General features: G+C 33.4%; 2 protein-coding genes across 5 annotated transcripts; one reads left to right on the plus strand and one right to left on the minus strand.

The window, feature by feature from the left end:
* Positions 1 to 22,224: 22,224 nt before the first annotated feature.
* LOC115722229 (helicase-like transcription factor CHR28) lies at positions 22,225 to 31,461 on the plus strand. Of its 4 annotated transcripts, none has more exons than XM_030651384.2 (13): positions 22,225 to 22,546; positions 23,496 to 23,584; positions 23,717 to 23,863; positions 23,955 to 24,194; positions 24,339 to 24,577; positions 25,730 to 25,801; positions 25,884 to 25,961; positions 26,062 to 26,950; positions 27,537 to 27,667; positions 28,536 to 28,754; positions 29,078 to 29,671; positions 30,287 to 30,496; positions 30,949 to 31,461. In XM_030651384.2, the coding sequence occupies exons 2-13, from the start codon at positions 23,524 to 23,526 to the stop codon at positions 31,051 to 31,053; spliced, it is 2,985 nt and encodes a 994-aa protein (XP_030507244.2). In that variant the 5' UTR covers positions 22,225 to 22,546; positions 23,496 to 23,523; the 3' UTR covers positions 31,054 to 31,461. The 4 variants fall into 4 exon arrangements, with proteins under 4 accessions (XP_030507244.2, XP_030507245.2, XP_030507242.2 ...); XM_030651385.2 differs by having other exon boundaries at positions 23,955 to 24,176; XM_030651382.2 differs by having other exon boundaries at positions 23,955 to 24,577.
* A 2,972-nt stretch (positions 31,462 to 34,433) lies between these two features.
* Positions 34,434 to 36,596, minus strand: LOC115723053 (protein ASPARTIC PROTEASE IN GUARD CELL 2). Its single transcript, XM_030652456.2, has one exon. The coding sequence runs from the start codon at positions 36,271 to 36,273 to the stop codon at positions 34,711 to 34,713; it is 1,563 nt and encodes a 520-aa protein (XP_030508316.1). The 5' UTR covers positions 36,274 to 36,596; the 3' UTR covers positions 34,434 to 34,710.
* Between the last annotated feature and the right edge of the window lie 35,493 nt (positions 36,597 to 72,089).

The raw sequence follows: 72,089 nt of genomic DNA on the forward strand, positions 1-72,089 counted from the left end.
TTCACTAAAACTCTTAAAGTTTATAAATGGAAATACCTTGTTTCTTTGCAAGAAGTTTAGGACACTGGGGTTTCCAATGACCTTTCTCATTGCAGTAGAAACACTTTCCTTTAAGTGTAGCATCACCAGAAGGAGCAGCCTTTTTCATGGCTTTTGTTCGCTTCTTGGTGTTCTTCCACTTCTTCTTCGATTTGGGCTTTGAAGCAGAGGCAACATTTGCTTCAGGTTTCATCGTCCCATTACCATTACCAGGATTATGAGGTTTACTCCCTTTCTTCTTGGGTCCTCCAATCAAATTTTCATAAGTTTGAAGGTCATTGACTAATTCATGAAAGTCAATTTCCTTCTTATTCATGACATAATTTGATGTATATGGTAGAAATGCTGGAGTCAGGCTATTCAAGATAAGACTAACTTGAGTAGCACTGTCCATTTCAGCACCATGATCCTGGGCTTCTTGGAAATAACTTGACATGAGGAGAACATGGTCACACACGTTTTGATGAGGTTCCATCCGTGCATTAATGTACTTCTTAGTCGCGTCAAAGCGTGACTGAAGTGATGCCTTACCGAATAGCTCATTTAACTTCGTCATAACTTCGGCCTTCTCAGTTTTAGAAAACCGAGTTTTGAGGGTGTCAACCATGCTAGAAAGCATAAAGTATAGAGCTTTGTCATTTGCTTTCTGCCAACGCTCATACTTTTCTTTCACAGCTTTGGATGCATTATCCCCAGGCACTTCAGGTGACGGCTCAGTTAAAACAAACAAGGCACTTTCTCCTATGAGAGCAATATTAATGTTTCATTCCACTTATTAAAGTTAGATCCATTCAGCTTATTTTCAGTCAACAGTGATAACATGGGATTCATTTTGACGAAACAGGATACTACAAAATAATAGAAAATCAACAAATAGAAATTAAATAATGGTTTTACACACAAAATCAATTCAGAAATTATTAGCACATAGCAAGTAGGAATGATATGAGAAAATACTTAAAAAAAAATTCAATCCTAAATAATTTCCAAGGTTTTCAACAAACTGATATCAGTGTCCCGTTTAGGCGAGAGTCAAAGCTACCATCCATTGAATAGAGTTGTCAGCTCATCTAAAATGTTAAACATTCCAGCAACTTTTTATTCGATCAAGATCAGAATCCAGCGTTGTCCCATTTAGGCGAGAGTCAAGGCTATTCTATCTCATGAGCTTCTACCATTGTTTCGCAATTTGCAAGTCAAATACGGTCGCCACCATTAGGGTGATCTCTACCATATAAAACACTTACAAACCACTTATCATGCGAGATTAAACAGTGCGAAATTGCTAATGAACGTTCCTCCATTAGGGAGGATTACTCACTAAAACAAACGCGGTGTAAAACCCACAATGGAGATCGAATATCTTAATAATAATAAAGCTCATTCTTTAAAATGTATTTTCTTTATTATTCTAATAAATAAATCTCATTAAATTCTAAATTAAGAATTAAAATTCAAAAATAAGAATTTAATTTAATATTTATAAAATTATACTTAGATGGTGATTGAAATAAAATTAATTATTTCCATCTTAGTAATAATTTTAAATATAAATATTAAGGAAATTAATTTAAGTTGAATAAAATTAAATAATTAGCAACTTAAAAATTTCCTTTGAGAATATATTTATTGAATTTCGAAAAATTAAGTATATATTAAAAATATACAATTTTCGAAAATAATAAAAAATAGAAAAGGAATACTTCAAGCAAAAATATCACCTATCTAGATTTTCTTTTGACTACTTAATTCAATTTCTAATAATATATATATATATTTTAAATTTATTTATTTTAAATTAATCAATTAAATGAAAAAAAAATCATTGATTGTAGTTGGTCCAAGAATTAATTAAAATAAATAATTAATTTACAACTCAATCTATTTTTCAAAAAAATTCGAAAATATTGCATAAATAAAATGCAAATTTCGAAATTGATTAATAAAATAAAGGAAAATATATATATATATATTGAAAATTATTTAAATTTAAGTTGAAAAATTAAATTTCAACCTAAAAATAATTTTCTATTTAATTAAGTGTCATGAAAAAACAATAAATATTTAAGTATAATGATGAAAATCAACTTAGATATTTAGATTCTTCAAGTTAATTAAATGTATTAAATTCAAGAAATAATAATTAAGTGTAGAGAATGCTTAATTATTAATTTCTATTTAATACTAGGAAAAATATACTTAATAAAATTGTACCAAAATTAATTATTTAAATAATTAATTTCACAAAGTATAATTTTCCTATTTAAATATTAGAAATAATAAGTAGTCTAGAAATTACTATCTAGAAAATATCTTATTTGACTAAGTATCTTTTCAAAAAAAAAATTTGAAAAATATCTAATTTAAGTTATATAGAAAAAATCTAAAACTTAAATAATTTCAAATTTAGATTTAATTAAATATCAAAAATTAAGTTGGAACCACTTAATTTGAAGATATCTTTTTAAAGTTAATATTTGAAAATATATTAACCAAAAAATATCTAAAATATTCCATTTTAAGTTAATATTTGAAAAGATATTAACTTAAAAAAAATATCTTAAGAATCTTTAATAACTAATGCCTAAGATTCCTCAACTTGATTTAAAATTTAAATCAAATATTCAAATTTAAGTTAGATAAGAAAAATCAGTTGATACAACTAACTTATAACTTAAATAGGAATATTTAATTAAATAAGCTCCAGAAAGAATCTTAGTTAGTTAAAATTCTATATTTAATTAAATACAAGAAAAATACAAATAGTTTGTCTAGAAATAATATCTAAACTAAAAGTGTTTTTCTTAAAATTAACTTTAAAATATTAAAATGAAAAATAAATTTTCATATATTTTAAAAGTTAATTATGTTGCTAATTCAATTTTATTAGGTCAAACTAATATAATTAACCTAGTACAGTTATTCAAATCAAGCAAATGGGCCTTCACAATTGGGGTAGTTCATGTGAGGGGGTGCTGGGTTCAGTATGTCGTACCCACTTCTATGGCTCCCAACTCTCACACAAGGCCCAAAAGAGAGGAATTTAACCTTAAAATAAATAACTGTTATTAATTGAATAGGTCCAATAACTAAATGGACCTAAATAAAATCTATCATGGTGTGACATTTTATTTAGCAACAACCTATATGTATCTATATTAAAACAAAATAAACATATAGGCTCACACAGACACACTTTGGATGGATCCTATCATGTTGCTAGGTCATACACAAATGAAAGAAGATTGTAAAATTTACCTGTTACAAATTATTAACTTGACCAAGGGAGCCATCAAATCATTAGATCTGGCAAAAAGTAACCATGGCTATTTGCAATCAAGTAATAATAGGTTTTTCAAAACTTACACACAAGTTAAAACCACATACTCTTACAACAAGGTTAGCTGGATAGTTGGAAGTAGGATTTATTTAATTTTAAATAAATATTTTGAAAAATAAATAATTAAAAAAATATTTAATTAATTTCGAAAATAAAATTTAAAAAAATATATAATTTCGAAAATAAAAAAAAATTAAATTTCGAAATTTAAAAAAAAATATTTAAAATTAAACCTACTTTTTGAAAAATTAGGTTTCAATCAACCTAAATATCATTTCAAAATTTGCTAACTACTTTTAAAAATTAAATGTTATTTTAAAAATAAAAATTAAATAAAAATTAGAAAAGATAAATGAAATATCTTTTCAGATTTTAAATTTAATTTAAATAAATAAAATAACAAAATTTAAAAGTTAGCAAAATATGTTATATCTATTTAAAATTACATGATTATAAATATCTTATTTTAAATTTAAATAAGGTCAAAATATCTAAAAAGATTTAATTTTTAAAAATATATATATATATATATAAAATCTGACCTTAAATTTAAAAATAAGATAAGATATAATCAAATTTAAAAATAAGATAGATTTTTAAGCAAGAAGATAGATACTAATTCTATTCAAATTCAAATTACACTAATATCTTGAATTAAATTTAAAAAATATTAAATTAATTCAAAATGATAATTAGAATTGAATTAGGAATAGTAATAGTATATATACAAAACTATACAAAAAATCGGAAGTTAATTCCATGAAAAAGCATGAAAAATCAAAGAAAAACGAAAAAATTGTGAACTGTACGGACAGATTTGCGATCGCAGGAAAATATCAGCACAGCCCCGATTTTTTCAAATCTTCAAAAATTCATAACTAATTCAAATAAAATCGAAATTGAGTTCTGTAAAAGGCTAACTTGCTTAATTTTTTCCATACTATCCAATAAAAACAATTCCAGAAACAAAATCGCAATTATTTTTCACGAAAATTTACAAACATCAATCAATCATCAAATAACACTCAATACAACATGATACCATCCAAAAACAAACAAACAATCGTTTTAAAGTCCGAATTTCATGTAAGTAAATCAATTACCATGGCTCTGAGGCCAGTTGTTGGAAATTATTTTACCAGGATCTTAGATCTACTCACAAGTATGTTGTTTAAACACCCTAAATATGAACTTTCTAAAACGATAAATTAAACACATATAAAGTTAAGAAAACCTTACATTGATGCAGCGGAATTAATGTCTCCTTCCACTCAGATCTCTAACCCTCGAATCCTTTCTGTAGCAGAGTATAATCAAGATCTGAGCCCGAATGTCCTTCTTCTTCAAGTTTGATCCTTCACAGTCTTCCAATCTATGATTGAGTTACTGCTTGCTGTGTGTGGGCACTTACTCTTTCACTAGGGTCACGAAAAAGATGAAGGGAAAAGAGAATGATGATTTCGGCCAGGTATAGAAAGTGGGGAAGGCTCAGTTTTTCTGAAGAGAGAAATTTCTGTCAGAAAAGGTTATTGAAAACTTGTCAAAGCATGTGTTGTGACTGAGCCATCACTTTCTATTTATAGGCAACTACTAGGTTTAGGTTAGGAATTATTTGGCATTAAAATAATGAAAATATTAATTTGAAAAACTCATCTAAGTGGCCGGCCATATGGTGTTTAATGGGCCTCACTTGATTTTGCAGTTTTATCAAATTTTATCTCTATTTTCTCAAAAACGCCAATTTTCTAATTCTAACCTTTTAAATGCCAAAACTAATTATTTAATAACTAAAATAGATTATTAAATAATATTGTCATTTAATTTAATTATTAATTAGACATATAAAGTCCATTAATAAATAAATAAACCTAGAAACTCTTTTCTTTACAATTTCACCCCTGCTTAGTGAAAATTCATAAAATTAGACATAGTCTAACTTTAGAATTATAATTGATCAATCACGAATCAATTAATGAGTCTTACAAGCAGAATGTTCTCAACTAGAATGGGGACCATGGATCTATATGCTGAGCTTCCAATAAGTGAACCAAATTTACCAAGTAAATTCCTACTTATTAATTCTTCGTTGAATCCACTCTTAGAACTTAGAATTGCACTCTCAAACTTATATAAAGCATATTGTATGTTCCACAATATCAATATACTATCTCATTTAACCATTGTTATAATCTTATTGTGATTTAAAGATCCTCTATATAGATGATCTACATCGAGATGGGATTTCTTTACCGTTCTCACCCCTCAATGTATTTTGCCCCTTAAAACACTTAGCTACCTGTAAATGGTGTTTAGTGATCTAATAATTATTCAGTTAAACAAGAGCTCATCCATTTACTTCTATTTGCTAAGCTCGAAGGGAATCATCACTTGACTTCTATACACCAGTAGAAGCTATAGATTCCATATTTATGTTCAGCACTCCCACTCAATCATACTATCATGTTTCCAAAATATACGTATCACCCTGACCCAAAAGTAGGCTTAACTAATAAATCAAAGAACATGAATAGCACTCCTGAGTTGAGCCTAAGCATATCAGGATTTAGATTCTTTTAATCTTAAGATCAACTACTGATATTGACTTGGAAAGATATGTATAACGGTAAGTTTGTAATATCTTAACTTAGTTGCAATATCGGTCCAGTCCAATGTATACTCCATACATTCGAAACTAGTATACTTTACTAATGTCCTGGAAAGAACATAATGTTGGGTTTTATGCCCTAAATAAAACTCATTTCATATAATCAGATTTACTTATTAATAAAGATCAGAAATAACATTTTATGTTGCATGGTTCACATGATTTATTTCATGATTATATGTATATAATGTATGAATTCTTTTTAAGTCCAGAACATATGAGTTGGTTAAAGATTATAGTGTTGTCAGCACAGTGGAATATAATCTTTATTATATGTTCAAAAGTTTATTCCCTGATTTGTCAGAACACTGGATTTAGACTGACATGGTATAATCAGCGATAGGTATTCTTACACCTTGGAAAAGTGTTATGTCCTTTCCAGGACATTGGCAAAGTTTACCAGTATCGGATGCATGGAGTATGCATTGGAATGGACCGATATTGAACTTTGAATTAGATTTTGAAACTTACCGTAAACATCTATTCAATTCAATATCATAAGTTGATCCTAGATCACATGATCGAAATCCTGATATGGTTAGGCTCAATTTCAAGAGTATTATTCGTGTTCTTTGATTTGTTAGTTAAGCCTAGTTTTGTATCAGGGTGATACGTACATTTTGGGAACACGGTAATACAATTGAGTGGGGGAGCGCTAACATAAATATGGAATCTATAGCTTCTATTTGGCAAATAGAAGTAAAGGATGATTTCCTTCGAGCTTAACCAAACGAAGATAAATGGTGGAGATCTCATTTCACTTAGGTGAAATATCATTTATACAGGGTTAAGTGTTTTAAGGATAAAATACATTGCAGGGTGTTACGGTAATTTAATCCATGTACAGTGTAAATCATCTATATAGAGGATCATTGATCACATTAGGGTTATAACAATGGATAACTAATGACGTGTCTATATCGTGGAACATATAGAGCGTTTCTATATGACTGAGAGTACAATTCCAAGTTCTAAGTGTGGATTCAATGAGGAATTAATAAGTTAGGGAATTTACTTGGTAAATTCGGTTCGACTTATTGGAAGCTCGGTTATATAGACCCATGGTCCCCATACTAGTTGAGGCCATACCGCTTGTAAGACTCGCTTAATTGATTTTAATTAATCAATTATAATTCTAAAAGTTAGACTATGTCTACTTTATGAATTCTCACAGTTTAAGGATGAAATCGTAAAGAAAAGGGTTTCTAGGTTTAATTATTAATTAAGAGACTTTGTATGTCTAATTAATAATTATTTTAAATGACAATATTATTTAATAATCTATTTTAGTTATTAAATAATTAGTTTTGGCATTTAAATGATTAGAATTGGAAAAATGGCATTTTTGGAGAAATTGAAATAAAATTGAGGAAACTGCAAAATCCAAGTGAGGCCCATATTCCCTCTATGGCCGAAGCACTCCCTTTGTGCTTCCCAATTATTATTTTATTTTTTAATTGTCATGTAATTGCTAATCAAAGCCTAGCTATAATAGGAAAGTGGTGGATCACACTAAATAAGGCAGTTAATCAATTACACAGTAAAAGAGGAAACTGTTTATTTGGAAAGTTGTGCTCTCCCTTTTCCCTATATAAAGCAACCTTGCTCTCTTCTCTTGTATGGATGAAAAGCCACGAAATTGAGAGAGAAAAATAGAGAGAAATTTCGAAATCCTTGTGAGATGAGTAGTGCCCACACACATCAAGTGGTATCTCAATCATAGTATGGAAGACTATGGAATTTCTGCATCAAAGAAGGAGAAAAGAAGATCCAGGTTCAGATCTTGGTGATGCTCTGCTACAGAAAGGAATCAAGGGCTAGAGATCTGAACGGAAGGAGTCATATTATTCCGCTGCACCCACTGTAAGGTTTTCTAACTTTATATGTGTTTATTTGCATTGTTTTAGAATTCATATTAGGTTGTTAATCCAACATACTTGTTAGTAAATCTAGATCCTAGTAAAATAATTTCCAAGAACTGGCACCAGAGCCATGGTAATGATTTACTTTCATGTAATATGAATTAAAACGATGATTGCATGTTTCTGTGTTGATTTGGATGGTTTCATGTTGGTTTATGTGCTTATGTGATGAATGTAAATGTTGTACGAAATTTTTCCATGAAATATATTTTTTCAATTTTTGAAAATATTTTATTTGGATTCCTTGTGAAAAATTAAGCAATTTTGTTTTTTACGGAACTCGATTCCAATAAAAATTGAGAAAGATATGAATTTTGGAAGTTTGGAAATCATGGCTGTACGCATGCAAAATTTATCCCGACAAACTCTCCCTACAAATTGCGAATTTTTGAGGTTTTTTCCCCAAAAATCCAATTTTTTTCATGGGATTGTTTCCCAAAATTCAATTTTCCTTTCTTAAATATTTCTAAATTGAAATGTTTCCAATTTTAAATATTTTCAATTTGGAATTTTTCCAATTTTAAATATTTCTATTTTGGATTGTTTCCAATTTTTAAATATTTCCTATTATGGCCAGATTTAAAAATTTGTTAAGTTCTTTAATATTTATTTATTATTTAATTATAAGATTAGATATTTTGATATTTAAGATATTTTAAATTAAAAGATAACTTTGTCTTTTTATTTAAAATATTATATTAAAATTATCTTTTATGGTAAATTAAATAATTAATAAATTTGAAATTAACATAGATATTTTTATAGATATACTTACCATAATGTTTTCAAATTCAAAAAATTTTTATTTTGTTAAATATTTAATTATTTATAAATTATAAGTTTAAAAATGATATTTTTTCTATATATATCATTTTTTCCTTATTAGAAATTTATAAATCATATCTTAAATATTTAAATAACATAGATATTTTTGTAGAGATTTGAATATTGCTTAATTTGAGATATTTTGACATATAATTATGGTAATTATTATTCATTTATTATTTTATTCCTAAAATAATAATTATCTAACCAAATCTATTTTAAAATTGGTTTATTTTATTAAATTATAAGATCTGAAAGTGATATTGAAGATTCTTTCCTTTTAAATCATTGATCTTATTAGATATTTAATTTGATTCAAATAAACCTAGATATTTTAAAATTATTTTCCTTTATTTGGTTAGTTTAAGAATAATAATTTAATTATATTAATATCTTGATTCACATCTGTTACATGGACAATGTTTGTTTATTCATATTGTTTATTCAAAACTTTTTTAACAAACCTATTATTTATCTCATCTAAATTGCTATGATTAACTTGTTGACAGATCATAATCCAATGATCTGATTTTAATCATAGTCCAATTGACGATAGATCTTATAAATAATTTGTAACAGGTAAATTTTTGTACTTCTTTCATCTGTGTAAACCTAGTAACATGATAGGGTCCATCCATATCATTTGACATGTGTGAGCCTATATGTTTGCTTTTGGGCTTAGATACATATAGGGAGCCCATTTAAGTTTTTACTAAGTAAATAGACTAGGTTGCTAAAATAAATTTTGACATAAGGAAATTTATTTAGGCCCAATTATATTTGGCTTATTCAATGAATAACAATTATTTATTTTAAGGTTAAATTCCTCTCTTTTGGGCCTTGTGTGAGAGTTGGGGGCCATAGAAGTGGGTACGACATACTGAACCCAGCTCCACCTCACATGAACTACCCCAATTGTGAAGGCCCATTTGCCTTATTTAAATAATTGTATTAGGTTAATTATATTAGTCTAACCTAATTAAAATTGAATTAGCAACATAATTAACTTTTAAAATATATGAAATTTATTTTTCATTGTAATATTTTAAAGTTAATTTTAGAAAAACACTTAGTCAATGATATATTCTAGATAGTTATTTCTAGTACTAGTTATTATTTCTAATATTAAATAGGAAAATATCATAGATTGTGAAATTAATTGTCTCATAATTAATTTTGGTACAATCTAAGTTTAGAATATTTTCCTAGTATTAAACTAGAATTAATAATTAAGTTTCTTCTTTACTTAATTATTTATTTCTTGAATTTAATACATTTAATTAAATTGAAAATTTCAATATCTAAGTTGATTTTCATCATGATACTTTAATATTGTTATTTTCATGTTATTTAATTAAAGTTGAAAATTATTTTAAGTTTGGAATCTTATTTCAGAATAACTTAAGTTTGAATAATTTTCACAATATATTTTATTTTATTTTATTAATCATTTCCCAAAATTTCGAAATTACATTTCTTTAATGTAGAAATTTCGAATTTTATTTGAAAAATAGATTAAAGTTGAAAATTATTTATTTAATTTTGCACCAACTTAAATCAGTGACCTTTTCATTTGATGGTTAATTAAAATAAATGAACTAAAATATATAATAATTAGAAATTGAATTAATTAGTCTATGAAAAGTCTAGATAGATATTATCTGTTTTGCTTGAAGTATTTTTCTAGTGATATTTAATTAAATAGAAAATTAATATTTAAGTTGATTTTTTAATCATGATACTTAAATATTTGAAATTTTTCTTAGATATTTAATTAAATGGGAAAATTATATTTTTTGTTGAAAATTAATTTTTATTAATTTTGGGCCAACATAAAATTAGAGTAATTTTCCAGGATTTATTTTATTTTATTTTAAAGCATTTTCGAAAATGCAATATATATTTATAGAAAATTAAATTTGAGTTGTAAATTAATTCAAATTAATTTTGAAACAACTTAAATTGAATAATTTTCTAAATATTTATGGAAATTATTACTAAGATGGAAATAATTCACGTTATTTATCCATCTAAGTATAATTTATAAATATTAAATTAAAATTTATATTTAGAATTTTTCATTCTAAATTGGAAATTTTAATTAAATAAATATATATTTAAAATAAATGGATTAAAATAAATATTAGAAGAAAATACAACCCTTCATTAAATAATGAGCTTTATTATTATAAGGATATTCGATCTCCATTGTTGGTTTTACATAGCTATTGTTTTAGTGAGTAATCCTCCCTAATGGAGGAACGTTCATTAGCAAGTTAGCACCGTTTAATCTCGAAAGATAAGTAATCTTGTAAGTTTTTTTATATAGTTTATGATCACCCTAATGGTGGCGACTATATAAGACTTGCAAGAATATGAAACAATGGTGGAAGCTTATAAGATAGAATAGCCTTGACTCTCGCCTAAACGGGACAACGCGGATTCACATCTTGATCGAATAAAAGGTTGCTAGAATGTTTGACATTTTAGATGAGCTGACAACTCTATTCAATGAATGATAGCTTTGACTCTCGCCTAAACGGGACACTGATATCAGTTTGTTGAAAACCTTGGAAATTATTTAGGATTGTATGTTTTAGTATTTTCACTTGTCATTCCTACTTGCTATGTGCTTCATAATTTCTGAATTGTGTATGAATTTGTATTGAACCATGTTATTTTCTGTTATTAAATTGTAGTTTAATTTCGAATCTTCATTGTTGGTCTAACTTGATTTGTTTTTCTAATGAGATAAATCCCTAATGGATTTTCACCATTAGACTAACATAGTAGTGTTAGATCTCGAAAGATAAATATTGTATATGCAACATCTAGCTGTTCATCAATTGATGACACCTCAGACTAGTGTTTTACAATATGAAACAAGAAGATTGTATAAATAAGATTACTTTGACTCTCGCTAATCGGAGCATTGTTGGATTTTTATTTAAAACGAAATTATCCTAATTCCTCTTAGCTTATTCATTTCGAATTAGCTTAATGACATATCATTGGATGAATGGTCTATAAATCATATAAAGTCTTATTTTCTCTTAAGAAATTAGATGACGCATATGATTATATTCCCGGAATTCTATCCCAAAATGATATAAATCCTCAATCTTAGATATCTCCTACTTGTATAGGCAAATCATAGAGTTAGATTAGTAGTGGTGGTCCAAGAAAGAATTACTAATTATACAGTTACACTTTCACAAGTGTTTAATAACCATTTTCTTTCAATGGATTCAAACTGTATGAGTTTAGTATTCTGTGACCAGAATCCACTTGCACTATTCTAAGAACTCTTTGATGTAAGTAACTTAAGTCATCAAAAGATACAACCACATATTTTATAAATCTATGGCATTTGTATCTTGTTCATAGTGGTTTTGACAAGATCATTCTCTGCAAAGAGTTAATATGCCTATATCCACTGAAAGTAAGTTCATTCGCAGATGGATGTACGTTCAGGGGTGGATATGAGTTTTCATTGTATTCTTAAAACGATCACTCTAGATTTTACCTTATGCAAAGGAAATTTGAAATGTTTGAAAAATTTCATGAATTTCTAGCAATGGTGAAGGTAAGTGGTTAAAGATCTTGCGAACTGATAGGGGTGGAGAAAAGTTAGTAGATATGCAGTTCAAAGATCATTAATTTGATTTTGAATTATATCCAAACTTACCTCCCTAGAAATTCGAGTTGCATATTGATGATTAGTTACTAGTCGTTGCCTAAATCCTTCTATGGAAATAAAATTTCAGAATGATGCAATGGTTGTATACTTTATGTAAATCATTACTAGATTCATGGATGACCTAATCGAAATCTTAAGAAAAGCTAGAACTGCTAACCTTGGTTTGCATGTTTGTTAGCTATTCTAAGTGATTCGGGGTGGAGCATCCCATAGTCATTAGATAAGAAAGTGTTTGTTTAAACAAATACTGATTTTCTAAGAAAATGACTAAGTCTGAAAATAAAGTAGCAAATAAAGGAGATATTATTTTTTCTTGATTCCAAAAGTGTTCTATCATCTTATTTTACAAGATGATCCCACTGCCTCTGTTGTCTTAATACAACTGAAGAGGTCTATACCATTTAGTTTTCTTTGACATAGTTCACAGTACCTTGTTGTAGTGGGAGAGTTTCTAGGAACTCACCTTCTTATGACTTGGAAGACACTAGTGATTAAAATCCATTGTGAGTTTAAACAAGTAATGGATTGTCAAGATAAGAAACTAAGAAGAAAGCCAAGAGAACTAAGGTTTGATCCATTCACATGGAGTAACCTAAAGTTTTCTATTACAAGGACATGATAGGAAATTTTCGTTCATAAGTCTATTCAATGGACTTAACAAAACTTCATGTTCCTAGTATAATAGGTTTGAGTTTATCTAAACCTATGGCTTGTGGTATACCTGGTAATTACTTACTCTAATGCAAGCAACTTACTTTAGTAAGATGCTGGAGCATTTTCTTTCAATGGAAATCTATAGAAGCTTCACAACTTCTTAGATATAGATTTTATTTATCTAAGGAAAAGTCTCAACTATTCCAGAGAAGATAAAGCCATGAAAGAATTTCTTAAATCAACAGTGAGAGGTCTTAGATATGCTTTTGTATGCCTTAGACCAGACACCTGCTGTTGAGTGGGAGTAATGAGTAAGTATCAGATTAATCCAGGAGAAGAACATTGGAAGACAATCAAGTAAATCTTAAGATTAAGAAGAGGAACTATATGTTAGTCAATAAGGGTGTTTGTTTAAAACTCTTAAACTACACCACATCAGATTTCAAGACTTGCCTTTGTGCTAGAAAGTCTGCTGATGAGATGGTGATTACTTTGGGGGTGGAGTAGTGATTTTGGAAAAGTGTAAAAACCTATCTGAAATCTCTTAGTCTACCAGAAAGAGACTGAATGTTAAAAGTTGCAGGAAAGATACTTTTTCAGTCTAAGGAAAGTTCTATACATTTGTGGCAGTGCTCCATCTTGCCTTAACTACTAGGGTTACTTCCTGTATAACAAAAGAGTAGTTGCCCAAAAGTATAGAATCCAGTATCCCAAATGAGTAGACATATAGAGAGGAATTTCACATTATCAAGGATTTTGTGATTAAGGAAGAGTAATGGTGGAGAAGAGGTTGTGTTTAATTCAACCTGTCAGATCCTATTACGAGGAGTTTACTACTATTACACTTGATTGGTATATCAAGGTGTTAATGATTATTTGAAATGCACTTTTTGTTTTATATTAGTGCAAGTGGGAGTTTGTTGGGTTTTATGCCCTAAATAAAACTCATTTCATATAATCAGATTTACTTATTAATAAAGATCAGAAATAACATTTTATGTTGCATGGTTCACATGATTTATTTCATGATTATATGTATATAATGTATGAATTCTTTTTAAGTCCAGAACATATGAGTTGGTTAAAGATTATAGTGTTGTCAGCACAGTGGAATATAATCTTTATTATATGTTCAAAAGTTTATTCCCTGATTTGTCAGAACACTGGATTTAGACTGACATGGTATAATCAGCGATAGGTATTCTTACACCTTGGAAAAGTGTTATGTCCTTTCCAGGACATTGGCAAAGTTTACCAGTATCGGATGCATGGAGTATGCATTGGAATGGACCGATATTGAACTTTGAATTAGATTTTGAAACTTACCGTAAACATCTATTCAATTCAATATCATAAGTTGATCCTAGATCACATGATCGAAATCCTGATATGGTTAGGCTCAATTTCAAGAGTATTATTCGTGTTCTTTGATTTGTTAGTTAAGCCTAGTTTTGTATCAGGGTGATACGTACATTTTGGGAACACGGTAATACAATTGAGTGGGGGAGCGCTAACATAAATATGGAATCTATAGCTTCTATTTGGCAAATAGAAGTAAAGGATGATTTCCTTCGAGCTTAACCAAACGAAGATAAATGGTGGAGATCTCATTTCACTTAGGTGAAATATCATTTATACAGGGTTAAGTGTTTTAAGGATAAAATACATTGCAGGGTGTTACGGTAATTTAATCCATGTACAGTGTAAATCATCTATATAGAGGATCATTGATCACATTAGGGTTATAACAATGGATAACTAATGACGTGTCTATATCGTGGAACATATAGAGCGTTTCTATATGACTGAGAGTACAATTCCAAGTTCTAAGTGTGGATTCAATGAGGAATTAATAAGTTAGGGAATTTACTTGGTAAATTCGGTTCGACTTATTGGAAGCTCGGTTATATAGACCCATGGTCCCCATACTAGTTGAGGCCATACTGCTTGTAAGACTCAGTTAATTGATTTTAATTAATCAATTATAATTCTAAAAGTTAGACTATGTCTACTTTATGAATTCTCACAGTTTAAGGATGAAATCGTAAAGAAAAGGGTTTCTAGGTTTAATTATTAATTAAGAGACTTTGTATGTCTAATTAATAATTATTTTAAATGACAATATTATTTAATAATCTATTTTAGTTATTAAATAATTAGTTTTGGCATTTAAATGATTATAATTGGAAAAATGGCATTTTTGGAGAAATTGAAATAAAATTGAGGAAACTGCAAAATCCAAGTGAGGCCCATATTCCCTCTATGGCCGAAGCACTCCCTTTGTGTTTCCCAATTATTATTTTATTTTTTAATTGTCATGTAATTGCTAATCAAAGCCTAGCTATAATAGGAAAGTGGTGGATCACACTAAATAAGGCAGTTAATCAATTACACAGTAAAAGAGGAAACTGTTTATTTGGAAAGTTGTGCTCTCCTTTTTCCCTATATAAAGCAACCTTGCTCTCTTCTCTTGTATGGATGAAAAGCCACGAAATTGAGAGAGAAAAATAGAGAGAAATTTCGAAATCCTTGTGAGATGAGTAGTGCCCACACACATCAAGTGGTATTTCAATCATAGTATGGAAGACTATGGAATTTCTGCATCAAAGAAGGAGAAAAGAAGATCCAGGTTCAGATCTTGGTGATGCTCTGCTACAGAAAGGAATCAAGGGCTAGAGATCTGAACGGAAGGAGTCATATTATTCCGCTGCACCCACTGTAAGGTTTTCTAACTTTATATGTGTTTATTTGCATTGTTTTAGAATTCATATTAGGTTGTTAATCCAAAATACTTGTTAGTAAATCTAGATCCTGGTAAAATAATTTCCAACACATAACACTTACTCCAAGTGTAAGTACACATCATCGCTGATTATCACATTAGTGTAAATCCAATAACACTGATGAAACAGGGACCAAAACTTTTGATTCATATGATCACAATCACATTCCACTGTGTTGACGATACTGTAATTGTGAATAAACATATGATGTGGATTTAACTGATTTTGTGTGTATGAATGTAATAAACATATTAAACCATTAGCATGTAAAATTCATGCAAACATCAATCACTTCAAATTTCTTATATTGATAACTAATCAGATTGTAAAGAGTTTTATTTAGGGCATAAAACCCAACATCCTTGTGGTTTTTTGAATGGAAAAATAATAACTTGAAGTATTAGTTGGGACTCTTAGTTTGTGTAGGTTTAATTTTAAGGTCATAGAACACAAAGAAAGTTGCTGCTGCTAAGGGGAACATTGTGCAAGAGATGTAAGAATTTTTGGAGTGAAATTCTTTGCTTTTAATTTGAAGTTTGTGTACATGACATAGGACTAGGATTTTTTAGGAGTTCAATGTTAGTACTAAATTTTGTTGGTTTATGCAAGGAAAAGAAGGGACTTTATGAGATTGTGGTTAGAGTAAACTGTGGAAGGAAAACAAATGTTGGATAAAAAACTAAAATGGTTTCAGTAGCGTCTTCTTTAAGTTAGATTGAGTAGACCTTAAAGAATTTTACAAGGCATCAAACTTATTTTGGATTATTTGTTGAGAATATTTAGATGAATTACAAGTGGTTTATTTGACCAAGGTTTTGATGTATTGATTCCAAAACAGATAGTTTTTCCATTGCTGCTATATTTAAGTTGCTATAGTGTTTGAATTTTAGTTTGATTATGGATGGATGCACGGTGTCTGTAGGTCAAGTAGGAAGCTACAGCGTGTTGGTATTATATTTATCCAGGATCTTAGATCTACTTACAAGTATGTTGATTTAACAACCTAATATTGAACTTCTAAAACGATGAACTAAACACATAAAAGTTAAGAATAACTTACAGTGATTGCAGCGAAATTAATGTCTCCTTCCACTCAGATCTCTAACCCTTGATTCCTGTCTGTAGCAGAGTATAATCAAGATCTGAGCCCGAAAGTTCTTCAGTTGGATGTGATCCTTCACAGTCTTCCAAACTATAATGAGGTACTGAATGATTTGTGTGGGCACTTCTCTCTCACTAGGAATTTCGAAATTTCTCTCTTATTTTCTCTCTTGATTTCGTGTGACACACAATGCAAAGCAAAGTTTTCTCATGCCCAAGAAGAGTAGAGATGGGGCGGCTATAAATAGGAAAAGGGAAGACCACAACTTTCCAAATAAACAGTTTCCTCTTTTACTGTGTAATTGAATAACTGCCTTATTTAGTGTGATTCACCACTTTCCTATTTAGGCTAGGCTTTGATTAGCAATTATATGGCAAATTAAATTGAAAATAATAATTGGGAAATATGCAATCATGTGGCCGGCCATGGTGTGTATGGGCCTCACATGGATTTTGCAGTTTCCTCAATTTTATTTCTATTTCTCCAAAAATACCATTTTTCCAATTCTAATCATTTAAATGCCAAAACTAATTATTTAATAACTAAAATAGATTATTAAATAATATTGCCATTTAAAATAATTATTAATTTAGACATGCAAAGTCTCATAATTAATAATTAAACCTAGAAACCCTTTTATTTACAATTTCATCCCTAAACTGTGAGAATTCACAAATTAGACATAGTCTAACTTTTAGAATTATAATTGATTAATCATAAATCAATTATAGAGTCTTACAAACAGTATAGTCTCAACTAGAATGGGGACCATGGATCTATATTCTGAGCTTCCAATAAGTTGAACCGATTTACCAAGTAAATCCCTAACTTATTAATTCCTCGTTGAATCCACTCTTAGAACTCGGAACTGCACTCTCAGACTTATATAGAGCATATCATATGTTTCACGATATCAATATGCTATCTCATTTAACCATTGTTATAATCTTAATGTGATTTAGAGATCCTCTATATAGATGATTTACATCGAGACGGGACCAATTTACCGTTTACACCCCTCAATGTATTTTGCCCATTTGAACACTTAGTTACCTGTAAATGATGTTTTAGTGATCTAATATATAGTCACTGAAACAAGAGCTCATCCATTTACTTCTATTTAACTAAGCTCAAAAGGAATCATCACTTTACTTCTATACACCAGTAGAAACTATAGATTTCCATATTTATGTTTAGCACTCACATTCAGTTATGCTATCATGTTCCCAAAATATATGTATTATCCTGACCCAAAGGTAGGCTTTAACTAATAAATCAAAGAACAAGAATAGCACTCCTGAGATTGAGCCTAAGTATATCAGGATTTAGATTCTCTTAATCTAAGATCAACTTCTGACATTGACTTGGAAAGATACAACGGTAAGTTTACAATATCTTTAACCAAGTTCAATATCGGTCCAGTCCAATGCATACTCCATGCATTCGAAACCAGTATACTTTGCCAATGTTCTGGAAAGAACATAACACTTACTCCAAGTGTAAGTATACTTCATCGCTGATTATCACATCAGTGTAAATCCAAAACACTGATGAACAGGGACCAAATCTTTTGAATCATATAATCACAATCACATTCCATTGTATTGACGATACTGTAATTGTGAATAACTATATGTTCTGGATTTAACTGATTTTGTGCATATATCAAGTATATGTATTAAACCATAAACATGCAACATACATGTAATCATACTTCACTTCTAAATTGATAACTAATCAGATTGTAATGAGTTTTATTTAGGGCATAAAACCCAACACAGTGAGCACCATGACAAAGAAAAAGTTCAGTCCTCCCAACATTGTTAAGTCAAACAGCGCTTTAACACTGGTAATCTCTCTCTCTCTCTCTCTCTCTCTCTCTCTCTCTAATCATAGATATGGAATCTATAGCTTCTATATGTATTTAGAAGTGAAACGATGATTTCCTTTGAGCTTGCTAAATAGAAATAAATGATAGAGCGCTCATTTTAGTGACTATATTAGTTCACTATAATATCATTTATAGGTGGCAAGTGTTTTAAGGATAAAATACATTGAAAGGGTGTAACGGTAATTTTATCCCTATGCAATGTAGATCATCTATAGAGGATCATTGATTATTGGGATTATAACAATAGATAATTAATAGCGTATCTATATCGTGGAACATATAAAGCGTTCTATATGACTGAGAGTGCAATTCCAAGTTCTATGCGTGGATGCAACAAGGAATTAATAAGACAATGAATTTACCTTGTAAGTTCTGGGTTTGCTTATTGGAAGCTCGGTTATATAGGCCCATGGTCCCCATACTAGTTGAGACCATACTGCTTGTAAGACTCAGTTAATTGATTTTAATTAATCAATTATAATTCTAAAATTAGACTATGTCTAGTTTATGAATTTTCACTAAGCAAGAGCAAAATTGTGAAGAAAAGAGATTCTAAGTTTTATTTATTAATTAAGAGACTTTATATGTCTAATTAATAAATATATTATATGATAATATTATCAATAATTAATTTTTAGTTATTAAATAATTAGAATTGGCATTTAAGTGGTTAAATTGAAAAATTGGCATTTTTGAGAAAATGGGATGGAAAAATGACAAAATGGCAAAATTGCAAAGTGGGGCCCATTATCCTATCATGGCCGGCCACTATGTGCATATTTTATCATTTATTTTTTCATTATTTTAATGCCAAATAATTCTAACCTAAACCTAGGTGGTTACCTATAAATAGATAGTGATTACTCACACTTAAAGATTGATGAAATTTCTTGTCTTCAGAAAATTGAGCCTCCTATCTATAGCCGAAACCACTTCTTCTTTTTTCTTCTTCATATTATTCAGCCTTGAGTGATAGAGTGAGTGCCCACACACATCAAGTGGTATCTCAATCATAGTGTGGAAGACTGTGAAGAATCCAATCAACAAGAAGGAGAATCGGGCTCAAGAAGGAGAGAAAGAGATCCAGGTTCAGATCTTGATAATGCTCTGCTACAGAAAGGAATCAAGGGCTAGAGATCTGAACAGAAGGAGTCATTATAATCCGCTGCACCCAATGTAAGGTTTCTTAAACTTTATATGTGTTTATTTCATTGTTTTAGAAATTCATATTAGGATGTTAATGAAACATACTTGTTAGTAAATCTAGATCCTGGTAAAATATTTCTAACACTAAGCACTCACACTTCAAAGACGAAGGGAGTTCGGGCTTGAAGGTGTTTCAGAAGTCAGATTCATAAAGTGCATTACAAAGAATTGCGGCAATAATTTAGAGGGAGTCTAAACTTGTATAAGTCAATTGTCTTTGTAATTGTTGATACTTTATTAATTGATTTCATTCTCTGGGTGTGGGCCCGTGGACTAGGAGTGTTCGGGAGAACATTGATACCACGTACAAATCTCTTGTGTCAAGTTATTTTATTTTCTGTAATTATTTTTATATTCTGTCTGTTCTATTTTGTCGATGCAAAACTGAGTTCTGCAGTAACAGAATTACATTCTGCTTCTGCAGACGTATACAATTTTATATTTTCATATATATATTATTGACATTTTCAAAAACTCGGTTTTTCAATGGTTCTCGAATAAATATAGTGTTGGATCCGTGGCTGCCGAATGAAGATTATTCAAGAGTAACTTCGAGTAATCCTGCTCTCATTAATCCAACTGTTGGTCAGGGGTGTTGCAACTCGAAATGGTGGAAGCTTTGGGTGTTAAGGAGGCACTGAGTTGGGTTAAACAGAAAAATTGGAGAAAGGTTATCATTGAAACTGATAGTCTTACTGTGGTGCAAGCGTTACGTAGCTCTATTCTTATGGTTTCATACTTTGGGAGTATTATTTATGATTGTAAGATGTTGTTAAATGACTTGCGAGAGGTTTATGTCAATTTTATTAGACGTTCTGCAAAAAGTGTTGCTCATTCCTTAGCTCGAGCATCCTATTTAGTTGCTGATCGTGTTATCAGGAGTAGTGATGTTACTCCAGATTTTAATCATATAATCACTATAGATTACAATTAATAAAGATGATGAATTTTTTTTTTTTTTTTAAAAAAACAAATATATGTTTTATTACTTAAATTAAAATTTCATTTATAAAAATGTTTTTTTTGAGATACCCTTTCTAAAAATATTAGTTATTGTATAAATTTACAAAAATTAGTGCAATTTGAACCGCTAATCAAATTGCATTGAGCAATTTAGCAAAAATACAAACTACAACCATATTGTAAGGGAAATTTGATATTATATGCTTAAAATTAATTTATCCACTAAAAATATGCTAGCATATTTTGCATCATACAAAATATACTCACACTATTTTTCTATCCAATTTTACCCTTAAACAAATAAAAATCAAACATCCATGTCTCTCTCTCTTTCTCCGACGTTAACCCCGACCTAGAACCCCTATCGTCGAACACACAGACCCAGAACTTCAGTCGTAAGGCCTCGCTGTCATCTTCTCTCACGGCCTCTCTCGTTTTCTGCATTTTTTTCTTCTGGTTTACCAGTTTTTTGCGATATTTTGCGATATTTAGCGATATTTAGCGATGTATTTGCAATGATAGAACAAATCTGAGGTCAGGGATGAAGTTTAGTGATGATTTGCGATATTTAGCGATATTTCGCGATGTTTAGCGATGATATTCGCGATGTGTTTCGCGATATAGTGAATTGGAGATATTTTTACGATTTTGCGATGTTTCGCGACATGTTCGCGACATCTAGCGATGTTTCGCGACATCGTCAAAAATCAGAAAAAGAAATGTAGAAAACAAGCGCTGTTGTGAATTAAAGACATTTAGAGATGTTTCATGATTTCGCGATGTTTCGCGACATTTAGCGATGTTTCGCGACATCGTCAAAAACCAGAAAAAAAAAATGCAGAAAACAAGCGAATGGGTTTCGCCGGAAGTGGTGCGGTGGTCGTGGGTTGTCGGGTGCTTCTCGTGGATGGTCCGGTGGGGTTTTGTTGGGAATGGGTTTGGAGAGTTAGAGAAAGAGAGAGAAAAACGAGAGAGTTAGAGGGAGAGTGGGGTTTGAAATGAGGAGGGTATTGTTGGGATTAAAGATGTTTGGAGGGTATTATTTTTACATTTTTTTAAGAAGCATATAAAAATAATTTATGCTTTTTTTAAGTATATAATATCAAATTTCCCTATTGTAATGTGTTTCAAACTATAATTTTATGAACACACTTAGATTGGAATTCGAAACAAGTGGGGATCTAAATTTGTAACCTATTGGGGTTTTATTATATCTGCGAAAACCAAACCAAAAGTAAATATATATTATATAACCGCTCATTCCCACCGTACACATTTTGATTTTGATTTTGATTTTGATTTTGAGTTTTGTGTTTAATAATGTTTTCCTTGCTCTAAACGCTACCGTTGCTTTTCCCCCCCCTCTCTCTCTGTCTCTCTCTCACTTCTTAGTTTTGGTTCACTGTAAACCCTACCCCACAGTGTTCACAACTGCAACCCCGATCGATTGTTTCAGGTTAGGGTTCCAACACTCTCTTATGCATTATCGATTTTGTTTTATTATTTTTTATTTTGGTGTTCATGTGTGAGAATTTGATGTTATTCGTAGTCGACCAAAAATGGCTGTTTTTTTTTTTGCTGCCGTTGCATGCTTAATTGATTGGGTTTCTGGGTTTGTTTTACTTTTTCTGCTATTGCTATAGATTTTGTGTTGACTTTTTGAATGGGTTGCATTGCTCTTCGCGATTTTTCGGTCAGTGTTGTTTATGTGTTTGATCACGACTCGGTTTACCTTACATGAAAATTTCAAATAGGGCATCTTGGTAACGATGATTGCTTTGAGGACTCTTCAGAATTTCGGTCTGGTTTTTGAATTTTATGGTTTTGGGTGTTGAAGGTTGGTTCTTTTTTCCTCCAGGGGAATGAGGGTTATAAAATTCACTATGTAACTTTTTTTTTTTTTCTAATGTACCTTATTTTTGCTATAATTTTACTTAATCTTTGAATGGCTTTGATCGTGTATGTCGAGTTTTCTTTTTTCTCTCTTCCTGTTAGTATTGACTCAATTAAAATATTACGGACTTAAATTACTCATCACTTCATATTTTAGCTCCTCCATTGATAGACCTACTTCAATCTGTTTGTTTTGTTTACGATGATAAGTTCATTTGTTGGAATGCCAACTGAACGTGAAACTTGATTGATAGGTCTGTTACAAATGCCCTTGCGAGTTTCATTGTGAACGGCTTAATAAAAAAAAGTAAATAAATAAAAGATGGGGCAGGTTTGTGATTTTGAAGGGTGTTGTAAATCCCTGCTGAGATTGACACATTCCGGGTCTCCCAATTTTTCGGCATTTTGATTTCATCCAATATTTGCTTTCACATTGCGCTGTGCCTAGGAAGAGAGATTGTCTCCCTTTTTTAGTTGTATAATTTTATCCTGAATTCTGGTCTTCCTTGCAGAATTCATGTGTTCCACAAAACTAGGGATATGTATTTACAGCTTATTGCTGAAACATTGCTAAAAGCTAGTGAATGCTATCAGGCTGCTGGTGACTTGTTTTTAAATACATTGTTGCTTGCTGTTTTTGCTGTTTTTCTTGTTGCTATTATAAGTCGAATGCAAATCACTTTAGGTTTGTAACCTTTATAGTATTGTACATATATATTTTAATTGGTTGAAGGTTGGGAAAATCGACTTGCAATGACGGATATTGTGGACATAAGTTCATCTGATAGTGATGTAGAAATAGATGATAGTAGAGGTACTTCCGCTGTGAGACGTCTTCCTAATTCGCTATCAGCACCAGGCAGAAACTCAAATTTTAGAGGTCAGATTGATTATCGATTCTACAGGATTTGGCTATTTAAGGTTTAAATTTTCACCTGTTAATTACAAAGCAATTTTTTTTATACTTGCAGGTCTTGTTGGGCAGTCTAGAAATGTTGCTTCTCCTAAGTATGGGGCATCTTCTTCTAATGGGAGCTCACACAGTGTTAATGGCCATACCCGGGTGCAGCAGCAGATTCATCCTCATTTCAGTGATGATGCAGGTCCCTCAAATCAATTCATTGGACGACCACATGATTCGAAGTTTCATATTGATGTTAATTCTTATCAGCAGCGTCCGGCCAATACTCCACGTAAGGCTAATTTTTCTGGTAATGCCCATGAGAATAGCTCTTCCCAACAGGCTTTAAAGAGGATACTTCCATCTTCTCTTCTGTCTTCTACTATAAGTACTGAGTCAAATAGAAGCAGCAATCAGATTCGAGATACTTATGCAAGTTCTCGCTATTCAACAGGGCCAAGTTCAACCATAAGCAAGGGCCACATGAGAGATCACTCCAGCATGGGCAACGATAATGATGTTTTCATGCATGAAAACAATGGGGGTAGGACTCTGCCTTCTTCTATGATGCATTTAAAGTCCACTGCTCCTACACAGTTTGCCACTTCAAGTGAGTCCGTTTACCGGTCCATGACTGGGGAAGAAAGGGTTGCTGAAAGTGATGAGAGGCTGATATATCAAGCTGCATTGGAGGTATTCATTACCTATTTTAACATTGCAGTTGTACACAGGTTTTAGAGCCATAAAAATTCCATAGTACATATGTCTCGGGATAAAGATGTACATAATGGTGCAAGTTTGTATCATGATGGTTTTTCAATTTGGTGATGCTAACTTTAGGAGTGTATCAACCACTAATGTGCCATAACCCTATTGGTGGTTGCAGAAGCAATAAACTTCTATGCTAGTATTACCCTTTTTCGTTTATGCTAGTATTACTTTGGGGTTTTACAATTGCAACATGTTCGATTATGTGTCTTATCATCATTTTATTTGTTTTATGTGTTGCATTGATTTATTTTTTCATAGCAGCCGAGAGTAGAGAAGATCACATGCAAAATTAAGAAAGACAAGAATTGTAGGTTGAAGTAGGGTATGAAAAGGAAATTAATTTAGTACCAGTTTTTTATTTTTTATTTTTTTAAAAAAATGTTAAGCCTTATTTGCTTGGGGAATATAGTTGGTTTTAATTTAGAAAGGCAGTAAGGGTCATTAGCTGTACTTTGGCCGATCTAGTTGAAGTAGGGTATGAAAAGGAAATTAATGTAGTACCAGTTTTTTTTTTTTTGAAAAAAAAATTGTTAAGCCTTATTTGCTTGGGGGATATAGTTGGTTTTAATTTAGAAAGGCAGTAAGGGTCATTACCTGTCCTTTGGCTGATCTAGTTGGAGTATGTCTTTTTCTTTTTTCTCCTTTTTATGATAATGTGCATGGTGTAGCTCGTTTATGGGAAGTAGTTGTAAGATTCTCAGCATAACTTTAGGTTTCTACCTCTAAGGAGTATTTTACTTCTCTTAGATTGGGTCTCACCTCTGTAGTAAAGTTCTTGCCTTTGTATTGGGCTTCCAAACATTTGGTTTATTGTTGGAAAGATGTATTGTATTGATTCTCTATAATCTATGTGCTTTTGTTTTCTTCTAAATCTACGTTTTCTTTTCCTTTGCATTTCCCTGTCCTTCTTAATTTGTTATTCACTAACAAATTTTATATTGGAAAAAAGGTTTGTTATTGGGGATACAGTACTTCCTGTTCTTTGTGCTGCTGTAGCAGAGTAGTATTGTTCTTACCAATTTCATTTTCGGGTTTCTACTCATTTTTAGTGCTAAAAATGCCTGGTTTCTGCAGGATCTCAACCAACCAAAAGTGGAAGCTAATTTACCTGAAGGTCTTTTGTCAGTATCTCTTCTTAGACATCAGGTATATTAAGTCAGTTGCTATTTTTATATTCTATTGTTTTTATGAATTACATGGTCTTGATCTTGTATTTTTAACTCAACAGAAAATTGCATTGGCATGGATGCTTCAGAAGGAAACTAGAAGTCTACATTGTCTGGGTGGAATTTTAGCTGATGATCAGGTTACTTGCTTGGAGTCTAGTTGACCCTTCTCTTACATGTAGCTTAGTGCTTGGCTTGTCTTATATTAGCTTACTTAGACTCGTGTTGCATATCTTTCAGGGACTTGGCAAGACTATATCAATGATTGCTCTCATACAGATGCAAAGGTTCTTGCAGAAAAAATCCAAATCAGAGGAGTCATGCAGTCAAAAAACTGTAGCTTTGGACATTGATGATGATGATGATGGTAAGGTTGGCCCAGAGGAAGTCAAGAAAACTGAACAATCAGATGATGTTAAGTTAGCTCCAGAAGTTAGTACCTCTTCAAGGGTTTTCAATAAGCGGAGGCCAGATGCTGGTACATTGGTTGTGTGTCCAGCTAGTGTTCTTCGACAGTGGGCCAGGGAGCTTGAGGAGAAGGTTGCAAGTGAAGCGGTGTTAAATGTCCTAGTCTATCATGGAGGTAACAGGACAAAGGATCCTGTTTGCTTGGCCAGCTATGATGTGGTTGTCACAACATATGCCATTGTAACTAATGAAGTCCCAAAACAACCTCTGGTTGATGAGGATGATGATGAAAAAAATGGATTATCTTCCGAGTTTTCCACAAATAAGAGGAAGAAGAAGACTTCAAATGTTGGCAAGAAGGGTAGGAAAGGTAGAAAAGGAATTGATAGCTCTACTGTTGATTATGATTGTGGTCCCCTTGCAAGAGTTGGTTGGCTGAGGGTGATATTGGATGAAGCTCAGACAATCAAGAATCACAGGACTCAAGTGGCTAGAGCTTGCTGCAGTCTTCGAGCTAAAAGAAGGTGGTGCTTATCTGGTACACCAATACAAAATACAATTGATGATTTGTATAGCTACTTCAGGTTTCTAAGATATGACCCCTATGCGATGTATAAATCATTTTGCAACACAATAAAGGTTCCAATATCTAGAAATGCAGTTCAAGGATACAAGAAGCTACAAGCAGTTCTAAGAGCTATAATGTTACGTCGAACAAAAGGTGAATATGTCCTCTCTCTCTCTTTCTTTCTAACATAACACTTCTTTGATCTATGCTGAAATTCAGAGTCTACATGGTGTGTTTTAAACACTTTTTCTTTTGTGGACCTACTTGTTTATACCCATTTATTATTCATGTTTCATGTGTGTTCTCTCCATGTTATTGCAAAACATGCAGCGACTTTTTATGAAAACCTTGGGAGCTGGTTCCTATATAGATATCTTTGATTTTAGTATAATAGCTAGTAATTGCCTTATGCGTGATTTGGGATCAACCTTCTGCGATCTCCAATCTGCAATTCATTTCCTAAGTTCATAAAAGTGTGTGGTCAAAATTAATTCACTTCTCTCTACTTTCATTGAGTACTTGTAGTTTGTTCATAAGAGTGTTGCATGAAATTAGTCCTGCCCTGCCATCTAACAGTTAGTGTCATTATTAGAAAATCACAATAAACACTCAAAATAACACAGCCTACAAACTTCATAATATACGGGCTTATATACTGGAACCCTATATTCTGGAGGCTAACTTGATTATGTGTTATTTATGCCCTTTTGTGCTAATCATCTTCTACTACTGTCTCTAGGAACATGTATCGATGGGGAGCCCATAATCAACTTACCACCAAAGAATGTTTGCTTGTCTAAGGTGGACTTCTCATCAGAGGAGCGGGCTTTTTATACTCAACTAGAAGCTGATTCACGTTCACAATTTAAGGTCTATGTATTTAATTTATTGTTTCTTCTTGAGAAATTGAAAATGCTTACTTTTAGGTACACAGTAAAAGTCACTGGCTGTAGGTACACAGTAAAAGTCACTAGCTGTAAGTACTTCTAATATGTTTGGCACATAAATTAGTTACAACTCTATTTTATTATACACTACGGTGTATAATGCTGTTACAGGAGACCTGCCACAAATTTTCAGAAAATTTGAAATAATTTAGGATGGCGAAATCGGGATTCAAAAAGCTTGTTGCATGCTTGCTTGTTTCAATATTTATATTTTTGTGCAGGAGACTATTTGAATTCTTATTTCGGCCTCCTAAATTGCCAAGAAGTTTTGGAAAATTTGTAATAAATCTCCGAAAACTACATGATAAACTATTATAGTTTCAACTTATTCATGTACTGAAAATACTGAAAGTACCCAAAGTGGTACTTGTATATAAATATAGCATTACTACACATACTTATTCATGTACTAAAAATACTAAAAGTACTTAAAAGTGGTACATATATATTATATATAAATATAGCATTACTACACTTTTGGCGTTGCATTGGAATTCTTAGTTTATGCTGAGGCTACTCATATTTTATGCCTGTGAATAGAAAAGCAATTCTAATTTCAGAATATTCAACATAGAAGTTATGACTGTAGTAACTAAAGCACGATAGTATTGCATAACATACATGTATAGTGGTTGATAAAATGTGCAAAATTAATAATATCAACTGAATTAAGAGCACAGTGGAGTTATATTCTGTCTGCTCTCATGATCATGAATCTTAGTGGTTGCTCATCTGAAATTTTGTGCGGATGAAATTCATATGCGCTGATATTATCATTTCATGCATGGCAGGCATATGCTGCTGCTGGCACAGTGAATCAGAATTATGCAAATATTCTTTTGATGCTTTTGCGTCTCCGGCAGGCTTGTGATCACCCGATTCTTGTTAAGGAATATAATTCTGATTGCGTTGGAAAAGATTCTGTAGATATGGCTAGAAGACTCCCCAGAGATTTGCTTATCAATCTATTGAATCTCTTAGAATCTTTGGCTCTCTGTAGTAAGTGTGATGTGAGTTTTCAAGAGCATATCACTCTCTGTTTAACTATTATTTATTTATTTTTAAGAAACAACTTTTATTGCAATAAAAAATGATAAGAGTACAACAAATCAGGCTAAAGAAAAAAAGTATCTACAACCAAAAAGAAAGGCAAATAAACTGAAGGATTTAGGAAGAAAAGAAAAGGATTAATGGCCACTTCTATTTTTTTTCCTTTTTTGATTAGAGTGACTCCTGTATGGACCTTTTGTTGTTAGGCTGGTTTTTTTTTTTCCTGTTGCCATCGCTGGCTTATCTGATTACTTAATATTTTGGTACTTAATGCTATTGACAGGATACACCTGAAAACCCTGTTGTTACTATGTGTGGCCATGTTTTCTGCTATCAGTGTATATCAGAGTATCTGACCGGGGATGACAATACATGTCCTGCTACTGAGTGCAAAGAACAAGTTGGCTCTGATGTCGTTTTTTCCAAGGCTACTCTGCGAAGTTGCATCTCTGATGATCTTGATGGTAGTCCTGTGAATTATTCATTTGTTGATAAAACAGTAGTCATGCAGAGTGACTACAATTCATCTAAAATCAAAGCTGTGATTGAAATTTTGCAATCACATTCAAAGCCAAACAACTTGGATGGAGAACCATGTGGCTCTGTCTCTGTTGGGTGCAATGGAAGCTCTTCTTTAGCTAATGAATTTGCAAATAGTAGCCATTCACATGTTGATGTGTTAAAGCATACAACAACATATTCGAACAAGCCAATTGAAGGACCCATTAAAACAATTATTTTTTCCCAGTGGACTAGCATGCTGGACTTAGTTGAGGACTCACTAAAACAAGCTCGTATACGATACAGAAGGCTTGATGGGACAATGAGTCTAGTCTCAAGAGACAAGGGTGTCAAAGATTTTAATTCAAATCCAGAGGTTTGATCTCTACCAAGATATTCTTTAAGTATCCCTATTTGCTTGCTTATTTGCTATACATGTTTTGCCACCCTGTTGAATATTCTTTCTTGTACTTGTTGATATGGGCTCTACTAAAATTTTATATATTACTCATAACATTATTTGTTTAAATACAAGTTACTTCTGTTTCACTCAGCTGGGGGAATCTTTACATGGTTTCTTGAGCTTGCTAGTTGACAACATTGTGCAAAAATAACTTTTTTATTAACTTACTCTAATCTTCTAAGAGCATCTCCAACCATGCTAGCTATTTACTGTCCTTTGTCTAAATTGCTAACTGTATATCATATTTTCATCAACAATGTCAATCACTACCTAAATGTAGAGAGCAAAACAATTTGAGATAAAGGAGAGTAATTTTCTTTTGAAAAGAAAACCTATATTTATTACTTCTCCAATCATGTTTACTAAGTACTAGTGTAACTAAATTAAAGAAGACGCTTGGAGTAACTTCTTAGAAGTTGTTGTGTAAAATAATTTTTAGCTATTTTAGCTCAAATTTAGAATAATTTTGGAGAGCCCTATTGGAGATGCTCTTAATACTAAGATCATATTTGCTAAATTGTATTGCAGGTTACTGTTATGCTGATGTCACTGAAGGCAGGAAATCTTGGTCTAAATATGGTTGCTGCATGTCATGTTATCCTTTTGGATCTTTGGTGGAATCCCACTACAGAAGACCAAGCTGTTGATAGGGCACATAGAATTGGCCAGACTCGTCCTGTTACTGTAACGCGGCTCACTATAAAAAATACAGTGGAAGACAGGATATTAGCTCTGCAGGTACCAGTCATTGTTGTGCTTTTTTATTTTTTGCGGTAGATTTGTTATTGTTGGTAGTAGTAATGAGAAGTATATAGAACTAGTTTTATCATTGCATATACTTAGATTTTGTGCTAGTCAGCATATGTGCGGGAAATAGTGTTTTGGTAAGTTGTGTAAGGTGTTTGGTGGAGTGTCACAGAGGAGTGAGATGTTTATGTTTAAAACTGTGGTTGTACCTGTACCTAGTACAATATTCATAGCAGTACAAGCATTTCATTGCATAGATGCTTGCAAGTGGGTCTTATCAAGAAGTCTTAAATTCCACTTCCCTTCTATATCTTGTGATCCTGTGGTAAGGCCATGGCCGCACAAAAACTTGATATGAGAATGTTTTAGAGCAGTGAGGAAATGGAATGCACGTATATGAATTGTTCATATATATGCCAACTGATATTTTACTCTGTTTGCAGGAAGAAAAGAGAAAAATGGTTGCTTCTGCTTTTGGTGAAGATCACAGTGGAGGCTCTGGAGCTCGCTTGACTGTAGAAGATCTTAAATATCTATTTATGGTTTAAAATATTGTCTCTGGTGCCACCTATCGTTTTGGATATAGCCTTAGGTATTTATGGATGCTAATTTGCTTAGAAACCCACAACCCTCTTAGAGTCTAAATATGAATCTAGATCCTGGTAAGTGAACGAGACAAGAAATATTTATATATATTCATGGCGTCGTCGACGGTGCCTGATGGAACAGCTAGTCAAACAGGATGGATTGGTGGTGTAGGCACATGCAAATGGTATTTTGCATGAGTTATAGTTTTTGTTTTTTGAGGCCTATGAAGGCAATTTTTGTCCCCATCGAGTCCTGTTAGATAGCCAAGTCAAGCCAAGTGCACCTGTATATATTCAGATTAAGTGACTTTAAATTGTATACCAACCGTTCTTTTTATTTTCCAATGTTATTATTACCCTCTCTACAAATATCTTTGATTCCCATAATCTATTAGTGTCACTAGTTGGACAAAATGTTATGGACCATGTGTGGATTCCCAGGTTGCTTTGCCTTTTCTCAGCAGAGATACAGATATTAGTTGCTGGGACATATGATGAAATCAGAACTGGATTGGACTGGAGTGCCCGTGATTTTTATTGCATTATGAGTTCACATGAAAGTCGGTCACTTCTTTACAAAAAAGTGCAACTTTGCTTGCCACAGACCTGACTATTGTGGGTGATATGTCTTCTCAAATTAAGGTACCCACACGCTCGTCTCTTTTCTTATCAAATTATTTTTTTTGTGTAATTAGAAAGTGTAGTAGCCCACACTTCAGCAGTACACTAAAAAAAATAAATAAAAATTGTTAAGTTAATTTCCAGGTGTCCTGACCAGGCCGAACTTAGGTGTTGAGATTTAAAATTCGCATAAAAATAAATGAATAAAATTATATGTATTGAGCATCTGTTTCTAATTTCTATGGCCATTTGGTTTTGTCGGATACTGAGCGTGATAATCGGAAAAGTGGACCCTTGGTGGCTCGAATTGGAGCCTCATATTAGCCCACAATGGCAGATCTGTCAGCCTGAATGGTGGTTCTGCTGCTATCAGTGTTACAGGGCTGAACTTGTGTTTTCACGATTAAGATTTATTGGAGTTATATGGTCCAAAAATAATAGACTCGTCTCACTATTTTTAACTAAACATATATTTCAGTAATTAAAAAAAAATAGAAAAAAACATATATTTCATACGAGCTTGGTAAGTAAACCAAAGCACAAAATAAACCGGAGCTTGGGTATAAACTAAAGCACAAAATGAACCCCATTATAAATAAATAAATAGGGAATGTAATTTTTTTTTTTACACTGCAAGGGTGTTTTTTTTTTGGAAATATAGGAAGGGGATTTGAATTTAGGACTTATATGTTTATGACTATAGAATGTAATTTTGATAGTATACACCTATCTTTAACCTATTTTTGGTTGGTATGATGAATTGTTCGCAAATTAGAAAATGATCAATTATTATTATTATTATTATTTTTTTTGTTAAATATTATTATTATTATTATTTTATTTAATTATTTATTTCTTTTTCTTGTGAGACATAAACTTTGTCCGTTAGATTAAATGGTAGCCCATTTTCAACGTATTTGGTCTTGGGTATTCATACTGAACGAGAAAGATTGTAAAAGATATTTATAGCCCACTAGACTAAAATCAAAAGAAGAAAAAAAGGTAAAAAATGTTGACAATTCAACATTTGCATGGCAAGAAGGCCATCTCAGTTGTCCACTGTTATGATCTTGACTTGGTAAGATTTGCCCAAATTAATCATTTTATAATGTATTTTTCAGGTCGTTTTACTAGTTGTCTCCAAATATGATTTTGCTGCTGTGCATGAATGAAGGAAATTACATTATAACCTTTTTACAAGCTTGTTGATTTATATCTTTCCACCCCTTTTATCCCTGCTTTTGAATGTTCCTTTCCTATAAATGCTAATTGTGTTCATACTTAATAGTTTAAATGGTAAATTAATCTCTACCAATAAATGCATGATCGTTAAATTTTGTCAAAGTCAATCAAGGGGCATGGGGAAAAGAATAAAAAATATACTGTGAATGGGTTTTTGTTTGGAACCTAAACAAGCAGACAATTTTAATATTTAAAATGTTATAAGAATCCCTAAGCTAAAAAGGGTGGTGAGAATGGGCTAAGACAAATAAGGGACAATTTCGCCGTGCAATAATGAGTTGTCATCTACTTTGTGAAGTAAAATACCGTGAAATTATGACAAAGTATATAAAGTATATCCAAAATGATCTTAATTCTGAGCAAAGCTCATAGCAAACTACTTACCTTTTCCTTTTTTTTTGCTGGTGATTGATTCCCTATTCTCCTTTTGCCAATTTCGCAAGCAAAATTCTCACTTTTGTGGGCCAGAAAAAGTGCTAATGAAATTGAAACCCTTGAGACTAACTGTGACTTAACACAGCAGTAAACTAAGGGAAGAACTCAAAATAATAAAGAAAATTAAATAGTACTCTTTTATCAAATAATATACTATAATCTTTTCAAGAAAATGTTATTGTCAATCTCTAATTTCAACTTCTTTATCTGAAAATACATACCATAATATATTTTTTATAATATTTTTTAAAATGTTTTTTGTTATAGTTTTATGAAATAAAAGATGAATTTTTTTAAAAAATTCATAATAATTACAATATTTACATAGAGTTTTAATATTTTAATTTATGATGCCAATTTAAAAAAATTTAAACTCATTTTTAATGTAGTAAACTATTTGTAATCTTTTAAAAATTTACAAAAGATAATTAATTTTGTAAGTTTAAAAAACATCACCATGAAAAACAATTATACAAAATGGAAAAGGGAAGTAACCTGTAACCCTTCTAAATATCAAAATCTATCAAAAGAGGGAAAAACAAAAAGCAAAAACAGGCCTTTGTTAAAAGTCATTGCTTGAACGCACTCCAACTTAGGTCATGCCAAGCCAAGACCAAGACACCATTACTGATGGCTTCACATGTCTACAATGGTGGTGGCTCCCTTCTCTAATGATTCAAACCCCACAGTGGCCCCCTAGAGTAGATAAAGAGAGAGATATTCTCTTCCTTGTTGAGGATAAATATGAAGTAATAAAAAAAAGAGATTATTTTGTTTTTATTTAAATTTATTTCAAAAGAATAAAGAAGTTTATTGGGCAATGAACAAATGTGTATTGTCAGACAGAGTCATGGAAAATATTTCTACTTAGTGATAAAAGGGTTCTCTTGGATCCTCGTGTTACTGGAAAAAAAAGGTTGTTCTAAATACTTACTTTTATTATTATTATTATTTCTTCACCTTTTTTGTGATTCTTTTGACCGTTCTTAATTTTCTCAGGTAAGGTTTGACTCTTTTAAAATTTTACACGATGCCTCCTTCCCTTTGGTTAAGCTTTAAACTTTGCTTTATTTCCATCTCAAAGTCATGATATATCATAATAGTTACATAATATTTCTTTTACATTACTTTCTCATCAAGTGAAAAAGAACTACTTTAATCCATAATTACAATCAAGAGAGAACCCTTATTATATATTCAAGGAAATACACCTAAGAATATAGTAAACTAGCTAAAACAAAAAATAGTAATAATATATGAGGATTTAATTTAACTAAAACTAACAAAATTTATATATTTATAGTTATAGTTATACTTACTCTAACACACATTGGGACCAAATCCCACAAACCCATTAGCTCCATCGAAGGAAATTTGAATACCCTCTTGCTGAATATTCCCTATAATGGATAATTCAGCTGGTGTTGGAGCAAATGCGAAACAGAAAGTGCCCGAGTCATCGACCGGGATCAAAAAATTCCTAGCTGGCAAGGTCAAGATGGGCCCACTGGACAAGTAAAATGATATGGTGGGTACCCGAACCGAAACGAACCCATACAAGTCATAACACGTGTCAAATATCGATACCCCAGACGACCGTGGCAGGTTCCCGGTTTGTTGAATAAAAGCGTCGCGAAAAGCCTCGTAAGCCGCCGTGGGAAACCTTGTTACGGCGGTTCCGGTGTCCATCACAACCCCACCCGTACCCGTATCGGTCAACCTGAAAGTATCCTCCGAAATGGGAATTCGAACCCCTCCGACTCCAAGACCCACGAGTCCTATGTAGTAGAAGCTCGTGGCACGTGGGTTCCGAACCAAGGGGACCCATGATGCGCCCACGGGCAATGCTCCACGCCCGAACTCGAGTGACCCGGGTGAGTCGGTACCCCGACTCACCAAACAGTAACTAAATGCTCCGCCAGTCTGTCCGCCTAGCTGGCCCACAAACGACATGGACCCACCACCAATGCCCAAAAGACCAGCCGCCCCGACGAACATGCCCTGGTTCATATGCCCACACCCGATTGCCACGTTCTTGATCACGGCTCGACCCAAAGTGAGAGTCTCAATGGCCAGAGTACCTTTCGTGTAGGACCCATCACCGTATGAAACCTCGTACCGGCACCGACCCGCGTGGCAACCGGCGTTCTCTAGCCGATCGCACACGGCGGAGCTGCACGAGACGCCGGTGTAGGAAGCTGAGTAAGCCGGGTCGAATACTGGGTCGGTTTGGTGGTAACACTGGTTGCAAGGCTGGCATTGGACCCACACAATATCACTACCTGAGTCAATCACCACGTATTGACTCCTGGCCGGAGACCCAACTCCGATCCGAATGAAGTACTCTCCACTCCCTTGGTTCATGCCCGACACCACATCCGAACCAAAATCATCCACCTCGTATTTCGTGTCGGAACCTTTGGTGGTGGTAGTCGTATTGGTTAGTCGGCTGAGTAGGGTAGCTACTCTTTGAGCGTCTCTCTTCATACGTTGATGGAAAAGGTGGCTATGAGTACGATGACCGCTATTGTTAGTCCGATTGTAATGACGATCACTTTCAATTTCATTTTCATTTTCATAAGTGGAAGATGTTAACGACACGAGCTTATCTCTATGGATAAGCTTAAGCTTCCACTTTCCTCCGCCGGTTTCGGCATGAAGAGCTTCGTATTGGTACTCGGATACGTTACTTTCGGCGGCGGAAGGAGAAATGAGGTTATCAGAGCTTAGTTCGGAGAGTGTCTGTTTAACGTCTAGGTGTTGGAAATCGGGATGAGAGAAAGTGGCGGCGCAGGTGGTGGTAGAGTAGAGGACTAGAAATAGAGCTATTATTATTGGTGTTATGAAAGGAGGAGTTTGTAAGGTTAGTAACATTGTCACCATAATATTCGGGTTGGGTCTAGTTTGGTTTTTCTCTTTGGTATTTGAGGGTGAAGATATATGGGAGAGAGGTTTTTATGAGGGTTTGAGTTGAGGGGGTGGTCTAATGGGGGATTTATTTATGCGGCGTGGTTTTGGGATGGAAAAATAAAAATAAAAATAAAAATAAAAATGTAGAATAATAATTGAGAGAGAGAAAGTGTGATGAGAATGAGATCGATGGGGGTTCTGTTTGAGTTTTTGTTTTCTAGTTTTTGGATTGATTAAGAATTTTTGTGTTGTGTGTTGTGTGTTTCTGTTGGGATTGTGACTATCTTCTCTGCTTCCCTACATACGTAGATAAATATGTATATATACTAAATAAAATACATTTATAACATTTTCTCCTAGCTACTACTCTCTTTTTACTAAACTTGACTTATTATTTGATTCTACACTCGCAGAATACAATGTATGTATTTGTGCCTTCAGAGATACGAATAGGCTTCTACTCAGCAACAAAATAGATACGGTGGAATAGCCTATATAAAAACCATACATTTGTTCTTCTATTATAAATAATAAAAAAAAAGAACTACTTAACTAAAGCTTTTAGTAGGCTGATCCTCTTCCTCCTATCCTATTCATAAGTGCATTTAATATAGTTTATTATTATTATTATTGAAAATGTGGTAACATTGTTAATAATATAGTTAATTTGGTTTGCTTTAAGATGAGATTATTGTAAAATTGATCAGTAATGAAATCCATATGGCTTGTAAAACTTTATTCAATTCCTATTTGATTTGTGATCATAATGCCTGCCAACTTAATTAATTGTAACTTTCAAGTCTAGGAATCTATGGCCATAGCACTAGTGGGAAAAAAAAAAAGGAAAAGGAAAAGGGTTCGGAACACTAGTTGGTTTTTGGTTTCATAATATGGTGGCAATTTAGCAGGTGATGATCATGACTTTTTTTTTTTTTTTTTTTTTTTTTTTTTTTAAATGTGAGTTTTATTATATATTTTATTCTATTAATATGTCTTTACTTTCCTCACTTTCAATGTTTGGGATTTATTCATATCAAACTACATCATTATTATTATTAAAGTTAATTTCTTTTGATGGAATATAATTATTAAAGTTAATTAGTAGTACAATATATCTTATAGTATAAAAGGAACTCCGTTTGAATATAAAATATAGAACTCAAGTTAGAGCTCGGGACTATATTTTTATTGATAGCCACGTCTATATTTTTGAGAAATTATAATTCTTTTTACATTGTAGTTTCCAACAAAAACAAGGTTCGGTAGTCTTAAAATAATATTTATATATAAGATAAGATGTATGAATTATTTTTCTCATTGTCAATTAGTTTCGAAATAAAATCTCATAAACTTTACTATACAATCCTAAATTCTAATATAGTATTAGAGCCAAATAAAACTATCTAAGCCAAAAAGTATTGCCGTGAGCCAAGTACCGTCAGTCTAAAAAGACGAGTCAAACGAGATTTTAATTCAATGGTTAAATTTAAATTTCTATACTTAATTTAGCAACTTAATTAAAAAAAAAAATCTTTCTTTTACACTATATCAAAAATATTTAACTCAAACTTAACATCTTTTATATCTCTCAATCAACGTAACATTCTCAGCTCATATAATAAAAAAATAATAGTATTTTTTTTGTTCAATTAAACAACAATATTAAGTGTAGAAACTCAACTTTCATAATAATACTCATTCAAGAATATAGCAATTAAGAGTGTACATATATATATTTATAGTATTTTTGTTTACAATATCATTAATTATTTATGGTAAATACTATTTTAGACCCTATGTTTTGCAAAAATTACTGATTGGGTCTTCTATGTTGTTAATGTTGGGTTTTATGCCCTAAATAAAACTCATTTCAATATAATTAGATTTACTTATTAATATAGATCAGAAATAACATTTAATGTTGCATGGTTCACATGATTTATTTCATGATTATATGTACATAATGTATAAATTCATCTGAAACCCTTTTCACATACTTGATCATGTTTATTGTGCTGTTAACACATTGGAAAGTAAACATGACTATGTGAATAAATTTTCCTAGATTTATCAGACATAGGGTTTTACTGATATGATAATCTACAACAGAGTTTAGTTGCATTTGGAGAAGTGCTATGTTCTTTCCAGAGCATTGGTTAAAGTAAAGCTCAGGTTGGATGCATGGAGTATGCATCGGAAGGGACCGATATTGAACTTTGACTTAGATTTATTAAACTTACCGTAATATCTATTCAAGTCAATATCGCCTAGTTGATCCTAGATCAAATGTTCTTAATCCTGTTATGATTAGGCTCAATCTTGAAAGGCTATTCGTGTTCTTTGATTTGTTAGTTAAGCCTACTTTTATGTCAGGGTGATACGTACATTTTGGGAACACGGTAGTGCAATTGAGTGGGAGCGCTAGCATAAACATGGAATCTATAGCTTCTATCTGGTGAATAGTAAGCAAAGGATGATCTCCTTCGAGCTTGACCAAACGAACATAAATGGTGGAGTACTCATTTCACATAAGCTGAAATATCATTTACACGGGGTTAAGTGTTTTAAGGATTAAATACATTGTAGGGTGTAACGGTAATCTAATCCCTTTACAGTGTAGATCATTCATATAGAGGATCATTGATCAAATTAGGATTATAACAATGGATAACTAATGATGTGTCTATATGGTGGAACATATAGAGCATTCTATATAACTGAGAGTGCAATTCTTAGTTCTATGCGTGGATTCAACGAAGAATTAATAAGTTAGTGAATTTTAGTGATAAATTCTTGATCTACTATTGGAAGCTCGGTTATATAGACCCATGGTCCCCGCACTAGTTGAGATAATATTGCTTGTAAGACTCGTATAATTGGTTTTGATTAATCAATTATAATTCTCAAATTAGACTATGTCTATTTGTGAAATTTTCACTAAGGAAGGGCGAAATTGTAAAGAAAGAGTTTTAGGGGCATATTTGTTAATTATGATACTTTGTATGGTTCAATTAATAAATATGATAAATGAAAATATTACTTAATAATTATTTATAGTTATTAAATAGTTAGAATTGGCATTTAAATGGTTGAATTAGAAAATTGGCGTTTTTGAGAAAATCAGATGCAGAAAAGATAAAACTGCAAATCCAAGTAAGGCCCATTACTGTACATGGCCGGCCACTTGGTTTGAATTTTTAAACTGATATTTTCATTATTTTAATGCCAAATAATTCAAACCTAACCCTAGTGGAATGCTATAAATAGATAGTGAAGGCTTCAGGAAAATTACACTTAAATTTTCTATTTTTCCTTCAGAGAAAAACCTGAGCCTTCTCTCTCCCTATCTTTGGCCGAACCCACTCTCTCTCTCTTCCTCATTGAGATTTCAAAATACTTAGTGTATGAGTAGTGCCCACACACAGCAAGTGATACCTCAACCATAGTGAGGAAGATCGTGAAGAAAGACTTTCACCAAGAAGGAGTTTCAGCATCAAAGATTCAGAGAAAGAGATCCAGGTTCAGATATTGATAATGCTCTGCTACAGAAAGGAATCAAGGGCTAGATATCTGAACGGAAGGAGTCATATTATTCCGCTGCACCCAATGTAAGGTTTCCTAAACTTTATATGTGTTTATTTCATCGTTTTAGAAAGTTCATATTTAGGGTGTTAATAAACATACTTGTGAGTAGATCTAAGATCCTGGTAAAATAATTTCCAACAGTTAAATGATAAATTGGACGTTGTATTTTTCAAAATAGTACACTGAATTAATTTTTTGTCAAAATAAAACTTAATAATAAACTGATCTAGATGTGTTATTACAAATCTGGTTACGTTTTATGTATTTGTTTATGCTATGAATTGTCTTGAAGTTGATTATATTAAAATAATTGTCTAAAATTAAGCTCAGGGTCTTTTTTGTTTGAAGAAAGCAGAGAGTCCTATTTGTACCATTTTAAAAAATATAGGGTCTATTTTTTTATTTAACAAAACAGAGGGTCCAATCAGTAACTTTTACAAAAATGAAAGTCTAAATTGGTATTAACCCAATTGTTGACCGAGATTTTTGACAACTCCTTAATCAAATATTAAAAGAATTAGTTATAAGTAGATGAAGATATTTTTACGTGATCTTGGTGTTAATTAATCGTCCACGAGTCACTTTTATTAGAGGTCAAAATGTTCTATAGTTCAGAAAATATTCAGTTTACAGTATAAGGAGTTCACTATGTTTGTGAACCCAAAAATCCCCTTTACATTTACAGTCTTTGTATATTTATATGGGAGAATGAGATCAGTGGAGAAAGGGGGACCTTTGCTCCCTTACCTCTAGGTACTATCTAGTCTTTATAGTAGGAGTTTGGTGTGAGATAAGATTTATCTTGTATGCAGTTGATGTGACAATACAAGATTAGCCGCCACTTTATCTATATACGCAAATGGGGTGTCAGAATAATATGGCTCTCTAATGATAATTACCTTACATCGAACTAGTTGTCTATAGTGATCTAACTTGGAACTTGTGTTATTTGCATTATGGACTCCCAGATGGCATATGATTTGGGAGGCTACCACCTCTTGGAGGCCTATTTCATAGCACTTTGGATATTCTTATAAGTTTATTTGAGCCCATCCCAGACGCGTCTCTTGCTTTAGGAATTTGGTCAAAGAATTTACAAGATAATAATCAGTCTTCCCGTGTGCGGTTGGCCCTTTCTGTCACGTTGTGCCTTATTTACGTGGCCACGTATTTTGATATAAAAAAAAATATATACAACATTTACCTCCAAGTTTTGGCTCATAAATTTTGAGCTGGGATTTGCATTAATTCTCGACTCTTTAGTTTCCTCTCGGAGGGCTCGAGGTATGACGACGTGGGTAGGCGAGACACCCCCATTTGTACGAATAAGCCACGTGGTGTATAGCGAAAGGTTATTACATTAGCGTGTTTTTTGTTCCTCAATTTTAGCAATGCCAATTCTCTTCCTTGACATTAATTCCTAAGGAGGTCATAATTGCAGAATGTCAGTTAGATACTCGAGTACCGAAACGTCTCCTCATAATGTGCTTGTTTAAACTTCCTCCCAATTGTTGGATTGTGGTGTGCTTCTTGGAATTTTAAGGGGGGCATAAGATCATTAAATGAACAAGATCACGACCCTCAGCCTATAAATAGCCATTTTCTCCTCACTCTTCACACTTTTCCTTCTACTCCATTTTTTAAAGCTTTTGAACTGAAAGAATATCCGAGCAAACAAGATTTTCTCATACTCTTTCTCAGACGTTGCCAAGCCTCGTATTACCACCATTGCCTTTTGGTGCCACCGTCCCTAAATCAATCTCAAATTTATAAGTATTCACACTTCTGTATATTCTCTTTGATGTAATTTGATTATGTGTGCATTTTTCCTTTTGGGCGTTTAGTCCAGTGACCGCATTGAAGGCATGAAGGCCATTTTTCCTTTGATAATCGGGCCTTTGATCACATCTTTTGCTAGATGATTTTTTAAAAATGTGCAGTCCCCCTCTTTCTCCTCTCTCTCTCTTTCTCTCTCGTTTGTGTGTGAGTAGACCATTTAAGTGTTGGGCTTTGTGCCCTAAATAAAACTCTATTTTAATGTAATCTTTTTTAATCAATTATCAATAAAGAAACAGATTTAATTTCATTACTTGTTTAATGTGTTATTTGGTTCATGTGATCATTTATTTACTTATTTGATTATTAAATTCATCCAAATCCTTATCACACTGATATTCTTGTTTATTGTGTTGTCAATACAGTGGAAAGTAATCAAGATTGTGTGATTAAATGTATTCTTAGATTTATCAGTACACAGGGTTTAACTGATATGATAATCGACAACGTAGTTTACTTGCACCTTAGATAAGTGCTATGTCCTTTTCAGGACATCAGTTAAAGTACGCTTGGGTTGGATGTATGGAGTATGCATCGGAAGGGACCGATATTGAACTTGAATTAGATATGATAAATTTACCGTAATATCTATTCAATTCAATATCACCTAGTTGATCCTAGATTAAATGATTTTAATCCTGACATGGTTTGGTTCCATCTCAAGAGTGTTATTTGTGTTCTTTGATTTGTTAGTTAAGCCTACCTTTTGGTCTGAGTGATACGTACATTTTGGAAACATGATAGTACAATTGAGTGGGAGCGCTAATCATAAATATAGAATTTATAGCTTCTATCTGGACATAAAAGTGAAACGATGATGTAACGCCCTAATGCTAAGGCACATTACAGTGCCTTTTCAATTACAGTGCTATCTTTGCTAATCAAAGATTTTTCTCGAAAAACGTGTCAAATTAAAACTTTTATAATAAATATTAAACTTTATAATTTACAAAATTATTTACAAGTTCCGGGATCCCGTTTTCAAACTTTTAAACATAATATTCCAAAATACATGATATCCAGGTCGCACAGCGACTACAAAATATAGCCCTAGATGTCCCGAGATCGAACACTCCAGGTCGCGCTGCCTCGACATGTACAACTTCATCCCAGCTCAGGTTCACTCTGTTGGGTTTTGTGCCCTAAATAAAACCCATTTCAATATAATCAGATTTGGTTATTAATAAAGATCAGAAATAACATTTTATGTTGCATGGTTCACATGATTTATTTCATGATTATATATATAATGTATAAATTCTATTTAAGTCCAGAACATATGAATTTGTTAATGATTATAGTGTTGTCAGCACAGTGGAATATAATCTTAATTATATGTTCGAAAGTTTATTCCCTGATTTGTCAGAATACTAGATTTAGACTGGCATGGTATAATCAGCGATAGGTATTCTTACACATTGGATAAGTGTTATGTATTTTCCAGTGCATTGGCAAAGTTTACCAGTATCAGATGTATGGAGTATACATCGGAAGGGACCGATATTGAACTTTGATTAGATATATTAAAATTTACCGTAATGTCTATTCAATTCAATATCACCTGTTGATCCTAGATCAAATGATCTTAATCCTGATATGGTTAGGTTCGATCTCAAGAGTATTATACATGTTCTTTGATTTGTTAGTTAAGCCTACTTTTGGGTCAGGGTGATACGTACATTTTGGGAACATGATAGTATAATTGAGTGGGAGCGCTAACATAAATCTGGAGTCTATAATTTCTAAAGGAATTTAGAAGTGAAACGATGATATCCTTCGAGCTTGGCTAAATAGAGATAAATGGTGGAGATCTCATTTCACTTCGCTGAAATATCATTTATACGGAGCTAAGTGTTTTAAGGATAAAATACATTGAAGGTGTAACGGTAATTTAGTTCCTATTCAATGTAGATCATCTATTAGAGGGTCATTGATCAAATTAGGATTATAACAATGGATAATTAATAGCGTATCTATATCGTGGAACATATAGAGCGTTCTATATGACTGAGAGTGCAATTCCAAGTTCTAAGTGTGGATTCAATAAGGAATTAATAAGTTAGGGAATTTACTTGGTAAATTCGGTTCGACTTATTGGAAGCTCGGTTATATAGGCCCATGGTCCCCATACTAGTTGAGACCATACTGCTTGTAAGACTCAGTTAATTGATTTTGATTAATCAATTATAATTCTAAAGTTAGACTATGTCTAGTTTATGAATTTTCACTATGTTATGGCTTGATTGTGAAGAAATAGTGTTTTGGGGTTTATTTGTTAATTAAGAGACTTTATGGAGTCTAATTAATAAATATTATAAATGACAATTTTATTTGATAGTTATTTTAATTATTAAATAAATAGTTTGGAATTTATAAGGTTGAATTGAAAAATATGGTATTATTGAAAAGAAGAATAAGTGGTTGAAATAAAGTGGCAAAATTGTAACTAGAGATTGGCTCACTTAAGTGTACGGCCAAGTGTGATTTATTGCCTAATATTTTATTCTTTTTTAATCCATTTAATTCAACCCTAACCCTATTGAAGAATAGTATAAAAGGAAGGTTATGGTCTCATTATCCAATTAATGCCTCCAAAACTAATAACCTAGCTTTTGATGAGACCTCTTCCTTCTTCTTTCTTCTTCAATTTCGAAAACACTATAGCCTATCTTCACAAATATTTTTCAGCCATTAGTGAATGAGTGAGTGCCCACACACATCAAGTGGTATCTCAATCATAGTGTGGAAGATTGTGTAGAATCCAACCATCAAGGAAGGAGAGAAAGAGATCCAGGTTCAGATCTTGGTGATGCTCTGCTACAGAAAGGAATCAAGGGCTAGAGATCTGAACGGAAGGAGTCATTATATTTCGCTGCACCCAATGTAAGGTTTTCTAAATTTTATATGTGTTTATTTCATTGTTTTAGAATTCATATTAGGATGTTAATGAAACATACATGGTAGTAAATCTAGATCCTGGTAAAATATTTCCAACAACTGGCACCAGAGCCATGGTAATGATTTACTTTCATGAAATATGAATTAAAACGATGTGATGTGTTGATTTGGATGGTTTCATGTGGTTTATGTGCTTATTTGATGATAGTTTAGAAATCTCAATCTATGTTACTGAATTTTTTTTATTTCGGTCTGGAATTATTTTTTCTGGAAAGTAGACAAAAAAATAATAAATTTAGGCTTTTACAAAACCTAATTTGGATTTTTTATGAATTAGGTATGTTTTTTTTGAAGTTGAACGAAAATATCAGGGTTTGAAAGCACACTCGCGCGCGCGCATGGGACAAAATCCCTTCAGACAAAGCCTTGTCCGAAGCATACCCTTGTCCCGCCCGTGTCCCTCGGTCAGATAGGCTGCATGCAGCCATGATGCTCGGTTAGACACCCCAATCCGCTCGCGCAGGGGTATGCAACGCATATCCCTGTGCCTCAAACTTGTTTTCATCATAACTTTTGATTCAAAAATCGTTTTTCATTGATATAAAAGCCAATTTTTGGTAGAATTTTGTGTAGAATCTGAATTTTCAATTAAAAATCTAATTTTCAGAATAAAATTAATTTTATTAATTTTTTTTAATTTAATTAAAATTAGTTTTAGATATTAGCAGGCTTTGAAATTTGAAAAATTTGATTTCTCACAAAGGAGCCTTATGGTTAATTTTAAAATTTTAGATTATTTTATTTATTTTAATTATAAGATCAGATTTTTTTTTTTTTTTTTAAATTTGAATGATCTTACTTTGATATTAAAATATTATCTTTTAAAATAATCTTGTTCAAATTTCAAAGTTTGCTAACCATATTATATTTTTTTTCGAATTTGTTATTTTTTGAAATATATTTTATTAATTAAAATTACAAGATTAGGAATATGTTAGGTTTAACATTTTGTCTTATTAGACATTTTTTTTTAAATTATATTTTGGCAAAAATAACATGAAATTTGAAAAATTGGTTAGTTTAGTTTGAATAGATATTTTAGGGTTTCAAACCTTAAATTTTTCAAACTTATTATTTTTTTTTAAAATATTCTAACCATATAAAATATCTTATTTTTCAATTAGTTTATTTATGTAATATTTAAATTTATTAAATTATATGACGTAGAATATAATAATGAAATATCTAAATTTAAAATTCAAGATATTTTATTATATTATCTTATTAGAAATTTTAAATAAATTTAAATTTTGAATAAACTTGATATTTGAAAAATTGGTTAGATATTTTTTGATTTTTTGTTAGAATTTAGGAAATTTAGGAGTTTGTTGAATTTTGAATTTTTTCAAATATTCTCTAACAACCTAAATTTAAATTCTAGTTAAGATATTTATTTTAAAATTTATTTTTTTTAAAATTTTAAAATTGAGATATTTTAGCTTACTTTCGAGATATTCCAGATCAGTTACTTATGGTTTGTATTGTTTGATTATATTATTATGTATTCAATTTTTTTTTCAAACCTATTATTTATTTGATCTAAATTGCTAAGATTAACTTGTTGACAGATCCAATGATCTAATTTTAATCATAGTCCAATTGTCAATAGATCTTAAAAATAATTTGTAACATGTAATTTTTACTATTTCTTTCATCTGTGTAAACCTAGTAGCCCATCCAAATCATTTGACCTGTGTGAGCCTATATGTTTGCTATTGGGATTAGATGCATATAGGAAACCCATTTAAGTTTTACTAAGTAAATGGACTAGGTTGCTAAAATAAATTTTGACATAAGTAAATTTATTTAGGCCCAATTAGATTTGGGCTTATTCAATGAATAACAATTGTTTATTTAAATGTTAAATTCCTCTCTTTTGGGCCTTGTGTGAGAGTTGGGGGCCAATAGAAGTGGGTACGACATACTGAACCCAACTCCCCCTTACATGAATTACCCCAATTGTGAAGGCCCATTTGCTTTTTTTTTTTAAATAATTGTATTAGGTTGATTATATTAGTCTAACCTAATTAAAATTGAATTAGCAACATAATTAACTTTTAAAATATATGAAATTTATTTTTCATTTAATATTTTAAAGTTAATTTTAGAAAAACACTTAGTAAATGAAATATATTCTAGATAGTTATTTCTAGAACTAGTTATTTTTTCTAATATTTAATTAGGAAAATATCATAGATTGTGAAATTAATTGTTTAATAATTAATTTTGGTACAATCTAAGTTAAGTAAATTTTTTCCTAGTATTAAACTAGAATTAATAATTAAGTCTCCTCTATACTTAATTATTTATTTCTTGAACTTCATACATTTAATTAAATTGAAAATTAAAATATCTAAGTTGATTTTCATAATGATACTTAAATATTATTATTTTCATGTTATTTAATTAAAATTGAAAATTATTTTAAGTTTGAAATCTTATTTCAGAATAACTTAAATTTAAATAATTTTCAAAATATATTTTATTTTATTTTATTAATCTTTTCCCCACAATTTTGAAATTGCATTTCTTAAATGCAAAAATTTTGAATTTTATTTGAAAAATAGATTAAAGTTGAAAATTATTTATTTTAATTTTGGACCAACTTAAATCAATGACTTTTTGATTTAATGATTAATTAAAATAAATGAAGTAAAATATATTTAATTAGAAAATGAATTAATTAGTCAATGAAAGTCTAGACAGATATTATCTGTTTTGCTTGAAGTATTTTTTCTAGTGTATTTAATTAAATAGAAATTTAATATTTAAGTTGATTCTTAATCATGATACTCAAATATTTTTTTTAAATATTTAATTAAATAGGAAAATTATATTTTTTGTTGTAAATTAATTTTATTAATTAATTTTGGGCCAACATAAAATTAGAATAATTTTTTCCAGGATTTATTTTTTATTTTATTTTAACAAGCAATTTCGAAAATTGTGTTCTTAAATACTTCAATTTTTCGAAATGCAATATATATTTATAGAAAATTAAATTTGAGTTGTAAATTAATTTAAATTAATTTTGAAACAACTTAAATTGAATATTTTTCTAAATATTTATTGGAAATTATTACTAAGATGGACATAATTCATGTTATTTTCATATCCATCTAAGTAAAAATTTATAAATATTAAATTAAGATGTATATTTAGAATTTTTCATTCTAAATTGGAAATTTTAATTAAATAAATATATATTTAAAATAAATTGATTAAAATAAGTATTAGAAGAAAATACACTTTAAATAATGAGCTTTATTATTATTAGGACATTCGATCTCCATTGTTAGTTCTACATAGTTCTTGTTTTAGTGAGTAATCCTCCCTAATGGAGGAACATTCATTAGCAATTTAACGCCGTAGAATCTCGAAAGATAATATTATTTGTAAGTATTTTATATATTGATCACCCTAATGGTGGCGACTGTATTTGACTTACAAAATTATGAAACAATGGTGGAAGCTCATAAGATAGAATAGCCTTGACTCTCGCCTAAACGGGACAACGCTGGATTCCAATCTTGATCGAATAAAAGGTTACTAGAATGTTTATTATTTTAGATGAGCTAACAACTCTATTCAATGGATGGTATCACTGACTCTCGCCTAAATGGGACACTGATATTAGTTTGTTGAAGACCTTGGAAATTATTTAGGATTGTATGTTTTAGTATTTTCACTTGTCATTCCTACTTGCTATATGTTTAATAATTTCTGAATTGTGTATGAATTTATATTGAACCATGTTATTTTTTGTTATTAAATTGTAGTTTATTTTCGAATCTTCATTGTTGGTCTAACTTTGTTCTAATGGGACAAATCCCTAATGGATTGTCAACATTAGACAAACATAATAGTGTTAGATCTCGAATGATAAATATTGTAAATGAAACATCTAGCTGTTCATCAATTGATGACACCTTAGACTAGTATTTACAATATGAAACAAGAAGATTGTATAAATAAGATTACTTTGACTCTCGCTAATCGGAGCATCGTTGGATTCTTATTTAAATGCGAAATTATCCTAATTCCTCTTAGCTTATTCATTTCGAATTAGCTCAATAACATATCATTGGATGAATGGTCTATAAATCATTTCATGTCATTCTATATTTTCTCTTAAGAAATTAAATGACGCATATGATTATATTCCCGAAATTCTATCCCAAAATGATATAAATCCTCAATCTTAAAAATCTCCTACTTGTATGGGCAAATCAGACTTAGAGTTAAATTAGTAGTGGTGGTCCAAGAAAGAATTACTCATTATACAGTTACACTTTCACAAGTGCTTAATAACCATTTTCTATCAATAGATTCAAACTGTATGTTAGTATGGAATATGAGTTTAGTATTCTTTGACCAGAATCCACTTGCACTATTCTAAGAACTCTTTGATGTAACTAAACCTAAGTCATCAAAAGATACAACCACATATTTTTTAAACCTAAAAGCTAGAACTTTTAACCATGATTTGCATGTTTGTTAGCTATTCTAAGTGATTAGGGGTGGAACCTCTGATAGTCAATAGATAAGAAAGTATTTATGTAACGCCCTAAATAATTAGGCACGCTACCCAAAATACTTATGAAACCCTAATCCCCTAAACGAGATTACTAATCAAAATAGCGCAGAATTTAAACTTTTATATTAAATAGAAAGAAAATAAACTTGTAATATATTTAAAACTTTTAAAATAGTTGGGATCCCAAAAATATTTACAAACGCTATTACAAGTCATTTATTTCTAGCCGACCTAAACGGCAAAATAGAATTCAAAAGTTCATCACTGATAGACCCTTAACCCGCTTGGTCTGATATGGCTTGAACATGTACATTCTTTATCTTGATCCTCAAACTCATGGTTGATCGCCCAATCGACTTACCCTTTCCCGCATAAAAGAGAGCACCCGTGAGCCAAGCCCAAGAAGACAAGTATAAAACATATCAATAATATGCTCATCATACAATATAAACAACAATGCTATTCAAATTTGTCTCGTGTGATTACGTACCCGCATGTTACGCTCACATGCCTATTTATGTCTACGTGGCGTAGACCTACGTGTTGCGCTCACACGTCTATTTATGTCTACGTGGCGTAGACCCACGTGTTGCTCTCACACGTCTATTTACAATAAGGCCTTAGATCAGTTCATCTCGGTTCTTGTTACCGAGTCCAACCTGGTTATGTCTTGAGCGCATAACCCTTAGTCTCAACATATATATTTATCATATAATTATTGGTGCCACTGCACTATTTGTCCATTTTCTATAGACCTGCGTGTTACGCTCACACGCCTATATATGTCTATGTAGCATAGACCTACGTGTTGCTCCCACACGTCTATATATGTCTATGTAGCATAGACCTACGTGTTACGCTCACACGTCTATTTACAATAAGGCCTTAGTAAGGTTTATCTCGATTATAATTACCGAGTCTAACCTAGTTATGCCTTGCTCACATAACCCTATTCATATATATTTACGTAATCCATACATTACGTTCTTTCAAAGGGTTTATCCTAGTAATATACTAGTCTAACCAAGTTATGTCTTATGCACATAACTCTTGAAATATATGTATGTATTCAATAGATAACAAAACATATAGTAATCTTAGTGGTAATAACCCTAAATTACATACCAAATAGTCTCTCATATAACATATCATTGCATGCTCAAAATAACACTTATAGAGATTAATAACCCTAATTCATGCTTTCACTTGAGTAGCAATATTATTGTACATCATGACTTTCTTACCTTCACATAACTTCTGTGGTAATAACCCTAGACCGCATTACTATCAAACTCAAGGTACTAATTTACGAGTCTAACTTAATTATGCCTTGTGCGCATAATTCTTTATTACAATATATTTAGCATGGCATAGCATTTACACATTAATAATTACTAGGGTAATAACCCTAGGCCATTAAACCGCTCACTTTAGGGTAATAACCCTAATCTCGGTTTTCTAATTATCACCAATATAATATTCAATATAAGCACCACCTTTGTGCATATCTCTACGTGAAACTCTTCGTCTTACTCGTTGTCCCGCAAAGGCAGTAGATTCCGAATCCCGGGTGCTCCCGACTGTGTGCCGTAATCCTAAATACACAATCCGGATTTTCACAAATAGGGGTTAACCCCTGATTTCATATTCATAAAATAAATTCATGGCATTTCAAATACAGATAATCACATAGAGCTCGAAAAGAGCTTTCCAACGGTATAAAGAACGTCCCAAACGGAGTCCCGAGTCAAAAGTTATGGCCGAAACAAAATTCAGCATTTCCCGATGAACTCCAACCGGAAGTCCGGATGAACCAACCGGAATTCCGGTTGTCTCAAGCAGAACACGAAATTTCTCAATCTTTAAACCCCCAAAACTCACTCAAATCATCCCCAAACATTCCCAAACTTTCCAAAGCATCAATATATGTCATAAGAAACATATTCCACAACTTAAACACAACAATTGCACTAAAAATCAAAAAGTGCCATTAAAGCACCAAGCTTGAGTTCCATGAACTCAAGCTTGCTTTTCACAACCAAACTCTCAATCAATCCACTTACAACAGACTAGCAAATACTAAGGATTTAAAACACATTATCAAGCATTAAAATCCAAGAATTAATCCCTCAATTTAGATTGCATAAAAATCATAGAGTTCAAGCATGTTCATGGCAACATCGTGCCTCTTGAATAAGAGCTTCATCTACAACAACCAAATATTTTCCAAATAGTAAAACAATAAATAAATATTAGATTCAAGCATGAAAAACAACCTAGAATCATACTCTAAGCTCAATCCTACACAAATCAAGAGATTAATAAGCTTAAACATCCAATTCACTAAGCATGCAACACCAAGAATAAACAATCTCAAGCATGCTTTTATCACCATATTTCAGCCATGAATTCAACAAATAACTCATATAATTTCAGCTAGAAACTACCTCAATCTCTTGCTCAAACAAGCTCCAAGCTTCCAACACAAATCAAGCTTCCAAACCAAGCTAAAAATCAAGCTTTCTTCTCAAAAATCAAGTTTGAAGAAGAGGGTTAGAGAGGATGAGAGGGTTTCGGTTGAGAGGGGAAAACCACCAGAAATTAACATTTCATTTCCTCAAAAATCACATTTTCCAAACATAGTAATTAGGGGTCAAATGACCAAAAATGCCCTTAGGGCTTAAATACCCACATACACCCTCACAAGGGTAAAATAGTCATTCAATACTCAATTAATTTCAAATAAATTTCAGATTATCATTTATCAAATAAAATGCCAAATAATCAATTCAATTTACATTTCCCCGGCCCGAACCCGGCCGCCCCGAAATTCCTGGGTTGTGACTATACCGCGCTAACCTCCGTCGAACACACCCGAAAAGACAACACAGCATACTATATAATAATATAGTTCTAGTAAGCACGTAATTAAATTAATTTCATCATTTTACCCTTCTCGGGTCATAATTACCCAAATGCCCCTGGCTAACCAATGGGGTCTTTAATATATTAAAATTCATATAAAATCACATATATTGAACTATATAATAATATAATTCTCTCCATTATACATAATCATCTAGTTAGGGTTTTGCTAATCCATTTCTTAATTCCGGTATTACAATTACCTCTTCCTTATAGAAATTTCGCCCCGAAATTTACCTCGAACAACTCCGGATATTTCGCCGCATATCCGTCTCGAGTTCCCTGTGTTGCCTCTTCTACCTTACTCGTTCTTCCACGATACTTTCACTGCCACCGTCTTGCTTCTCAAGACTTTCTCTCTTCATCAAGTATCTCAGACTCGGTTATTCCTCGCATGACAAGTCCCGAAGTTCCAATGCTTCATAACTCGTAACATGGGACGAGTCCGAGACATACTTCCGAAGCATTGAAACATGAAACACATTATGTACACCAGCCGCCGGGGCATAGCCAACCCGTACGCTACTTGCCCTATCCTCTCACGATTTCAAAAGGTCCAATGAACCTCGGCCAAGCTTTCCTTTCTTCCCAAAGCGTTTTATGCCTTTCATCTGAGATATTCGGAGAAATACCATGTCCCCGACCCGAAAATCAATATCTCCTCGCGCTTTGGATCGACATAACTCTTCGCCTACTCGAGCCGCGAGCATTCGCGCTCTAATCTTATCAACCTGCCTCTCACTTGTTGTTTTTTTTTAACAGCCTTCGGGACCCAAGAACTTTCTTTCACCCACTTCATCCCAAAGGAATGGGCGATCTACACTTTCTTCCATATAAAAGTTCATAAGGGGCCATCCCGATTGTTGCCTGATAGCTGTTATTATAAGAAAACTCGATCATGGGAAGGTACTTTACCCATGATCCCTCAAAGTCAAGCACACATGCCCGTAGCATGTCCTTTAAAATTCGAATGGTCCTCTCTGGATTGCCCATCCGTCCGAGGATGAAAAGTTGTGCTAAACTTTAACCGAGTTCCCATAGCTCGATGCAAACTTTTCCGTAATCTTGATGTAAACTTCGATCTTTATCCGACAAAATGGACTTTGGGACACCATGCGTACGAACAATTTCTCTAACATACCACTCAAAGATACCGGTCAATGGAGAAATTCGTCCGAACAGTAAAAGTGAGCAGACTTTGTAAACCTCGTCCACTATGACCCACACGTAGTCAAATTGTCCCGTGGTTCCGGGCATACCTACCACGAAGTCCATAGCAATGTCTTCCCATTTCCACTCGGTATTTTCGATGGTTGCAAAGAACTCGCAGTCGCCGGTGCTCGCCTTTCACTTGCTGACACGTAAGGCACTTTGCAACATACTCAGCGATGTCATTTTTCATGCCTGGCCACCAGAACATGGCTTTCAGGTCTTGATACATCTTTGTCGACCCTGGATGAATTGAATAAGGAGTCGTGTGAGACTCATCCATGATCTCTATCTTGATGTTCTCATCCATGGGCACACAAACTCAATTCCCAAATCTCAACATTCCCGTTTCATCTATTGAGAAGTCACTAGCCTTCCCAGCCGAAACCCTAGCTCGAGTTTTTACTAATTCTAAATCTTGCACTTGTGCTTCATTGATTCGCTCCAAAAGAGTAGATTGCAGGGTAATATTAGCTAATTACCCTACAACCAACTCAATCTTAGCTCGAGTCATCTCATTTGCTAGCTGCTGGGAAATTTGCTTCACCGTATTTAACTGACTCTGACCCTTTCTACTTAAGGCATCAGCAACCACGTTCGCCTCACCAGGGTGATCTCACAATCATAATCCTTCACCAACTCTAGCCAACGCCTCTGTTTCATATTCAGGTCTTTCCGGTAAAGAAGTATTTCGTACTTTTATGATCGTTGCATATCTCACATTTCTCGCCATAAAGGTAATGCCGCCAAATCTTTAGCGCAAATACCATTGCTGCGAGTTCTAAATTGTGAGTAGGGTACCTCGCTCGTACTCCTTTAATCGCCGAGAAGCATATGCTATTACCCTCCCCCACCGCATAAGCACACAAACCAAGACTCGTCTCGAGGCATCACAATATACCACAAACTTTTCGTTATCTGAAGGAAGAGTTAGTACAGGAGTGGTAATCAAGCGTTGCTTTAACTCCAGGAAACTTTTCTCACACCGATCACTCCAAACAAACTTCTGATTCTTTCGGGTCAGCTCCGTTAAGGGTATAACAATCTTTGAAAAACCCTCAACGAACCGACAATAATAACCACCAAACCTTAAAACTTCGACCTCCGTAGCCGACTTCGATCGGCCAATCCCGAACAGCTTCAATTATGGTCGGATCCACTATGATCCCATCTTTATCCACTATGTGCCCCAAAAATGAGACACGGGATAACCAAAACTCCCACTTTTTGAATTTAGCATACAGCTTATGGTCCCGTAATCATTGTGAAACTGATTTGAGATGCAACTCATGCTCTTTATCTGATTCAGATTACACCAAGATGTCATCGATAAACACGATCACACATCTAATCAGGTAATCTTGGAACGTCCGATTCAAATAATCTATATCAAATAACTACGTAGCTTTGGCCCATCTTTCACCCTGATGGTGATTCTTACATTTCGAACATTCAAGATATGACTTGAAAGAGGATTCGTGACTCGACCACCTCAATTTCCCCGATACTTTCTATTACTCTCGATACTTCGAAAGCCTCGGCTTTCCGTTTGTAATCGTGGTTGCCACCGTGTCGGTCCCCTTACCGACGTTACCACTAGCAAAGTGATTCGATGTCATGACGGCATCCTTTGCGGTCTGCTCATTTATTACAGATTATTCAGCCTCCTCAACAATTAAGGCTAGCTCTATCGCTTTCTTGTACAAAGTGTCATATGAAGTGGTAACCTTCAAATCCCGACTGATTGTGGCATTAAGTCCTCTATTCGTCCACTGCTTGGCCTTAATTATGTCAATACCTCCTAGAAAGCCTGGAGGTTTCAAATTTTCACGAACCGCTCAAACACCGAATCTCAATGCGCATAACAAACCCTCGGTTACCCACCACTGGCACAAAGCCGCGGTAACACTTGATCAACAGGGGCAGCCGGTTGCCTTAATCGTCGCAACTCTTCTTCTTGACGAAGTATGACACTTCGCATTTCTTGAAACATCTCTGCCGCCTTTCAACAGAGGATTAGCATTGCCAACCTCCGCATTATTTCCCCGGATTCCGCGGAGGTGGGGGCAGTGCGGTGAATTGGTTTGGTCTACACCAAGCTCTACTAACTCGCCCTGTGGTCTAGATGATTAAAGAGGGTCCACTACTAGTACCCGTGTAATCAACAACCCCAGCGAATTAAGCACCAATACCACACTTACACACTTAATGACTTAAACCCTAACTCATCTATTTACCTCATACATATTTACATAAACAATTAGCATTTATAGCATGGCATCACATAACACATACATACTCTAGATGCTTGCATACTGTCTAAAATGGAAAGCAAGAATCGATGATCACACATACAACAAGTATTTACTCTCAATACTTACCGCACCATGAGTCGAGCTTATCTCGACGACGAATGTACATGTTCGGCCTACAGTGAAGTTTAAAAACCTTGGCGCTCTGATACCAAATTGTAACGCCCTAAATAATTAGGCACGCTACCCAAAATACTTATGAAACCCTAATCCCCTAAACGAGATTACTAATCAAAATAGCGCAGAATTTAAACTTTTATATTAAATAGAAAGAAAATAAACTTGTAATATATTTAAAACTTTTAAAATAGTTGGGATCCCAAAAATATTTACAAACGCTATTACAAGTCATTTATTTCTAGCCGACCTAAACGGCAAAATAGAATTCAAAAGTTCATCACTGATAGACCCTTAACCCGCTTGGTCTGATATGGCTTGAACATGTACATTCTTTATCTTGATCCTCAAACTCATGGTTGATCAGCCACTGACTTACCCTTTCCCCGCACAAGAGAGCACCCGTGAGCCAAGCCCAAGAAGACAAGATAAAACATATCAATAATATGCTCATCATACAATATAAACAACAATGCTATTCAAATTTGTCTGTGTGACACAGACCTGCATGTTACGCTCACATGCCTATTTATGTCTACGTGGCGTAGACCTACGTGTTGCGCTCACACGTCTATTTATGTCTACGTGGCGTAGACCCACGTGTTGCTCTCACACGTCTATTTACAATAAGGCCTTAGATCAGTTCATCTCGGTTCTTGTTACCGAGTCCAACCTGGTTATGTCTTGAGCGCATAACCCTTAGTCTCAACATATATATTTATCATATAATTATTGGTGCCACTGCACTATTTGTCCATTTTCTATAGACCTGCGTGTTACGCTCACACGCCTATATATGTCTATGTAGCATAGACCTACGTGTTGCTCCCACACGTCTATATATGTCTATGTAGCATAGACCTACGTGTTACGCTCACACGTCTATTTACAATAAGGCCTTAGTAAGGTTTATCTCGATTATAATTACCGAGTCTAACCTAGTTATGCCTTGCTCACATAACCCTATTCATATATATTTACGTAATCCATACATTACGTTCTTTCAGTGGTTTATCCTAGTAATATACTAGGTCTAACCAAGTTATGTCTTATGCACATAACTCTTGAAATATATGTATGTATTCAATAGATAACAAAACATATAGAATCTTAGGGTAATAACCCTAAATTACATACCAAATAGTCTCTCATATAACATATCATTGCATGCTCAAAATAACACTTATAGAGATTAATAACCCTAATTCATGCTTTCACTTGATTAGCAATATTATTGTACATCATGACTTTCTTACCTTCACATAACTTCTAGGGTAATAACCCTAGACCGCATTACTATCAAACTCAAGGTACTAATTTACCGAGTCTAACTTAATTATGCCTTGTGCGCATAATTCTTTATTACAATATATTTAGCATGGCATAGCATTTACACATTAATAATTACTAGGGTAATAACCCTAGGCCATTAAACCGCTCACTTTAGGGTAATAACCCTAATCTCGGTTTCTAATTATCACCAATATAATATTCAATATAAGCACCACTGTGCATATCTCTACGTGAAACTACTGTCTTACCTGTTGTCCTGCAAAGGCAGAGATTCCGAATCCCCGGGTGCTCCTGACCAGGTGCCGGTAATCCTAGTCACACAATCCGGGATTTTCACAAATAGGGTTAACCCCTGATTTCATATTCATAAAATAAATTCATGGCATTTCAAATACATATAATCACATAGAGCTCGAAAAGAGCTTTCCAACGGTATAAAGAACGTCCCAAACGGAGTCCCGAGTCAAAAGTTATGGCCGAAACAAAATTCAGCATTTCCCGATGAACTCCAACCGGAATTCCGGATGAACCAACCGGAATTCCGGTTGTCTGGGCAGAGAACACGAAATTCCTCAATCTTTAAACCCCCAAAACTCACTCAAATCATCCCCAAACATTCCCAAACTTTCCAGAGCATCAATATATGTCATAATAAACATATTCCACAACTTAAACACAACAATTGCACTAAAAATCAAAAAGTGCCATTAAAGCACCAAGCTTGAGTTCCATGAACTCAAGCTTGCTTTTCACAACCAAACTCTCAATCAATCCACTTACAACAGCTAGCAAATACTAAGGATTTAAAACACATTATCAAGCATTAAAATCCAGCAATTAATCCCTCAATTTAGATTGCATAAAAATCATAGAGTTCAAGCATGTTCATGGCAACATCAAGCTCTTGAATAAGAGCTTCATCTACAACAACCAAATATTTTCCAGCAGTAAAACAATAAATAAATGTTAGATTCAAGCATGAAAAACAACCTAGAATCATACTCTAAGCTCAATCCTACACAAATCAAGAGATTAACAAGCTTAAACATCCAATTCACTAAGCATGCAACACCAAGAATAAACAATCTCAAGCATGCTTTTATCACCATATTTCAGCCATGAATTCAACAAATAACTCATATAATTTCAGCTAGAAACTACCTCAATCTCTTGCTCAAACAAGCTTCAAGCTTCCAACACAAATCAAGCTTCCAAACCAAGCTAAAAATCAAGCTTTCTTCTCAAAAATCAAGTTTGAAGAAGAAGAGGGTTAGAGAGGATGAGAGGGTTTCGGTTGAGAGGGGAAAACCACCAGAAATTAACATTTCATTTCCTCAAAAATCACATTTTCCAAACATAGTAATTAGGGGTCAAATGACCAAAATGCCCTTAGGGCTTAAATACCCACATACACCCTCACAAGGGTAAAATAGTCATTCAATACTCAATTAATTTCAAATAAATTTCAGATTATCATTTATCAAATAAAATGCCAAATAATCAATTCAATTTACATTTCGGGCCCGAACCCAGTTCGGCCCGAAATTCCCGGTTGTGACTATACCGCGCTAACTCCGTCGTAACACACCCGAAAAGACAACACAGGCATACTATATAATAATATAGTTCTATTAAGCACGTAATTAAATTAATTTCATCATTTTACCCTTCTCGGGTCATAATTACCAAAATGCCCCTGGCTAACCAATGGGGTCTTTAATATATTAAAATTCATATAAAATCACATATATTGAACTATATAATAATATAATTCCTCCATTATACATAATCATCTAGTTAGGGTTTTGCTAATCCATTTCTTAATTCCGGGTATTACAATTTATTTAAACAAATATTACTTTTCTAAGAAAATGACTAAGTCTGAAAATAAAGTAGCAAATAAAGGAGATTTTTTTTTATTACAAAAGTGTTCTATCATCTTATCCTTTACATGATGGTCCCACTGCCTCCGTTGTCTTGATACAACCGAAGAGGTCAACCATTTAGTTTTCTTAGACATAATTCACGGTACCTTGTCGTAGTGGGAGGGTTTCTAGGAACTCACCTTCTTATGACTTGGAAGACACTAGTGATTAAAATCCATTGTGAGTTTAAACACGTAATGGATTGTCAAGATAAGAAACTAAGAAGAAAAGCCAATAGAACTATGGTTTGATCCATTCACATGGAATAACCTAAAGTTTTCTATTACAAGGACAAGAAAGGAAATTTTCGTGTATAAGTCTATTCAACGGACTTAACAAGACTTCCTGTTCCTAGTCTTATAGGTTTGAGTTTATCTAAATCTATGGCTTGTGGTAGACCTGGTAATTACTTACTCTAATGCAAGCAACTTACTTTAGTAAGATTCTGAAGCATTTTCTTTCTAATGGACATCTATGAAAGCTTCTCGACTTCTAGGCATAGATTTTATTTATCTGAGGAAAAGTCTCAAATATTCCAGAAAAGATAAAGCCATGAAAGAATTTCTTAAATCAACAGTGAGAGGTCTCAGATATGCTTTAGTATGCCTTAGACCAGACACCTGCTGTTGAATGGGAGTAATGAGTAGGTATCAGATTAATCCAAGAGAGGAACATTGGAAGACAATGAAGTAAATCTTAAGATTAAGAAGAGGAACTATATGTTAGTCGATAAGGGTGTGTTTAAAACTCTTAGACTACACCACATCAGATTTTGAGACTTGCCTTTGTGCTAGAAAGTCTGCTGATAAGATGGTGATTACTCTGGGGGTGGAGTAGTGATTTTGGAGAAGTGTAAAAACCTATCTGAAGTCTCTTGGTCTACCAGAGAGAGATTGAATGTTAAAGATCCAGGAAAGGTACTTATTCAGTCTAAGGAAAGTTTTATACATTTGTGGCACCATTCCAACTTATCTTAACTACTAGTGTTACTTCCTGAATAACCAAAAAGTAGTTGCCAAAAGTATAGAATCCAATATCCCAAGAGAGTAGACATATATAGAGGAATTTCACATTATCAAGGATTTTGTGATTAAGGAAGAGTAATGGTGGAGGAAAGGTTGTGGTTAATTCAACCTGTTAGATCCTATTACAAGGAGTATACTACTACTACACTTGATTTGTATATCAAGGTGTTGAGATTATTTGAAATGCACATTTTGTTTTATATTAGTGCAAGTGGGAGTTTGTTGGGTTTTGTGCCTTAAATAAAACCCATTTCAATATAATCAGATTTAGTTATTAATAAAGATCAGAAATAACATTTTATGTTGCATGGTTCACATGATTTATTTCATGATTATATATATATAATGTATAAATTTTATTTAAATCCATAACATATGAATTTGTTAATGATTATAGTGTTGTCAGCACAGTGGAATATAATCTTAATTATATGTTCGAAAGTTTAATCCCTGATTTGTCAGAATACTGGATTTAGACTGGCATGGTATAATCAGCGATAAGTATTCTTACACCTTGGATAAGTGTTATGTCCTTTCCAGGGCATTGGCAAAGTTTACCAGTATCGGATGTATGGAGTATACATCGGAAGGGACCGATATTGAACTTTGATTAGATATATTAAAATTTACCATAATATCTATTCAATTCAGTATCACCTGTTGATCCTAGATTAAATGATCTTAATCCTGATATGGTTAGGTTCGATCTCAAGAGTATTATACATGTTCTTTGATTTGTTAGTTAAGCCTACTTTTGGGTCAGGGTGATACGTACATTTTGGGAACATGATAGTATAATTGAGTGGGAGCGCTAACATAAATATGGAGTCTATAACTTCTATAGGAATTTAAAAGTGAAACGATGATATCCTTCGAGCTTGCCTAAACAGAGATAAATGGTGGAGATCTCATTTCACTTCGCTGAAATATCATTTATACGGAGCTAAGTGTTATAAGGATAAAATACATTGAAGGTGTAACGGTAATTTAGTTCCTATTCAATGTAGATCATCTATTAGAGGATCATTGATCAAATTAGGATTATAATAATGGATAATTAATAGCGTATTTATATCGTGGAAAATATAGAGCGTTCTATATGACTGAGAGTGCAATTCCAAGTTCTAAGTGTGGATTCAATAAGGAATTAATAAGTTAGGGAATTTACTTGGTAAATTCGGTTCGATTTATTGGAAGCTCGGTTATATAGGCCCATGGTCCCCATACTAGTTGAGACCATACTGATTGTAAGACTCAGTTAATTGATTTTGATTAATCAATTATAATTTTAAAGTTAGACTATGTCTAGTTTATGAATTTTCACTATGTTATGGCTTGATTGTTAAGAAATAGTGTTTTGGGGTTTATTTGTTAATTAAGAGACTTTATGGAGTCTAATTAATAAATATTATAAATGACAATTTTATTTGATAGTTATTTTAATTATTAAATAAATAGTTTTGAATTTATAAGGTTGAATTGGAAAATATGGTATTATTGAAAAGAAGAATAAGTGGTTGAAATAAAGTGGCAAATTGTAACTAGAGATTGGCTCACTTAAATGTACGGCCAAGTGTGATTTATTGCCCAATATTTTATTCTTTTTTAATCTATTTAATTCAACCCTAACCCTATTGAAGAATAGTATAAAAGGAAGGTTATGGTCTCATTATCCAACTAATGCCTCCAAAACTAATAACCTAGCTTTTGATGAGACCTCTTCCTTCTTCTTTCTTCTTCAATTTTGAAAACACTATAGCCTAATAAATATTTTTCAGCCATTAGTGAATGAGTGAGTGCCCACACACATCAAGTGGTATCTCAATCATAGTGTGGAAGATTGTGTAGAATCCAACCATCAAAGAAGGAGAGAAAGAGATCCAGGTTCAGATCTTGGTGATGCTCTGCTACAGAAAGGAATCAAAGGCTAGAGATCTGAACGGAAGGAGTCATTATATTCCGCTGCACCCAATGTAAGGTTTCCTAAACTTTATATGTGTTTATTTCATTGTTTTAGAATTTATATTAGGATGTTAATGAAACATACATGGTAGTAAATCTAGATCCTAGTAAAATATTTCCAACACACTCCTGTTCAGCTTTCGCCTTTCCTTTACCTACACATGGAAGCAGAACTGTGAGTCGATAAACTCAGTAGGAAAAGCATATAACATATCACATAATTTCCGACTTGTATCTAGGTGCCCATACACCTATTTACAAGTCTTAACAAATGAGTAAGAACGTTCAATACTAGGGTATAGCCATACAAGGGTTATGCGTTTAAGGCATAATCGGGTTGGACTCAGTAACCATAGCCGAGATGAACTATTTTAAGGCCTTATTGTATTTAGACGTGTGAGAGTAACACGTAAGTCTATGCCACGTAGACATAAATAGACGTGTGAGAGTAACACATAGGTTTATGTCACGTAAACATAAACAGACATGTGAGCCCAACATGAAGGTCTGTGACACACAGACAGATTTAAATGGCATTACTTTTTATACTATATGATGAGTATATTATTGTTATGTTTTATACTGTCTTGCAAAGCTTGGCTCACGGGTGCTCTTCTGTGCAGGAATGGGTAAAGCTGTGTTTGATCATCCATGAGTGTAGGAGCTGGATGAGGAATGTACATGTTCGGGCCACACTAGACCAAGCGGGTTGGGGTCTACCAGTGATGTATTTTGAGACTCTATTTTACCGCTTAGGTCGGCTAGAGGAAACAAACTTGTAATAGTGTTTTGTAATTACTTTTGGGATCCCAACTTTTGTAACGTTTAAATTATAAGGTTTAAGTTATTACAAGTTATTTTCATTCCGTTTATTAATAAAATTTAATTTCCTAGCTTATTTTACTAGTAATCTCGATTAGGGGATTAGGGTTTCATAAGTTTATTGGGTAGCGTGCCTAATTACTTAGGGTGTTACAATTTGGTATCAGAGCGCCAAGGTTTTAAACTTCCTGTAGACCGGCCGAACATGTACATTCATCGTCAGAGACAAGCTCGACTCATGGTGAAGTAAGTATTGAGAGTAAATACTTTACTGTTTGTGTGATCATCTGTTTACTGCTTTCCATTTTAGGCAGTATGCAAGCATCTAGAGTATTTATGTGTTATGCGATGCCATGCTTTAAATGCTATTTGATTAATGAATATTTATATGGGGAAATAGATGAGTTAGGGTTTAAGGCAATAAGTGCATAAGTGTGGTATTGGTGCTTAACTCGCTAGGGTTGTTGATTACAGGGGTACTAGTAATGGACCCTCCGCAATCATCTAGACCACAGGGCGAGCAAGTAGAGCTTGGGGCTGCCCAAACCAATCCACTGGCCCCGCCTCCACCTCCGAAGAATCTGGGGGATAATGCGGGGGTTGGTAATGCTAATCCTCTTGCTGACTGGCAGCAGATGTTTCAAAAAATGCGAAGTGTCATACTTGGTCAAGAAGAAGAGTTGCGACGATTAAGGCAACCGACACCGGCTGCCCATGTTGATCAAGTGTTACCACCAGCACCCGTGCCAGTGGTGGGTAACCAGGGGTTTGTTATGCCGCATAGAGACTCCATATTTGAGCGGTTCGTGAAGCTGCAGCCTCCGACTTTTCTGGGAGGTATTGATATAATTAAGGCCGAGCAGTGGATCAGCACTATTACCCGTATTCTTGATAATATGGGGGTGTCGGGAACAGAGAGAGTGAACTGTACATCCTTCATGTTGCAAGATCATGCCCGCGTTTGGTGGGATATTGTGGGGCAGACTCGAGACGTCAGTGTAATGACCTGGGACAAATTCAAGAGTCTGTTTGAGGAAAAATTTTATAACATTGCTGTGAGAACTTCACACATGGAAGACTTTGTGAATCTTACTTAGGGAAAGATGTCAGTGGCTGAATACACCCTCGAGTTTGATCGGCTGTCTAAGTTTTCTGGTGATCTGATGCCGACAGATTTCACCAGGAAACAGAAATATGTGAGAGGACTGAATGCCACAATCAGTCGGGACTTGAAGATTACCACTTCACATGACACTTTGTACAAGAAAGTTGTGGGGCTAGCCTTGATTTCTGAGGAGGTTGAGCAACATGTTGCGAAAGAGCAGACTGTAAAGGATGCCATCATGGCATCGAATCCTCCTGCTAGTGGTAATGTTAGTAAGGGGACTGACAGTGGCAACCCTGATCACAAACGGAAGGCTGAGGCTTCCGGGGTATCAGGGGTAATAGAAAGTTCCAGGGAAACAAAGGTGGCCGTCAGGGCCGCGAGTCCTCATTCTGATCTTATCTCGAGTGTCCTAAATGCAAGAAACACCATCTGGGTGAGTGTCGGGCCAAGACATGTTTCTAGTGTGGCATGGTGGGCCACTTTATCAGAGATTGTCCTCAGGCTAAGAAAGAGGAGCCTAAGAAGAATACTACATAGAATCTGGGGTGACTTTTTACCATGATTCAGGCAGACGCTGATGCTAGTCCGTTAGTTGTGACAGGTCAGTTGTCTATTAATGGTTGTTCATTTACTGTGTTGTTTGATTCGGGAGCTACTCACTCCTATGTGTCGAGTAGAGTTATTGAAAGTACTCCTGAGATTGAGCATAAGCATATCAGGATTTTAGATCTTTTGATCAAAGATCAACAAGTGATATTGACTTGGAAAGATACAACGACAAGTATTATAATATATTAACTAAGATCAATATCGGTCCTGTCCAATGTATACTCCATACATTCGAAACTAGTATACTTTGCCAATGTTTTGGAAAGAACATAACACTTATGCAAAGTGTAAGTATACTTCATTGCTGATTATCACATCAGTGTAAATCCAAAGCATTGATGAAACAGGGACTTAGTCTTTTGAATAATATAATCACAATCACATTCCACTGTGTTGACATCACTGTAATTGTGAATGAATATATGTTCTGGACTAAATTGATTTTGTGTATATATTAAACCATAAGCATGAAAACTACATGTTAACATAAATCACTTCCAATTCTCTTATTGATAACAAATTAGATTAAATTGTAATGGGTTTTATTTAGGGCATAAAATCCCAACATTATCTTGAATATGATATATGTGAGTAATTGTAACCGTGATTAGGGTTATTACCCTAATATGAGCAGTTAATAGCCTAGGGTTATTTTTGTAGTGGTATAAATTGAGTAAATGCTATGCCATGCTAAGTATATGATTATATTGAGATTTAAGGGTTATGCGTTTAAGGCATAATCGGGTTGGACTCGGAAACCATAACTGAGATGAACCATTCTTAGGCCTTATTGTATTTAGACGTGTGAGAGCAACACGTAGGTCTATGCCACGTAGACATAAATAGACGTGTGAGAGTAACATGTAAGTTTACGTCACGTAAACATAAACAGGCATGTGAGCCCAACATGTAGGTCTGTGACACACAGACAGATTTAAATGGTATTACTGTTTATATTATATGATGAGCATATTATTATTATGTTTTATACTATCTTATTGGGCTTGGCTCACGGGTGCTCTACTGTGCAGGAAAGGGTAAAGCTGTGTTTGATCATCCATGAGTGTAGGAGCTGGACGAGGAATGTACATGTTCGGGCCACACTAGACCAAGCGGGTTGGGGTCTACCAGTGATGTATTTTGAGACTTTGTTTTGCCGCTTAGGTCGGCTAGAGGAAACAAACTTGTAATAGTGTTTTGTAATTACTTTTGGGATCCCAACTTTTGTAACTTTTAAATTATAAGGTTTAAATTATTACAAGTTATTTTCATTCTGTTTATTAATAAAGTTTAATTTCCGCGCTTATTTTACTAGTAATCCCGATTAGGGGATTAGGGTTTCATAAGTTTATTGGGTAGCGTGCCTAATTACTTAGGGCGTTACATGGGGTGTGCCTTCTCCGCACGAGGTCAGTTAGTTTTTTGACCTGAAGTCTACCCCCAAGCAAAGCATGTCGGGTACTTCTACATCTCTCAGCCAGACTTCAAGTGGTTGACAGGCACCGTGGATAAGGTCGTGAGCAAAATTGGGAATTTTGTTGACGAGTATTACTTTGTGGCAGGCATGGGTACCACTTATACTTGATTTCACCAGATCCCTATATATTACCGTCCACCTCTCACACTGGCTCTTTGGGACAGAGCTCAGAAGATTGTTCAACTGCCGGATGAGGTTCAGAATATAACCTTGTTGACCTTAGAGGCCTACTTTGTGGAATACAGGCTTTATCCGACAGATTTTGAACCTTAGCCTGTGAATGAGAAGAAGAGGAAGTCCAGTGCTGGCCGGGATGAGGGAGCTGAGCAAGAGAAGGAGCTCATTCAACTAATGTGTGAGGCTAAGTTGAAGGGAGGGGCCAGAGCCAAGAAGTATGCTTAGGAGCATTCTGAGCAGGAGAAGGAGCTTATTCAACTTAAGCGTGAGGCTAAGTTGAAGGGAGGAGCTGTGGCCGAACAACATGCTCAAGAGTATTCTTAGAAGAAGGATGAGGCTGAGGAAGAGCCGGAAAGGTTGCTCAAAAAGAAGAAGAAACTTCCGACCGGGTAGAGGCCCATTGAACATACAATCTAGATCAGGGAGCCCGGTCTACCTGCTCAGCCCTCCACCCCTGTAGTAGGAAAGGGGAAAGTCGTCCTTGAGGAGCAAGAAGACTCGTTGGATGACGATGCCCCATCAGTACTTGTTCGGGGAAATGCCCCTGCCAAAGTGTAGGGTACTCGATCTTGTTTTTAACAATCTTAATTATCATGCTTTCATATTTCTTATGCTTTTTTCTGATTAAGTTACTTTTGTTCTATGCAGACATGTCTCAGAAAATGCTCGAAGCCTTAAAGAAGAGAGTGGGAGGAAGCTCAGGCTTATGTCCTCCGGCCAAGAAGTCAAAGGGAAGTGAGACAACCCCGTCCAGAGAGAAGGCGCCAACTGAAGTGGTCATTGATCTCTCAGAGGAACAAACCATTGTAGACCCTCCTGTCTCAAAAATGACTAAGTCCAAGGATTCTTGAGGAGGTAGCTTGGACAAGTCAGAGCAGGCGAGGGGCGAATTCGAGATGGTCATGAGCGGGTCCAAATAGATCAAGGCCCCTGCTCCACCTCCCGTATTGCACCCAGAGACCAAAAGAGCCAGAGAAATGCTTACTCACTATGTGACTCGGTCAATTCCTGAGGTGAACGAGCAGTTGGCTGGGGCAGACAACGACCTTTCTCTGGAGTTGGTGATGGGAGGAGTTCTGAAGGAGCTTTCGAGGGTGAGTCCTTTCTGATAACATTCTTTCTCTGTACAGACCGGTTTGAAGATGGCTTATGCTTATTCCCGAGCTAATTTGGATGCCTCTAAGAATGCCGCTGTTTGCAACACTATGCGAACGGAAGTGGACTCGGCCAAGAAGGACACCGAGGAGGCCCGGGTTCAGCTTGGGGCTGTCCGGATAGAGCTGAGAGAGGTCAATAAGAAGCTTCTTACTGTTAAGAACAAGGTGGCCGAACTGACCCAGGATCTACAAGCCATGCCATCCACTGAATAGCTCGAAGCCGACATTGCCTCCTTATCTAAGGAAGTGACCAACCTTCAAGAAGAAAGGGAGACTTTCTAGACTTTTCTGCAGGTTGGAAGAAGAGAAGAAAGCCAAGGAGGAGGAGCTTAGAGCTGAGGTTGAGAAGTATTAGACATAGGCTTGGCAGTAGAAATCTAAAGTGGAGAGGCTTGGAGGGAAAGTGAATGCCCTGGAGACAGCTGGTCTCAAGTTTTTCTATGACTTTTGAGAGGCCAATCCCTAGGAAAATTTTGAATACCTAGGCGATTCCAAAGACATGTTTCTTGAGTACTACACTGCTCAGGCGACCTATGGGGAATCCGAGGCGACCACTTCCACCTCTCCAGCGGACCCAATAGACCCGTACAAAGAGCTTGGGACTCCAACTATTTGAATGCTTTCTTTTTCTATCACTTTTTAATATGTTCGACCATAAGGCCTTTTTTGAAACAAAGTAACCGTCCAAGCGGTCTTTAAACTTGGAACTTATTTTTCATTTTTCAAAAAACTAGCTGACCGGTCAGCCTTTAATCCCGGGTTTGTAAGCTTTTGTTATCTTTAATGAATTTCATTCTCTGTTTATAATCATCGTACAATTGTGTTTGTTTTATTTTTTACCAAATACTTTGTACAAGTATAGGTGTCCCCTAAGTGACTGAGCAGACTTATGACTCTTGGTGACTTTTTGTATTTTTTACAAGTGTGCTTTTTTGTCTGTTCGGGGTTTTGGGCTCGACCAAACCTTTTGTACGCACTTGATGGTAAATTAATACCATGCTAATAGATTCGACTACTCGCAATCTGAGCTAACACGTCTGTAGTCGTGATTTCTTCCCTTAGAATTTGTCTAAGAGTATAGCTTTTGAACTGTGCGAGCAGATCGTGTATTTTGCTCAGATATGCTATCATCTTTTCCCCCCGAGCCTCGTATTCTCCAGATACATGATTTACAACCAGCTATGAATCACTGCAGATCTCAATATGTTCGACCTTCATTCTCGGGCTTGTTTTAGATCGGCGATTAAAGCTTCATATTCAACCTAAATATTGGATTCCTTAAATCCAAATTTAACTGCAGCGTGTAGGTGTGGCCTGTTAGGTTTTATGCCCTAAATAAAACTCATTTCAATATAATCAGATTTACTTATTAATATAGATCAGAAATAACATTTAATGTTGCATGGTTCACATGATTTATTTCATGATTATATGTACATAATGTATGAATTCATCTGAAACCCTTTTCACATACTTGATCCTGTTTATTGTGCTGTCAACACATTGGAAAGTAAACATGACTATGTGAATAAAGTTTCCTAGATTAAACAGACACAGGGTTTTACTGATATGATAATCTACAACAGAGTTTACTTGCATTTGGAGAAATGCTACGTTCTTTCCAGAGCATTGGTTAAAGTAAAGCTCAGGTTGGATGCATGGAGTACGCATAGGAAGGGACTGATATTGAACTTTGACTTAGATTTATTAAACTTACCGTAATATCTATTCAAGTTAATATCGCCTAGTTGATCCTAGATCAAATGATCTTAATCCTGTTATGATTAGGCTCAATCTCAAGAGGCTATTCGTGTTCTTTGATTTGTTAGTTAAGCCTACTTTTGGGTCAGGGTGATACGTACATTTTGGGAACACGGTAGTGCAATTGAGTGGGAGCTCTAACATAAAAATGGAATCTATAGCTTCTATCTGGCGAATAGTAAGTAAAGGATGATCTCCTTCGAGCTTGACCAAACGTAAATAAATGGTGGAGATCTCATTTCACATAAGCTGAAATATCATTTATACGAGGTTAAGTGTTTTAAGGATAAAATACATAGTAGGGTGTTACGGTAATCTAATCCCTTTACAGTGTAGATCATTCATATAGAGGATCATTGATCAAATTAGGATTATAACAATTGATAACTAATGATGTGTCTATATGGTGGAACATATAGAGCATTCTATATACTGAGAGTGCAATTCTAAGTTCTATGCGTGGATTCAACGAAGAATTAATAAGTCAGTGAATTTAGTTATAAATTCTTGATCTGCTTATTGGAAACTCGGTTATATAGACCCATGGTCCCCCCACTAGTTGAGATAATATTGCTTGTAAGACTCATATAATTGGTTTGATTAATCAATTATAATTCTCAATTTAGACTATGTCTATTTGTGAATTTTTCACTAAGCAAGGGCGAAATTGTAAATAAAGAGTTTTAGGGGCATATTTGTTAATTATGATACTTTGTATGGTTCAATTAATAAATATGATAAATGACAATATTAATTAATAATTATTTATAGTTATTAAATAGTTGGAATTGACATTTAAATGGTTGAATTAGAAAATTGACGTTTTTGAGAAAATCAGATGCAGAAAAGATAAAACTGCAAAATTGCAAAAAGTGAGGCCCAAATCCACATGTATAGGGCCGACCACTTTTGTAGGGTTTTACCTCTGATATTTTCATTATTTTAATGCCAAATAATTCAGACCTAACCCTAGTGGAATGCTATAAATAGATAGTGAAGGCTTCAGGAAATTTACACTTAAATTTTCTACTTTTTCATTCAGAAAAAACTGAGCCTCTCTCTCCCTATCTTTGGCCGACCACTCCGTCTCTCTCTTCTTCCTAAAGATTTCGAAATTCTTAGTGTTAGAGTAGTGCCCACACACAGCAAGTGATACCTCAATCATAGTGAGGAAGATCATGAAGAAAGACTTTCAACAAGAAGGAGTTTCAACACTAAAGAAGGAGAGAAAGAGATCCAGGTTCAGATATTGATATTGCTCAGCTACAGAAAGCAATCAAGGGCTAGATATCTGAACGGAAGGAGTCATTATATTCCACTGCACCCAATGTAAGGTTTACTAAACTTTATATGTGTTTATTTCATCGTTTTAGAAAGTTCATATTTACGGTCTTAATCAACATACTTGTGAGTAGATCTAAGATCCTAGTAAAATAATTTCCAACAACTGGCCTCAGAGCCATGGTAATTGATTTGCTTGCAAGAAATTTGGACTTTAAAACGATTGTTTGATGTTTTGGATGGTATCATGTTGTATTGAGTGTTATTTGATGATTGATTGATGTTTGTGAATTTTCGTGAAAAATAATTGAATATCTGTTTCTGGAATTATTTTTATTGGATAGTATGGAAAAAACTAAGCAAGTTACTTTTTCACAAAACTCAATTTCGATTTAATTTGAATTAGTTATGATTTTTTGAATTTTCAAAAAATATCGGGATCGAGCAACAGGGACGCGCGCGCGGAACAGGCTGCATGCAGCCTCCTGCGCCCACATCCCTCGCCCATGCACCCTATAATGCGCGCGCGGACAGTATGCTTCGCAAATTTTTCGTTTTTTCATGCTATTTCATGGATTTAACTTCCGATTTTTTGTGTAGTTCTGTATTTATACATTTACTATTCCTATTTCAATTCTAATTATCATAATTAAATTAATTAATATTTTTTAAATTTAATTCATGATATTAGTGTAATTTGAATTTGAAAATAGTAAATATCTATCTTTTTTCCTTAATTATCTATCTTATTTTTAAATTTGATTATATCTTATCTTATTTTTTAAATTTAAGGTCAGATATTAAATTTTAATTTTTTTTTTAAAAATAATTTGACCTTATTTAAATTTAAAATAAGATAACTATAATCATGTAATTTTAAATAGATGTAAGATATTTTGCTAACTTTTAAATTTTGTTTTTTTTATTTATTTAAATTACATTTAAATATGAAAAAGATATTCAGTTATCTTTTTAATTTTTTATTTAATTTTTATTTATAAAATAACATTAAATTTTAAAAGTAGTTAGCAAATTTTGAAATGATATTTAGGTGGGTTGAAACCTAATTTTTAAAAATTGTAGGTTTAATTTTAAATATTTTTTTTAATTTCGAATTTTTTTAAATTTTATTTTATTTTATAATTTTCGAAAATAATTTTTTTTATTTAATTAATTTTTCGAAATTATTTATTTAAAATTAAATAAATCCTACATCCAACTATCCAGCTAACCTTGTTGCAGGAGTATGTGTTTTAGCTTGTTTGTAAGTTTTTAAAACCTATTATTGCTTGATTGCAAATAGCCATGGTTAACTTGTTGACAGATCCAATGATCTGATTTTAACTCATGGCTCCCTTGGTCAAGTAAATAATTTGTAACAGATAATTTTCACAATCTTCTTTCATCTGTGTATGACCTAGCAACATGATATGATCCATCCAAATTGTGTGCCTGTGTGAGCCTATGTGTTTAATTTTATTATAGATGCATATAGGTTGTTGTTGCTAAATAAAATATCATAGTTTTTGATAGATTTTATTTAGGCCCATTTAGTTTTGGAAATATTCAATTAATAACAGTTGTTCATTTTAAGGTTAAATTCCTTTCTTTTGGGCCTTGTGTGAGAGTTGGGAGCCATAGTAGTGGGTACGACATACTGAACCCAACACCCCCTCACATGAACTACCCCAATTGTGAAGGCCCATTTGCCTG

Source organism: Cannabis sativa, chromosome 9 (assembly GCF_029168945.1).
Source record: "Cannabis sativa cultivar Pink pepper isolate KNU-18-1 chromosome 9, ASM2916894v1, whole genome shotgun sequence".
Taxonomy (NCBI): Eukaryota; Viridiplantae; Streptophyta; class Magnoliopsida; order Rosales; family Cannabaceae; genus Cannabis; species Cannabis sativa.

Bases quoted from the DNA above. Each gene is read 5' to 3' on its own strand.
- LOC115722229 (XM_030651382.2), top strand. From the start codon at position 23,524: ATGTATTTACAGCTTATTGCTGAAACATTGCTAAAAGCTAGTGAATGC. The intron at 23,864-23,954 runs GTCAGATTGATT...TTATACTTGCAG, and splicing joins CAGAAACTCAAATTTTAGAG to GTCTTGTTGGGCAGTCTAGA. The intron at 24,578-25,729 runs GTATTCATTACC...TGGTTTCTGCAG, and splicing joins TATATCAAGCTGCATTGGAG to GATCTCAACCAACCAAAAGT.
- LOC115723053 (XM_030652456.2), bottom strand. From the start codon at position 36,273: ATGGTGACAATGTTACTAACCTTACAAACTCCTCCTTTCATAACACCA.